The 72089-nt window shown below is 39.6% G+C and overlaps 1 protein-coding gene across 2 annotated transcripts; it reads left to right on the top strand.

Moving 5' to 3' along the window:
- Nucleotides 1-28821: 28821 nt before the first annotated feature.
- Nucleotides 28822-31178, top strand: LOC142541616 (uncharacterized). 2 transcript variants are annotated; one of them, XM_075648105.1, is made up of 8 exons: nt 28825-29280; nt 29382-29419; nt 29513-29621; nt 29718-29741; nt 29859-29927; nt 30431-30518; nt 30606-30666; nt 30785-31174. In XM_075648105.1, exons 1-8 carry the CDS (start codon nt 29116-29118, stop codon nt 30990-30992), a joined length of 762 nt encoding a protein of 253 aa, XP_075504220.1. In that variant the 5' UTR covers nt 28825-29115; the 3' UTR covers nt 30993-31174. The 2 variants fall into 2 exon arrangements, with proteins under 2 accessions (XP_075504219.1, XP_075504220.1); XM_075648104.1 differs by having other exon boundaries at nt 28822-29280; nt 29382-29621; nt 30785-31178.
- Nucleotides 31179-72089: the final 40911 nt, after the last annotated feature.

The raw sequence follows: 72089 nt of genomic DNA on the forward strand, positions 1-72089 counted from the left end.
GTTCGTCAAATGTTGGACGAACTTAAAACGAGTAGTCGGAACATGTAAGGGATGAAAATTGAAAAAATAAATAAATAAATAAAATTCGCGTGTACAGTAGCCGGCGGGTGCGCGCACCTGCCTCCTACCAGTGGATGGCGCGCACTAGCGCGCGGCCTGGCGCGCGGTACTGGCAGGTGCGCACCCGCGCGCATGTCTGCGCGCGGGTGCGCGCGCCTGCCGAGAGCTCTCGATACCGCGCGCGCGTGCCTGCGCAGGCATGCGCACAGACGCGTCCCTTCGACTTTTTCTGACATTTTTTCTTTTCTTTGGCATTGTTTGATGATTGTGATCAGCTACAATGGCCAAGGGACACCCCTATGGATGAAATATCATGTCTTTTAACATGAAAACATTAAATGATTGATTTTTGAAAATTAGAGATAACATTACATCATATGCATCTTCTTCTTCTTCTTCCTTCTTCAACAAGAGAGATTTTCTTCATTTCCTTGTGATAGAACTTGAATATTTGAGTGCTCGTTATTCAAGTGTTGTAGTTGTATCTTGGGAGAAGATTGCCACAACCTCTAGCACATTGTGAGGGGCGAAGTCTTCTTAAGGAGAAAGTGTTCAACACTTGCCTCTACAAGCCATATTCATTTGTTTTCTTCTTGCTACTCCTATCATATTTGAATACCACAAACAACAGAATCCAGGACTACCAAAACCATCAAAACCTTGAGCACCAAAACCTGCAGAGAGGCCACTGTGCAAGGAGTGCAATCGCTTATATTTTGGCAAGTGCATGTGGGGGAAATACAAATGCTTCATATGCAAGGAGGAAGGACATAAAGCTGATGATTGCCCGATGAAGAAATCACCAACATTGGGAAGAGCTTATGTTATGCATGCTGAAGAAGCTGAGGAGGGGCCAGACACGACCTTTATCACCGGTAACCTAGTTATTTAATGTTATTATATTGCTTTATTGCATGAAATGTTAAATTGGTTACTAGAATTGATTTGGGATAAGAATAACCTAGTGGAAATTAGGTTGCATTCTCTATCTTAGTTGGAATTAAGACATGATAATGGAAACCATAGAATTTGGACTTGAATTTTGAGCCTTAGTTATATAAGAGAGGTAATTATTTCCAAATAAAAGTTTTAAGGCCAAATATTGAGAAAAATCAAAGCTTTGGGCATTACTAGATATTTTCAAAAATTTGAGGGACTAAATTTCAATTAACCAAAATTTAGGGATTAAATTGTGATTTCTGAAACTTTTGGGGTTATATGCAGAATTTCAAGAGCTTAAGGACCGAAAAATGAAATTCCAGAAAATAAATGGACCAAAAAAATGCAAATTCCAAAATCTAAGGGGCCAAAATGGCAAATTTCAAAAAACTTGGGGACTAAAATGTAATTTCGAAGGATTTGAAGGTTATATTGCAATTATTTTAAAATATAAGGGAGGAAATTGTGAATTTTCCTAGAAATAATAGGGTCCAATCACTAATCTTCATAAAATATTGGAAAAATAATGATAGAAATTCCTTAAGCTTCAACATGATTGGATTTAAAACCGTTTTCGTCGCAGGAAGGATATTTCATTCTAGGTGTAGCTACCTATGCATTGCTAGATTCGAGAGCTACACACTCTTTCATATCCGAGACTTTCGTCAAGAGACTGAATATTACACCTGAAGATAAGAGATTGGGTTTCAAAGTTTCTATTTCTTCCGGTGATCAAATGATAACTACGAGTATTGTGAAAAATTTGGAGCTTCGGTTACAAAAAGAGGTGGTTCGGGTAGATTTCATCGTACTAAAAATGCCTGAATTCGACATTATACTTGGCATGGATTGGTTATTAGTGAATGGTGCTTCGATAGATTTTCGACAGAAGATAGTGTCTATTCGACCGCCTAGTCATTGGTCCTTGAGGCGGCGAGGAACAGTCAAATGCCGCACATTATCTCTTGTACGTGCGTGAGAAAACTTATGAGACGAGGATGCCAAGCTTTTCTAGGATGTGTTACTGCAGCACATGCACCTATCAGTCAGAAGCTAGAGGATCTTGACATCGTCAGAGATTTTCCTGGTGTCTTTCTTGAGCACATATCTGGCATACCACCTGATCGCGAGGTGAAATTTTCTATTGAATTGATGTCGGGCACTGTACCCATTTCTAAAGAACCTTATCGTCTAGCACCTGCCGAAATGAAAGACTTAAAAGATCAAATTCAAGATTTGCTAGAAAAGGGTTTTATTCGCCCTAGTTGTTCTCCGTGGGTTTTATCCTGTACCAAGAATTGATGACTTATTTGATCAATTACAAGGAGCATTGATATTCTCAAAAATAGATCTTTGTTCTGGATACCATCAGTTGAAATTTAAAGTTCCTGTTGTTCATAAGACAGCGTTTAGGACTATATATGAGCATTACGAGTTTATGGTCATGCCATTTGGGTTGACCAATGCGCCAGCGATCTTTATGGATCTCATTAATAGCGTATTTCAGCCATATCTGGATTAATTCGTCGTAGTCTTCATCGATCATATTTTGATCTATTCGAAGAGTAAAGAGGAGCATAGTCGGCATTTGAGGATAGCACTGCAAGTAATGCAAGATAGGAAATTATTCGCAAAATTCAGCAAGTGTGAGTTTTGGCTTGGCAGGGTGGCGTTCTTAAGCCACATCATTTCTAGAGATGTAGTTGAGGTTGGTCCGAGCAAAGTTGAGGCAGTGAAAGAGTGGCCAGTACCGAGATCCGTAGCTTCTTGGGACTAGCTGGCTATTACCGAAAGTATATTCAAGGATTCTCATCTATTGCGGTACCCATGATGCCTTGACGAATAAGAATGCAAAGTTTATATATGGATCCGAGTGCCAAGAGAGTTTTGACTAGTTGAAGCAAGCTTTGATTTCAGCATCAGTCTTATCAATGCCAACGGGACAAAGAGAGTATGTTCTTTACACCGACGCTTCGATACTTGGTTTGGGTGCAGTTCTGATGAAAATTGATCGAGTTATTGTAGAACCCGTATATCAGTAGACGTATAAGCCATGCATAATTCTAGATTTTTAAATTTAATTGACTTCATTGCATGATTATTTTAAATGCATTTGTTTGAAGTTAATTATTTTATTATTTCAGTTCAGTAGTTTGATTTTTAGCATTTCAGTATTTTCAGTGAGGCCGGACCGGAGTTGGAGTTTTGAGATAGAATTTAAGATTCGAGAAATATTTTCAGAAGTTAATTTAGCTAGCAACCAAGTTCATTTAAGTTAGAAAGGGAGGTTTGAGGATTTAATTTAATTATTTGAGGTGATTAAGAAATGAACTCATTTAAGTTATTAAATTAAGGGGTTAGCTCACTAAATTATTTAAAGGATTAGTAAGGCTTTCAAGGATTATTAGTTGACTAGATAATCAACATTTCCCTTTATTTTATCATGCATTTTTCGGCCACCCTTAGTGCTAGAAGATTCATTTTCCAACTCATCAACTTTGACCAATTTTTTGCATGTAATTAGTAGGATAATTCTAGGATTTTTTGGGAGCACAATTTAATTAATTAATGGACATATCCTAGACTAGAAAATAAGCAAAATTTCGGCCACTACCTCCTAGAAGCATCCACCAACTCATTTGATATCAATTCAAAATTTAAAATTCAAAGGGGAGTGGACTTGGTCTTGATTCTTTCCTTATATCTTGCACCCACTTCCCTCACCCTCCTAACCATCATTCCCCCTCCCTTAGTCACGAAATTCAGAGTGTTTTTGAGAGAGGAAAACCGTGGGAATTCAGTAGGAAGCAAGGGAAGAAAAATAGAGAGCAAGAAAGGTAAACAAGAGAAGCGCTCCACCTCCTCCGCGCCGCGTCGTCGTCGTTTCGTTCGTTTTCTTTCGAAACGAAACCAGGCATGTCTAGATTTCTTTCAAACCTCAATCAAGTCATATTATCATTTATTTTTCAGTACATGATCATGTTTATTCAAGTAAAAATCGAGATCCATGTCAAAACATTTTGAAACAACACATGCAGAATTTTCGTTTTTCCTTGGCAAGCTTCACGTTTTTCTTGGTTTGTGAGTTTCAGGTGATTGGTTCGACTCCAGGCTCCCAAGGCGACTCCTAGACACGTAATAGGATGCATTAGAACCATTTTGGTCCATTCAAACCAGCCCCATGCTTGCTGGAAATTCAGAATGACAGCAAGTTCCCATAGGCGCAGATTTGTGTTCGAAAATTTCAGTTTTTGTGTCAAGGGGTTGGATCTGATCTTGGCTGCCCTAAGGGCTCTTAGCCATGGTTGGATCACTCCCCTAGAATGTCTAAGACGTGACTAAGTTGCCCTTTTGGTGGCTTGGTCCATGGTTCATCGGTTTTTAATAAAAATGTCAAAACAGCCCCTATACCCCTTCGGCTACTTCGGTTGGACAGCTTTTGGTTTCGGTTTTTGGTTGCTTGGTATGGATCTTGGTTGGCCTATGGCCCATAGCCACGGTTCATATCATGCTCCTAGATGTCTAGATCGTGCCATGGTCAATCAAATGGCCATTGGAACGACACGAGACATCGATCATAGCATAAACACTACACACGCATGCACGTTGCTCTCGGTTGGACCCTTCGGTTGAGTTATGGTGTGATGCGGATTGTGGCTGGCCTAGGGCCCTTAGCCATGGTTCAAATCATTCCTTGGGATGTTGGTAAGAGTCTCTGGTCGGTGGTTCACGCCCCTAATGGCCGATAGTCTCGAAACCAACGCAAGTCTTGTAGTTGCGCAGCTGCTGGAAATTACAGCAAGTTGCTGTGTCGTTTAGAAGGCTCGTTTGAGTTCTTGCTTGGCTTTTAGCCCATGGCCTTGGACTGGACAGTGCCTCATTGAGTTAGGAAGGTCATGTTTTTTACCGTTCATCATTCGGATCATTTTTGAGGTCGTACGAGAATTTACGGTGCAATGTGCCAGATTGACTCTCGAAAGAGCGTTTCGTGTTTTGGCCTCCATTTCACCTAGATTTCGACCCTATCATTTTAGGAGCATTATTTTATGATTTTTCAGCGTATTTTAATCATGACTATACGTCGGTTCAGTGTCGGTTCAAGTTGGCTCGGAGTCATGATTAAATGCGAAGTCATTAGGCGTCATAGTCGCATCTTTTGAACGTAAATTGCATCGTTGGTCAAGTTTAAGCTGTTGCATATTTTTCATGGCACAGTTAGGTTGCAGCGAGCCTGGGAACGATCCAATCCAATCGAGTTGGTAAAATTACAGGAATTTTCATGATGCCAGTTAATTATTTTACGTGCATTAAATAGAAAATGATTATTTTTGAGATTTATGCGATATGGCTTGTGGTTCATTCACTATGTGGGAGTGTTATTTTATACGGTCGCCAGTGACCGATCAGTTCAGTATGGTACCACCCGGTCGCCAGTGACCGGCCAGCTCAGTTCAGTATGGTACCACCCGGTCGCCAGTGACCAGCCAGCTCAGTTCAGTTTCAGCCTCCCCGGTAGCCAGTTACCGATCAGTTCAGCTTAGTGCAGTGGCCACAGGCGTAAAACATAATCTCAACAGAAAATTTATCAGTTATTTCAGTACAGGCTCCAAGGAGCAAATATTTTACAGTGATTTCCAGTTCAGTTATGCACGTATTATAATTGCTCAGTACAGATTATTTTCAGTATGCCTCAGGACAGGATATGTTAACTCATGCATATTTTTAATTCAGATTTTTACTCGTTACCTGTGATATATGCATGCTGAGTCTTTAGGCTCACTAGACTTGATTGTTGTAGGTACTGATGAGGCCAGGGCCGAGGGCGGGGACCAGTGAGCCAGCTTGGGTCGGCAGTAGTGGCACCCGAGGACCTCAGTGCAGCAGTTGTTATTTTATTCCGCAAACAATTTTTATCAGTCGTTGGATAATTTTTAAATTGTTATTGTTGGCAAAACTTTATTTTCTTCCGCTGCTATTATTTTAAACATTGAACTTGATTCCCCAGTGATTTTATGAATGAGGCCATTTAAGTTCTTTTAAAAAGAAAAATTTTTAATTTTCCGCAAATTTTCAAGAAAGGAGTTTTAGGCCCTTCACAGTTATGGCCTATGCGTCGAGACAGTTGAAGGTTCACGAGAAAATTACCCCACTGATGATCTTGAGCTTGCAGCTGTTGTATTTGCAATGAAAATTTTGAAACATTACTTATATGGGGAGAAGTGCAAGATTTTCAACGACCATAAAAGTTTGAAATACTTCTTCACACAAAAAAGCTGAATATGAGGCAAAGAAGATGACTAGAGTTGGTACAAGACTACGACTATGACATTAGATACCATCCGGGAAAAGATAATGCAGTAACGGATGCATTAAGTAGGAAGACATCAGTTATCACTTTAGAGACCTCTGTAGTTCGAGATTCAGCGATTTGAGCTTACATTGTATGCTAGGGGCGAGGCCTCTAATCTTGCCATCATGACAGTATAGTCGACTTTGAGAGATAGAATCCGTGAGGGACAGTCTACTGATGAGAAAATGCAGAAGTGGAGAGCGAGAGATGAAGCCAAGGGCCGGAAGCTGTATTATTAGATGGATGGTATTGTTCATTATTGAGATCGACTATGGGTTCCTAGTGGCGATTCTTTGTGGGATGTCATTATGAAGGAAGCCCATGACACCCCATATTCCATTTATCCTTGAAGTACAAAGATGTACAAGGATCTTCAACTATTGTATTGGTGGTCAGGCATGAAACGAGACACCTGCGATTTGTATCCGAGTGTTTGACATGTTAGCAAGATAAAGCTGAGCATCAGAGGCCAGCGGAAAAACTTAAGCCACTTCCTATTCCAGAGTGGAAATGAGAAAATATTACCATAGATTTATTTGTGGGATTACCGAAGACTATCAAGGGGTTTAATGCTATATGGGTGATAGTGGATCATCTTACGAAATCAGCGCATTTTCTACCTATCAAGACGACCTTCACCATGACACAGTGTGCCGAGTTGTATATTCGAGAGATACTTCGTCTGCATGGGATTCCCGTATCTATTGTTTCTGATAGAGATATGAGATTTACATCATCTTTCTGGAAGAGTTCGCATGCAGCGATGAGGATTAAATTATTATTAAGTATAACATTCCATCCTCAAACCGATGGTCAGTCCGAAAGAGTGATTCAAATATTGGATGATCTACTTCGAGCTTATGTCATTGATTTTCAAGGAAGTCGGGAACCGAAGTTGCCACTAGTGGAGTTTACCTATAATAATTGCTATCAATCATCAATAGGGATGGCTTCGTATGAGGCGCTTTATGGGAGAAAGTGCAGATCACCCATACATTGGGACGAGGTTGGGAAAAGAGGATAGTTTGGTTCTAACTTGATCAAGCAAACAACAGAGCTATTAGTCAAAATTCGAGATAAAATGAAGATTGCACAAAGCCGATAGAAAAGCTATGTTGACAAACGACGAAGAGAGCTAGAGTTTGCAGTAGGCGACCACATTTTTGTGAAAATAACACCTATAAAGGGTGTTATGAGATTTGGCAAGAAGGGAAAACTTAGTCCAAGATTTATAGGGCCATTTGATATTTTGGAGAGGATTGGGACACTAGCCGCCTATAGAGTGGCATTGCCACCAATACTATCCGGAGTACACAATGTGTTCCACATCTCTATGCTGAGAAAGTACATGCCGAACCCTTCACATGTATTAAATCATGAACCTCTGCAATTGATTCCTGACATGACTTATGAGGAAAGACCCATACAAATCTTGGCAAGGCAAGAAAGAAGACTTCGAAACAAAGTCGTACAAATGAACAAGGTCAAATGGCTAAATTACTATGAGGAAGAAGTTGTTAGAGTAGGTACCCGTCGAGCCAAGTGTTGACCGAGGGTTCATGTTTAAACTCTATGTATGAACATTCTTTATTTTAATAAAATTTGAATTTATTGTTTTGGCACTTCTTTATCTGTATACCCATGCTAGTTGCATAAATAAAGTCCTTGAATATACAAATAGTAGAAAGAATATGGGATGCTCATATGATGAGTATCATGAAACTCATATTTGGAATACTGTATATTCTAAACAGTTCCTAGTCGATTCAGCCGCCGCTAAGAAGGATATAGGCCGCTCGAGTTCGAGACTAGTATCTGCGATGTGACTACCTTGTTTCATTGGTAGGGGACAGTGTGATGTCCGAGCATGCAGATAGGTGCTCCTTGTAGAGTGCACTGAACAACCCTCCATAAAGGACTTTCCAAGTGGTTCTCACTTATCGAGTAGAAACGTCCTAGTTTATGGTTGTACACCATTAGTCCTTATGACCCGGGACAACATTGACACTCTATGTGCTAGAATTACACTTTGACTTGTTTACAGACTCTTATGGGGTCATCAGATGGCAAGGTTGGGTGTTCTGTCGAAACATATAGGAGCCGATGCATTGTAGTCGAGGATTCACCGCTTACCTTCGGGTATGAATATCCTATGTGTTCTCATGTATGTGTAGTAAGAAATCTCTGATCAGAGTATGGGGGTAATTATGAAAGGGTTTTATAGATTACACCATCGATGCAACTACGGCATGACACATAGTATCGATTCATTGACAACTCTCGATATACCAATGGTTGTCGAATCGGTCGGGATATATGAGTTGAAGGGACCGTACTGTACGCTAACCATAATTGAATGGTTCTTGCAGGCACTATCATTTGATACCTAGGCAATCATGTAAGCGATGCTGCTAGGCGTTTAACATGATTGGTTGGGTAATATCAGACTTGAGTTCTGACATTCTTGTTATCAAGGAGTTGATAAGTAAGAATGGAGCAATTGGGGTATGCTCGTATAAGGACATGTTTAGTCCGAATCACATGGAGATGTGAACCCACGGCTAGTTGCATCAATGAACCATTGAGGGCCACACAAGTACTAGCTTTCTAGATCCCGTTGAGAAGTTAAAATAGTTCAATGTGTTGAACGGCTTATAAATGAGTTTATAAGCGTAAGGAAAAATAGAAGTATGACTTCTATGAGGGAAATATAACTTTTAATTTGAGGATGTGTTCCTTAATTAAAAAGTTGGCCAAATAAATAATGTATTTGAAAGTTGTGATTTTCATAAACATTATTATGAACTAAATTAAATTAATTCAAGTGTTGAATTAATTAAAAACTAGTGGGCCTAGTAGAGTCCACAAAAAAAACTTTTTGTTGGCCGGAATCCGGCGACGGAGCTTCGGCGACGGCGATGACGACTAGGGTTTCCAAAAGTGTTTTGGATTATCAAGTGTCATGGGCCTTGATGTTGTTGGGCCATTGAATGACTAACATATTTGTGAATTTTAAATGAGCCAAAATGTTTTTGGTGAAAATGAGTTTTTTTGGGCCCTTAAATTTAAAATTACAAAAGTTGCAAATATTTTCTCATAAAATAAATAATTGAAGTTGGACTTTAATTATCTATAGTAAATTGTGATTAAAAGAAATTCGGTTATAAATAAATTAATTGAAAAGTAGACAAAGGTGTTTGTATACTTTGTTAATTTAGTTTATAATCGTGACGGTTAGTGATTGGTTCAAGATATATAATATTGGATCAATTAATTATTGTGATAATTAATTGATGGTGTATGATAAGTGATATTATGCATGAAGGATGATCAAAAGCCCAAGCCCAATTTGCTAGGTGTATGCTAGGATATTTTGTGTTGAATGATTGTAATAATTATCAATTTATAAACTGGGCTTGGTTTATGGCCCGTTCCCACCCCCATGAGATGTATCCCTATTTGCCATGGATATTTATTTGTAAATATTAGGATAGTGGATGATCAAGATTGGAAGATGGTGGCCTTGGTGATTATGAAGATCGAAGACATGTAAATATTGGAAGCATATGTAATAGTTGCATTTGCATCCCTTGCATTTTCCTAGGATTGGACCTAGGCCCGTGTTTAGCTCACACGGGCCATTAATATTGGGGCAATTGATCATCCTTGTTTTGTTTACTGTTTATAATATATGCATGATATGTTATAAATAATGAGTATGTTCGTTATTATTATGATAATAACAAAGTTCCATGAATCTGGCAAACATACGATAAAACACGGCGATTTTTTTAAATAAAATTAATGATGAGACCTTTCAAAATTAAAAACCCTCGATTTGAATAAGATTCAAAATTAATATCAAGCCCGAAAAGGGGAATTATAAATTTGTTTATAATTTTCATGTCTTCCATCGACAATGGGTGCATGATGAACGCTACCCGTGCTCGGGGCTCGGCTCATATTATTAGGGGGGCCCTAGGTGCTGGAAAGCTGTGACATCCATTGACATGGTGATGTAAACTACGTGGAACTCCCATGATTTCGGCTCATATTATTGAGGGAACTCATGGCGACCGTCATTTAAGGTTCAACATCGATGTGTTAGGCTTGACACGTGAAGATGTACGACATCATATTATTGGGTCCTAATCAAACGTGAGACAAAATTTTACGTAAAGGGTTGCATGGTGATGCAATTGGAAACTACCTTTTAGGAATTGTGATTGACTGATATTATTCGGGATCATAATTCGCTAATTGGACCTTGCGTATCTACTGAGGAAAGGAGTTTCCCGTTTTCACTAGAGGGTAGTGAAAATGTCAAAACAGTGGGAGCGAAAATTTAAAAAGTAAAAGTCCATACTTTATATCTTACTAAATATTTTAAAATAGTAATTAACAATTATCTGTTTTACTTTTCAGTACAAAATTTGACAATGTCTTCGATTCGCAATCCGCTATCCGCAATACTCGAAAAACACGTTTTAACTGGACCTAATTACCTCACTTGGCTAAGAAACCTAAAAATCGTCTTGAACTCGGAAAAGATTGCATATACACTGACTGAGTCGCCCCCTGTTGAGGCTCCGACTAGCTGCACTCCTGAGGAATTGCAGACTTACAAGGATTGGTGTGACCATGACTTGAAAGCCAAGTGTTATATGCAGGCTTCTATGAATGATGAGCTGCAGAGGCGTTTTTAGGATGCAAAGAATGCTGCTGACATTCATTTGCACCTCAAGGAGCTCTTTGGTGAGCAGACTTGGCCTCTTAGGCATGCTACCGTCAAGGAGCTAATCACTTTGCGCATGCGAGATGGGGCCTCGGTCATGAGCATGGCCTAAAGATGATTGGGCTCATGGACAAGCTCGTTGGCATGGATTTAATGTTTCCTTCGGAGCTGACCACCGACGTGTTGTTGTTGTCATTGCCTAGCTCATTTGATCCTTTTGTGGTGAACTTCAACATGAACAAGATGGAGCCGACCCTTGAGGAGTTGGTGAATATGCTTGTGACTTTTGAGTCCACTATCAAGAAAGAGAAGCCAGTTCTTTATGTGGGCTCTTCATCTGGTACGAAGACCGGTCCACCTGGGGAGGGAAAGAAGCGTTCTTTCCAACGTCCCAAGAAGTATGTGCCCTTGAAGAGGCAGACTCCGGGTCCCGTTGTGGCAGCCACACCAATGAAGGCTGACAAGACTGTTGACATCTGTCATCACTGCAAGAAGCCTGGACATTGGAGGCGTAATTGCAGGGAATATCTTGCCCAGAAGAGTTCTGGAAATGGTATGTTCTATATTGAAGTAAACATTTCAATTAACTCTACTTCTTGGGTATTGGATACCGGCTGTGGCTCACATCTCTGTAATGATTTGTAGGTGATGGGAAGAAGTACGAGGCTCAGGGAAGGTGAGACCTTCTTGAGGATGGGCAATGGAGCAAGGGTTGCTGCCAAGGCCGTAGGAGATGTTTATTTGCATTTGAACAATGATTTTAAGTTTGTTTTGAGAGATGTTTTGTTTTCACCAGACTTGGTGAAAATTATTATTTCCATTTCTATGTTTGATAAAGATGGATTTTCTTGTTTATTTAGCAAAGGGATTTGCAATATTTACAAGAATGAATGTTTAATTGGTACTGGAGAACTTGAAAACGATCTCTACACCTTAAAATTTAAAGATATTCCACTAAACAATGTCCAAGCAATAACAACAACAAACAAGCGAAACAAGATACTCTAAATTCGCCAAAATTATGGCATGCTCGATTAGGACATATTTCCCTAAGAATGATGAACAAGCTATTGGGAGTAGGCATGTTTGATATGTCTGATATTAATGCTCTCACGACCTGTGAATCCTGTCTAAAAGGAAAGATGACCAAAGTTCCCTTTAAGGGCCATATGGAGCGAGCCAAAGGGTTATTCGATTTGATCCATACCGATGTGTGCGGTCCGCTTAGCATCACCACTAAGCATGGACATGCCTACTTCATCACCTTTACCGATGACTTTTCGAGGTATGGGTATATGTATTTGATGAAATACAAATCTGAAGCCTTTGAAAGGTTCAAAGAATTCAGAAGTGAAGTAGAGAAACAGTTGGGACGAAGCATCAAGACACTTCGATCGGATCGAGGTGGTGAGTACTTGAGTGCCGAGTTCCAAGAGTATCTTAGGGAGAATGGGATTCTCTCGCAGTGGACTCCGCTCGCTACACCACAGTTAAATGGTGTTTCGGAGCGTCGTAACTGGACTTTGATGGACATGGTTCGGTCTATGATGGGGTTCACGGAGTTGCCGCCATCCTTTTGGGGATATGCGCTTGAGACAACGGCAGTGTTGTTGAACAATGTCCATACAAAGGCAGTTGATAAGACACCATATGAGATATGGATGGGTAAGACACCCAAATATTCTTATCTTAGAATATGGGGGTGCCCTGCTTATGTGAAGCAGGTAGTGGGAGATAAATTGTATAGTCGATCCATTTTATGTTACTTTGTGGGATATCCAAAGAATTCGGTTGGATACTACTTCTATCATCCCTAAGAAACAAAAGTGTTTGTTTCTAGGAATGCAACCTTTTTGGAAAAGAAATTTCTATTGGATAGAAAAGGGGAGATGATAGAACTCGAAGAGGTTCGAGAGACACTCACAGTTATAGAACCCACACTCGAAGAGCCAAGAGAGGAGATACAAGCTCCTAAAAGATCCGAGAGAGTCTCGAGACCACCTATGAGGTATGGTCTGCTTCTTGAAGAGGGCCATGATGAGCCTAACCATGGATGTGATCCAAGGACCTTCAAGGAAGCATTATCTGATGCCGATTCATCCAAGTGGCTTGAAGCGATGGAATCTGAGATGAATTCCATGCATTCGAACCAAGTGTGGAATCTCGTGGATCCACCTGAGAGAATTGTTCCCATAGGGTGTAAATAGATTTACAAGAGGAAACTTGGAGCGGATGGGAAGGTATTGACCTTCAAAGCGCGATTGGTGGCAAAAGGATATACTCAAAGACAAGGAGTTGACTTTGAGGAAACCTTTTCTCCAGTTGCAATGTTCAAGTCCATATAGATTTTGCTAGCCATAGCTGCATGGTATGACTATGAGATATGGCAGATGGATGTTAAGACAGGCTTTCTTAATGGGGATATTAAGGAAGAAATTTACATGTCTCAACCCGAAGGGTTTACATCTGTCGGAAGTGAGCATATGGTATGCAAACTTAGGAGATCTATTTATGGTCTAAAGCAGGCATCTAGGAGTTGGAACCTTAGATTCGATAGTACAATCAAATAGTTTGGTTTTACTAAGAATCCTGAGGAACCCTGTGTGTATAAGAAGGTCAGTGGGAGTGCTGTGACATTCCTGGTGCTATATGTTGATGACATTCTACTCATTGGGAATGATGTAGGAATGTTGCAATCAACTAAGATATGGTTAGCAAGTAAGTTCTCGATGCAGGACTTGGGTGAAGCATCTTTTGTATTGGGAATACAGATCTATAGAGATAGATCAAGGAGATTGCTTGGTCTCACCCAGTCTACATACATTGATACCATCGTGAAGAGGTTCTCTATGGATGAGTCAAAGAGAGGACATCTACCAATGTGTCATGGCATGTCCCTATCCAAGTCTATGTCTCCCAAGACTGATGCAAAGATAGAGGCGATTACACGCATTCCGTATGCATCTGCAATTGGTAGCATCATGTGTGGGATGATATCTACACGTCCTGACGTGGCTTTCGCACTAAGTGTAGTGAGTAGTTATCAATCGAACCCCGGTCTTCCACATTGGAAAGCTGAGAAAGACATCCTCAAGTATTTGAGAAGGACCAATAAATTGTTCTTGGTCTATGGGGGTGGAGAACTGAAATTGGAAGGCTATACCAACTCTAGCTTTCAAAGCGATATCGATGATTCGAAGTCAACCTCCGGATTCATATTCATGCTCAATGGTGCTGCTGTCTCTTGGAAAAGTTCCAAGCAAGACAGTACAGCGGATTCCACCACTGAGGCAGAATATATTGCTGCATCAGCTGCAGCAAAGGAGGCTGTTTGGATAAGGAATCTCGTCCAAGAGTTGGGCGTCATTCCTAATGGAGTTGCTCATGTCCTAGTGTTTTGTGACAATACGGGAGCCATTGCTCAAGCAAAGGAGCCGAGGTCTCATCAGAACTCCAAACACATATTGAGAAAGTACCACATCCTCCGAGAGATCGTGGAAAGAGGACATGTCACGATTGACAAAGTCGGCTCCGCAGTTAATGTTGTTGATCCGCTAACAAAGCCTTTACCTGGACCATTGTTCGAGAAGCATCGCGACTCGATGGGTTTGAAGCATATGGGTAGTTGGCTCTAGTGCAAGTGGGATGCACATATGATGAGTATCATGAAACTCATATTTTGAATACTGTATATTCTAAACAGTTCCTAGTCGATTCAGCCGCCGCTAAGAAGGATATAGGCCTGCTCGAGTTCGAGACTAGTATCTGCGATGTGAGTACCTTGTTTCATTGGTAGGGGACATTGTGATGTCCGAGCATGCAGATAGGTGCTCCATGTAGAGTGCACTGAACAACCCTCCATAAAGGACTTTCCAAGTGGTTCTCACTTATCGAGTGAAAACGTCCTAGTTTATGGTTGTACACCATTAGTCCTTATGACCGGGACAACATTGAGACTCTATGTACTAGCACTTGCACTTTGACTTGTTTACCGACTCTCAAGGGGTCATGAGGTGGCAAGGTTGGGTGTTCTGTCGAAACATATAGGAGTCGATTCATTGTAGTCGGGGATTCACCGCTTACCTTCGGGTATGGATATCCTATGTGTTCTCATGTATCTGTAGTATGAAACCTCTGATTAGAGTATGGTGGTAATTATGAAAGGGGTTTCATAGATTACACCATCGATGCAACTACGACATGACACATAGTATCGATTATTGACAACTCTTGATATACCAATGGTTGTCGAATCGGTCGGGATATATGAGTTGAAAGGACCGTACTGTACGCTAACCATAATTGAATGGTTCTTGCAGGCACTATCATTTGATACCTAGGGAATCATGTAAGCGATGCTGCAAGGCGTTTAACATGATTGGTTGGGTACTATCAGACTTGAGTTCTGACATTCTTGTTATCAAGGAGTTGATGAGTAAGAATGGAGCAATTGAGGTATGCTCGTATAAGGACATGTTTAGTCCGAATCATATGGAGATGTGAACCCACGGCTAGTTGTATCAATGAACTATTGAGGGCCACACAAGTACTAGCTTTCTAGATCCCGTTGAGAAGTTAAAATAGTTCAATGTGTTGAACGGCTTATAAATGAGTTTATAAGCGTAAGAAAAAATAGAAGTATGACTTTTATGAGGGAAATATAACTTTTAATTTGAGGAAGTGTTCCTAAATTAAAAGTTGGCCAAATAAATAATGTATTTGAAAATTGTGATTTTCATAAACATTATTACGGACTAAATTAAATTAATTCAAGTGTTGAATTAATTAAACACTAGTGGGCCTAGTAGAGTCCAAAAAATTAAATTAATTCAAGTGTTGAATTAATTAAATAACATTGTGTCTTGTAGAGTCCAATTGAAAATAATTATTTAACTAGTAGACTTGAGTAAATTCAAGTAATGTTTAATTAGTCTCAAATATGTTTGAGATAATTAAATTAAGTCCATGGATTTTTAATTGTTAAAATCAAATAAGATTTGCATGCATGGGAGGTGAAGGGTTGGAGACTACTTTTTCAATCTCCAAAGCTTGGCATGCTAAAAGGTGTTTTAGCTTTTCCCACAACCAAGACAAGTCATCCCTCTCCAATTCTTGAAGCACTATGGCCGAAACTTGAGGATCATTTTTCTCCAAAATTTTCTCTCATTTTTCTTCTTCAATTGTTAAGGAAAGAAATCACTTCTCAAAGAAAAATCTTCTTATTTTTCTAGTGCAAAGTAAGAAGGGTTGTAGTTAGCAAGTGGTGGGCCTAATTTTGAAGGAAAGGAGGAAGCTTGTAGATCAACTCATCCCATCAAGAGATAAGGTGTTTACACCTTGGTTGGAGCCATCAATAATCCATTGTGATTGATAGGTAAATTTCATAACACCCTATGAATGTCATAGTTTGTGTTTTGTATATGTTACACACTAGTACATGAGGTGTTCAAGAAAATTTTCCCTTAAAATTTCAGTTTTCATGCCCTTAAACATTTTGAATTCCGTTGCGCATTTGAACACCTTAAAATCGATCACTTTCAGAAGCCACATGGGAAACCGAGAGGGACATGAGGAGTCGCTACCCGGAGTTATTCGGTAAGTTCTAATTTTGAGGATGAAATTTTATTTAAGGGAGAGAGGAATTGTAATGTCCAAAATTAAAATAATGTAATCCAACTGAATGCAAATTTAGGGAAAATAGAAAATAGCTAATTAAATAGTGTTAATTTCATAAATTGAATATAATGTGCATAGTTTCATGTATAAAATGTACTTTCTACACGAATGTATGTAAAATATATTTTTAAAAGATTATTCGAGATGCGATCGAGGAACGGAGACCGAAGGCTGAAAAAGGTAAATATTTTTATTAAATAATTGTTTTTAATTATTTAAAATAAAGTTGATGCTAAAATATATTTTTGAAAATAAGGTGTTTTGAGGCAATTTTATACGCTGAGTCGTAATTTTTAACGGTATTCGTTTTTCAACTAAAATACGAATTTTTCGAGAACCCGGCTAATATTTTCACGAAATTTTCTAAACAAAATATTTTAAATATTACATAATAGACCTTATACTAGGAGTTTTAATTAAAATAAAAGGCCTAAACACTACCCCATAACCCTTGCAATACATGCCCCACCCTTCTCAAATTTTCAAGGAATCTCCTATCCCCCAAAACACACGCATCATACGTAAATTCAAAGGGGAAGCCACGGTTTTTGAAGGAAGAATTCAGCCTAGGTTCTACGTCGTCGTTCTTCGCATCGTCGATTTATTTTCGAGCGTAATTTACGCAAAGGAACGTCTTAACTTTCTTTCAAATATCTTTCACACTATATTATATGATTGAAGCATGTTTGTAGGAAAAATATGTTAGAATTTTAATTATTTTTGTTTTTATGTTATGCTAAGTCAAGAACTCATGATTTTATGATGTAAAACCTATGTATACGATGCATGAAGGGTCTTCCATCCTAGGACAATAAAAAGGATGAAATTCTAAGGGATTAAGAATTTAGATGAGGCTGCACATGCTAGGATTGAAGTATGAATGAAATTATTGCATGTTGGTGTCCAAGGGTTCGGTTAAGGGGAAAGCCATCGCATGGCCCGGCCAGGGCTCGAACAGGGCTGAGGCTGGACATGGTTAGGTGTGAGGTAGGATTCCTAGACACGCTAGGACTCAAGCACGATGGCTAGGGAAGATTCCAAGAGAGCTAGGACTCTTTCCAAAGTCAACCGAGAATTGCAGCGTGTGCAGCGGGATCGCGGCTTGGCCAGTGGTCCATGCTAGGCCTGTTAATGTCCTAAGAGGGTCCAGAGAGTGAGGGCTTGGTGGTGGCTCGAGGGTAGGAGTCCTTGTGCGATAGGAGTCCTAGGCGCGTACATGAGGGATCTCGCGCAGTACTCTTTTTTTCGTGCAGGAGGTAGCGGCGAGCTAGGGGCTTGTTCAAGGGTTCATGGCTAGTCAGTAGGGTCCTTAGGCAGTCTGGGAAGAGTTTGGCTCAAAAATGGGTAAATTAGGCAATAAAAAGTCTAAGTTTAAAATTTTGGAATTTAATATTAAAGTTTGAATTAATACGGGATTAAAATGCTCTACAAATTAATAATTATGAAATTAAATCAGAAGCCATGAATATAAGCTAAATTTAAAAATAATAAATTTAATTTAAACTTAAATAATTATTTGGAATTTTTCTAGAGTCAATGAAAGTAAGAAAAAGTCAAAATCGAGAAATTTTACGTCTATGGGTAAAACAGTCATTTTACACCTGAAAAATAGTAAACGTTTTGTTAGTGCCATGAATGCTGTAAATAATGATAATATGCTTATGTTAAATGTTTATGGAATTTTATGATAAAACGATAATGCTAAAAGATATGTTGCATGCTTGGTTTAAAAGAAAAATGATTATTATATGCTTGAATTTTTATGAGTGATAAAAATACGAAAAGTTGAAGGAGGGGAAGTAATTGTGACTAATATGAGATATGATGATTATGATGATATGTAAGGCCAATGCTCAGTTGACGGGTGAGAGTGTCGCTGATGTCCCCGCCGCCTAGTACTGTGGTTACACGTAGATGGATCCATCGACCTTCAGCTGATACGAAATCACAATTAATGATCTGAATTCATTAAAATGAAAATGTATACTTAAATGATTGAAATGAAATATATATGATAAATGAAAAAATCTTTATGTTTATGCATGATCATGAAATGTAATGTTAAGTAAAAATATTTTTACTATTGCATGTGATTGTATATGTATTACTCGTTATCATGGTTATGGTTTGCTAAGTCAATAGACTCACTAGGTGTGATCGATGCAGGTGAAAATGATATTAATGTTGAGGGATTTGATGGTTGATCTTACAGGACTGAAGGTATACAGAACCCGAGAACCAGTGCTAGTTTTTCGTATTTATATTAAGTTTATGATTTAAGTTACGTTAAAGATTATTACGAATTTTATGATTCTTTTTGAGTGGTTTTTGAGAGGGTGTTAGGGTTAAGTGCATTTTTGAAACATTGCTAGTTTAGATGATTAACGAGTTACGATTTTATGTGCAGTTGATGACTTAACAGTACTTTAATTATTTTTATGACTTTTATGCAAATGAGTGGTTTTGAGAAGATTAAAAAGAGAGGGGAACCAACACTCTCCTCTCTCACATATAATAAATCTGAATCTATTTTTCTAACACACATTAATTGAACCATGTTCGTAAATAATAAATATGATAAATTTTAATTTTATGAAAGTTAACAATATATAAATGAATTTAAAAAACATAGTTAGACTTTAAGTTATATGACTCATTGTAAGGCCCGAGAATTTGATTACCGTAATCGGAAATGATTTGGGTATATTTACTGTAATCTGATATTAATCTTAGATGATTTCTTGATTAATTGAAGTGATTATAGACGGAACGTATTAGACCGGAAAAGGTGAGAAAAGACGCGAAATATATGTGTAAGGAGGTGTGCTCGCGCACATGCGCGACGTAATGCGCGAGCCATGCGCGGAGTGGACAGAAGACCCCGCGCATATTCGCGGCGTGAGGACGCGCATATGCGCGAGGTGTCCAGTAGCCTAGTGGAGTGCTCGGCGCATACGCGCGACATGAACGGCGCATATGCGCGAGCAGGGCAGAAAGGTTCGCGCACATGCGCGGCAGAAGGCGCGCATATGCACGAGTAAGGGGAGGCACGAGACAGTAGGTCTCGCGCATATGCGCGTATTATGTGCGCGCATATGCGCGAGTAGTCCAGTGGTTGGATAAGGCTTCTGGCGCATATGCGCGGACTTTGAGCGCGCATATGCGCGAGTCATGCAGAACGGAAAGATGCCACTTGCCCTGATGCATGCGCGAGATATATATATATATATATATATATATACATTCAAATGTGAATTATCAGAATTGAGAAAGGAAAGCCGAGGAAGCTTCAGGAGAAATTCAAGTTACGAGCAATCCGTCCGTCTGTCTTCGAATCCGAGTATAGTACTGTGTTCCTATCGACGTAGGCTACAACTGGACGTAAGTTTTGTTACATTTTTACATGTTCTGAAATTATGATGTTGTCGGAATTGAATACACGTCATATATGATGTTCTTGACATGTTAGACATCATAGAATCGAAGTCATATAAGAAACGGACTGATTATGGAATTGTTATGAATTTTCAAGGTATATGGATTTATACCAGACAGATTTGAATTGTGGATGGATTATAAATTGTATCGGATATTAGTTATGATTTTTGGAATTGATTAATTGAGATTTGATAACAAATTTGTATTGTTATTGAAATTATGAGTTGCACCGATATTGATTATGAGTTCTGGTATTATATCTGCGGTGTTGAAATTGACGGGATTATCGAGACTGTATTGTTATGCCGTCAAAACATCAGTAAATTGATATTGATCAGATTCGGTATTGATTGAGATGGTATTGTGATACCATATGTCGATTGGCATTGATCAGATTATGTTTTGATTTGAGTATTGATCAGAACAGGTGTTGAATTGAGTTATATACTGATATTGTGTCTGTTCGGTATTGTTATTACAAGATTGAGAATGGACAGGATTGAATGCAGGACTTCGTCTTCGTCGGACCGAGAAGATAAAGGTATAAATTAATGTTGAGTTGGGATTGCACAACTCGAGTGAGGTTTGGCTCGAGTGTCCCTAAATTACATACTTTACCTTATTGTATTGATTTGATTGATGTACTTGTTCTCTTGATTTATAGACAGCAGGTATTAGACGAGTAATCTTGTGACAGAAGTGCCCGATAGTGGTGGGATCGCCACGGGCACATTGCACGATGTCACAAGATAGTGTATTGGCGATTGTGCCAAAGTCTGTCACCGGATGTTTGGCTATCGATGTGGATAGAATTATAACTTCTTCTATTACTGATGATCGATATTATATCGATGTGGATAGAATCGGAGCTTCTTCTTTTACTGGTGATCGGTACTGTATCGATGTGGATAGAATCATAACTTCTTCTATTACTGGTGATCGATATTATATTGATGTGGATAGAATCGGAGTTCTTTCTATTACTGGTGATCGATACTATACCGATGTGGATAGAATACGAGCTTCTTCTATTACTGGTGATCGATACCATATCGATGTGGATAGAATTGGTATTTCTTCTATTACTGGTGATCGATACCCTATCGACGTGGAAAGAACTGGAGTCTTTTCTATTACTGTTGGTCGATATGGGAATGCTGACTTGTGGAAACCGGGATCCCTAGACTAGGATTGAGTCTAGTCTTAAATGTGACGTCGTGAGTCTAATTGATAGTGTATATTGAGTTATGTTTATTATGTTCCTGAATATGGTACATGATGAGTTATGTTCCTCATGATGGTACATGTTTAGAATAGGATTTATTCTTGATATTGATTTATATTCTGATTTGAATACATGTTAGACATATCTGTTATATGCTTTTATATTGTTTTTATGATGGCATGTCTACATGATTTATACTGAGAATGTAATTCTCACCGGAGTTATCCGGCTGTTGTCTTGTTTGTATGTGTGCATGGCAACAGGTGGGATAGGATCAGGGTCAAGAAGAGAACGAGGCTGGACTAGATAGCGTGGAGATCCGGGCTTCGAAGCAACTTAGGATTCAGCACTGATATATAGTTGAACCTAGTTGAATTCTTGTAGATAATACAAGATTTATATGTTTATGTTTAATATGTAATTTGAATTGAATTACATTACGTTTCCGCTGTGTATTTTAAAAAAAAAAATTTAGACCCTGTTTATTATAATTGTTTGAATTATTCCTAACGACGATTGAGGAATGAATTAGCGTCCGGGTCCCCACAACAGGTGGTATCAGAGCATTAGGTTCCAGAACAGTAGGTTCTAGAACTGTAGGTTCTTGAGATTGAGATAGAAGAGAGTGAGCGGGGTAGATTGAGTTTTCTTTCCTGCTTTTGATTGCTAGCATGTGATGACTTATAATGTGGAATTACATTGTGTATGCTAGCATGATATTATTTTTACTGTTTTTAAATACATGTTACCTGAATACCTGAGTTGATTTGGTAATATGTCTGATTTGAAAATAAATCAGAACCAGTTCTTGATTAGGGGTAAGCTGATCAGGATTGGGATTGAGACGGAATTGTCTCCTGTTATTACTAACATCTGTGATTATCAGATATTCCTCCTAGAAGAGTTCCAGAACGAGGTAGTACTTCGACTGATCTGATAGATGTGTCAGAAACTCAGATGGAAATAAAGTTGAAGGAGTTTCAGTTATTTCAGCCGTCGATTCTGAGTGGTATCGAAACGTCTGAAGATTGTGAGAACTGGTTTGATGACATAGAAATACTGTTTGATTTACTTGATTGTACAGATGAACAGAGAGTTAAAATGGTGCCTAACCAGTTACGAGAAGCCGCCAGGAGTTGGTGGATTACAAGTAAAAGAATGTTAGAACAGAGAGGTACAGTGATTTCGTGGGAAACATTCAGAACTGAATTTTATCGAAGATTTTTCTCAGTTTCGTACCGAGAGGACAAGAGAGCAGAGTTTGAGAATTTGAGACAAGGCCAACTAAATATTGAAGAATATGTTGCTAAATTCTCTACCTTACTGCGTTTTGTTCCTCAGATAGCTGGGAATGATGAAGCTGTAGCGGATCAGTTCATCAGAGGATTGAACTTGGAGATAGTTGCATTGATGAATATGCAGCAACCTTACCATTTTGCTGATGCCTTGAGTAGAGCGAAGAGAGCGGAGGCGAGTCTGATTAGACAATTAGGAAGGGTGTGTGCGATGCAACCCCAGACACAGCAATCCCCTCTCCGACTTGATCGCGGCAGCACGAGTGGAAAGCAAGATTTGCTGAAAGCCCGAAAGAAGCAGTTCAAGAAGTTAGGGAGCGGTTCATCTAGCTCCAGTGGTTCTAGCCCGAGTTATACTGGAGTTTATTGTAGGACTTGCGGAGGGAGACATCCCATGGAACAGTGCCAGGGAGTGACTGGTAGGTGCAATATCTGTAAACAGCAGGGACACTTTGCTAGAGTCTGTCCACAGAGAGGTTCCCGAAGATTTCAGGGAGCAGAATCATCTGGTGGTAGTGATCGAGGAACAGACCCAGGACACACGTGATGATATAGTGGCAGGTAATAATCTTTTATGATTATGTTGCATATGTATTGATATATACTAATGCATTCCCTACGATTATCTTTGACTGAGTTGTATTGATATATGTTGTACCTGCTGGGTCTGTATTACTGTAGTATGGATCCTTGTACCTTTTGGGGAAAGGAATTGATATCAGTGAATTCTGTGATATATTGGGTACTGCAGTAAAAAGAGAATGAGGTTGAATTAGATTGTATTGTACTTGTTTTATCTGATTCTGATTATATTATTGATATTAATATGCTAACAAGTACAGAACTATTATAGATTCTTGCCAGGAGATGGTAAGATTCCGACCTGAAATGGCCAATGAATGAATGATATACGGTAAGGATTCTCGATTTTGAATTCCTTGATATCCGTATTATATATGATTCGATGATTATCGAAAAGAAGGGAGTAATTCCTTATGTATTCAGTGATTACTGAAGATGAGACTATCTGGAAATGATTTGTCAATAGCAGGAGAGTTGCTATAGTCGTTCCAGATGAAATTCCGGATTTATTCTGATATCAGGGAGAGCGACTTCAGCCTTGATTTGATATCAGGTATGGATTTCATTTTAGACTTCTGTACAGAATAATATTGATTGAATTGAAATGTCAGTTAGAAGATTTACTGCCTGAGAGTTAGAGTTACATCTGATTATGTGTTCCTCTGGGAAATACTTCAGTTCTGTGTATGGGTTGATAAATCTTGTGTTCCGAAGTGTTCTGATGACCTTATGCTCATTTTATCTCTGATATTTTGATATATTCGCAGCGTATGATTGATTGAATCGAACAGTTCAAATTTGTATTGAATATTCTGAGAACTGAGATTGTTGTATACAAAATTGTTCGACTATGAATCCAGATTGCATTCAGAATTTGTGATATCTGAAGATAGTATACTGATTGATTGTAGCACAGTTGAGACAGTGATCAGATTGTTTAGAACTTGATTTCGATAGTCAGAACAGTGTGTTAATCAGAATACCAGGTAGGTAATGCTTTATTTTATATAATTAGCTGATCTGTTTGTGCCAGATATTTCGAATTTGAAATGACAGGTATTGTCAGAGGCACACAGTAGTAGATTCAGTATTATTCTTGTAACAGGAAATGTGTGATAATACGAACGGACAGTTTTGATATAAACAAATGAAATCAGTTATGTCAGAGTTGTATTGAAATGTCTAAATCGCTAACAGATGAAGACAGGAAGATAGAAACCAGGAAATTGGTTATACAGATTATCGATTCTTGAATAGAAATGGGGGTACATTTCTATGAATTTCGTGATGAAACTATCAAAAATCTTGCTATGACGGTGATATGATGTGATTACTATTGAACGATTGTTCAAATCTGCGGATGTTATATTGTACAGGATGATGTACAGATATGACAAGACGACTGAGAGGTAAGTCAGAAAAGGGGTCAGATGGTATTGAATGCCAGAGTTAATTATATTATACCGTGATTTTTGGTTGATTTTAAACTTTTGGCAGAATGTATAGCATAATGTTTTATCTATGGATTATAGATTGACGGATAGTTGGAGTGAACTATATAGATACTGGAGGATATCCAGGAACTGTAGTGCTGGATTTTAGCACTAGTGACCTGAGATTTTGTCACTTTATGAATTATTGTACAATAATAGCTATTAGATGAGTATCAAGATAGCTCTAGTCGAGGTATTGTACAGTGAGTACTGCGGATTTTTCCTGAATGGGAATGATATTACGGTGATATCTGAGATTGCAGTGGATAACAGCTGATGATATTGATTGGGTTTGAGCTGTTGATTGGTATATACAGATGTTGTATAGCCAATATTTGCAATTAATTTTATCAGAATGGTTTGATAGAATGAATTTTCTGAAGTAACCTTGAGTATACATTCCTTCCTTATCTGAATTGATTGTCTGTGATTTCGAGGACGAAATCATATCTTAGAGGGGGAGAAATGTAAGGCCCGAGAATTTAATTACCGTAATCGAAAATGATTTGGGTATATTTACTGTAAACTGATATTAATCTTAGATGATTTCTGGATTAATTGAAGTGATTATAGACGGAACGTATTAGACCGGAAAAGGTGAGAAAAGACGCGAAATATATGTGTAAGGAGGTGTGCTCGCGCACATGCGCGACGTAATGCGCGAGCCATGCGCGGAGTGGACAGAAGACCCCGCGCATATGCGCGGCGTGAGGACGCGCATATGCGCGAGGTGTCCAGTAGCCTAGTGGAGTGCTCGGCGCATATGCGCGACATGAACGGCGCATATGCGCGAGCAGGGCAGAAAGGTTCGCGCACATGCGCGGCAGAAGGCGCGCATATGCGCGAGTAAGGGGAGGCACGAGACAGTAGGTCTCGCGCAAATGCGCGACTTATGTGCGCGCATATGCGCGAGTAGTCCAGTGGTTGGATAAGGCTTCTGGCGCTTATGCGCGGACTTTGAGCGCGCATATGCGCGAGTCATGCAAAACGGAAAGATGCCACTTGCCCTGATGCATGCGCGAGATATATATATATATATATATATATATATATATATATATATATGTATATACAATCAAGTGTGAATTATCAGAATTGAAAAAGGAAAGCCGAGGGAAGCTTTGGGAGAAATTCAAGTTACGAGCAATCCGTCCGTCTGTCTTTGAATCCGAGTATAGTACTGTGTTCCTATCGACGTAGGCTACAACTGGACGTAAGTTTTGTTACGTTTTGACATGTTCTGAAATTATGATGTTGTTGGAATTGAATACACGTCATATATGATGTTCTTGACATGTTAGACATCATAGAATAGAAGTCAGATTAAGAAACAGACTGATTATGGAATTGTTATGAATTTTCAGGGTATATGGATTTATACCAGACAGATTTGAATTGTGGATGGATTATAAATTGTATCGGATATGAGTTATGATTTTTGGAATTGATTAATTGAGATTTGATATCAAATTTGTATTGTTATTGAAAGTATGAGTTGCACCGATATTGATTATGAGTTCTGGTATTATATCTGCGGTGTTGAAATTGACGAGATTATCGAGACTGTATTGTTATGCCGTCAAAACATCAGTAAATTGATATTGATCAGATTCGGTATTGATTGAGATGGTATTGTGATACCATATGTCGATTGGCATTGATCAGATTATGTTTTGATTTGAGTATTGATCAGAACATGTGTTGAATTGAGTTATATACTGATATTGTGTCTGTTCGGTATTGTTATTACCAGATTGAGAATGGACAGGATTGAATGCAGGACTTCGTCTTCGTCGGACTGAGAAGATAAAGGTATAAATTAATGTTGAGTTGAGATTGCACAACTCGAGTGAGGTTTGGCTCGAGTGTCCCTAAATCACATACTTTACCTTATTGTATTGATTTGATTGATGTACTTGTTCTCTTGATTTATAGACAGCAGGTATTAGACGAGTAATCTTGTGACAGAAGTGCCCGATAATGGTGGGATCGCCACGGGCACATTTCACGATGTCACAAGATAGTGTATTGGCGATTGTGCCAAAGTCTGTCACCGGATGTTTGGCTATCGATGTGGATAGAATTATAACTTCTTCTATTACTGATGATCGATATTATATCGATGTGGATAGAATCGGAGCTTCTTCTATTACTGGTGATCGATACCGTATCGATGTGGATAGAATCATAACTTCTTCTATTACTGGTGATCGATATTATATCGATGTGGATAGAATCGGAGTTCTTTCTATTACTGGTGATCGATACTATACTGATGTGGATAGAATTGGTATTTCTTCTATTACTGGTGATCGATACCCTATCGACGTGGATAGAACTGGAGTCTTTTTTATTACTGTTGGTCGATATGGGAATGTTGACTTCTGGAAACCGGGATCCCTAGACTAGGATTGAGTCTAGTCTTAAATGTGACGTCGTGAGTCTAATTGATAGTGTATATTGAGTTATGTTGATTATGTTCCTGAATATGGTACATGATGAGTTATGTTCCTGATGATGATACATGTTTAGAATATGATTTATTCTTGATATGGATTTATATTCTGATTTGAATACATGTTAGACATATCTGTTATATGCTTTTATATTATTTTTATGATTGCATGTATACATGATTTATATTGAGAATGTAATTCTCACCGGAGTTATCCGGCTGTTGTCTTGTTTGTATGTGTGCATGGCAACAGGTGGGATAGGATCATGGTCAAGAAGAGAACGAAGCTGGAATAGATAGCGTGGAGATCCGGGCTTCGAAGCAACTTAGGATTCAGCACTGATATATAGTTGAACATAGTTGAATTCTTGTAGATAATACAAGATTTATATGTTTATGTTTAATATGTAATTTGAATTGAATTACATTACGTTTCCGCTGTGTATTTTAAAAAAAAAATTTAGACCCTGTTTATTATAATTGTTTGAATTATTCCTAACGACGATTAAGGAATGAATTAGCGTCCGGGTCCCCACACTCATATAGTCATATTTGCACTAAAAGTGTTTAAAAAAATGTTTTTGTAATCACTAGTAATCCATATTCCTCAACTTTACTGCTCAAACTCAAAATAGACATAAAGAAGTAAATATTTGAATTTAAAGAAAGTGAATTAATTTGTAAGAGATAATGTGTTAATATTTAAATTTATTTATATGAGTATTTTTCTAAAAATCGATATTGTCAGCAAATCATGCCAAATTATGTTAATATAATGGATTGTTTCTTAATATAATAGTATAAATCTAAGAAAATAATTATATATATTGTCAGATTGACATGAAAATAGAGATAGATTAGAATAAATCAATACAAAAATATGTACTCTTCCATAAGGTAACTCATATTCCTAAAATGGTAGTTGTGAATCGATATTTAGGTAACAATAATACAATGTTTTTCCCCTAATTGATAAAAACAATAGTAATAAATATTTTTTATTGACTGCGAAAATATTCAACTATTTTTGTCCAATTTTGGTTTTGCTATGTTAAGTTTACAAATTTTAGTTTTGATAAATTAACTTTAATATTTGACTATTTTGGTCTTATATGTTGTTGAATTTAAGTTTTAGTCAAATATCTTTTTTTTCCCTAATTTTAGTCATTTTCTGATGTGACTCTCTCGGCTAATTTTTGTCATTTTTTTCTAATTTTGGTCATTTTTTTCTAATTTTGGTCATTTTTTTGACGTAGTTCGTGATGCCGATGTAGCGTTGCATAACGTCGATGTGTCGTTCATATGCACAATGTCACACCATCATTTTCGTAAAAAAAAAAAAATTAAATTACCAAAAATTGAATAATACCAAACTAAAATCACAAAAGCTGTGATTACTTTATAAAAATTTATATTTTCAGAAATTTGAAAAACCTCTATATGTTCAAATGCCTTAGAAACACTGCTAGCGGAAGTCGTTGGCTTTTTAATTTGAAAATTTCTTTACCTCTTTTGCTTTTTTGCTTTCACTTTATTTAATAATAATTCTCTCCATCTTTGTCGTTTCCCGTAGGTTCCCACCCTTTTTGTGGGTATGAAGAAGTGTATGCATGAAGCATGATGAGCTAGTTCTCCTCCAAAACTTCATTATTTACAATCATATAATATACACACACTTTTACCCATTTGTTCTAAGATTTTCATTTATGTTATTCTTATCTTCTTGTTGAGTAGATGAATACAAATAAATCGACCACACACACACACAATTGTTTTCTCGATGTAATATTGTGATTAAGGCCGCTTTTCTTGAAAGTCCCCTGGGGTTCTTGTAGAATTTAGAAGATTAGACCATTATATGTGAAGCATGAAAGGGGAGAAGATGGACAGAAGATCCTCTTTTGGAAATATGGTGAGAAATAAATTTTCAAACATTACTAATTCTCTGCCACAGCCTAAACCTCCTGTGATTTCCGAGAAATCGCCACTGGATTCTGCTTCTGCAAAGGAGTATATTGACCACCTGGTTAAGGTATGAGCCTCTTAATCCTTTTTCCCTTAGCGTTTGTGTTTTGTTTCTCACGTGTCATACATTTGACGATTTTCTTGCGTGTTTCGTGAATTATGGTTCAGGAAAAAATGGTATTGGCGAAGATTGTTCAGGAAAAAATGTACTTTCACTTCTTCTTTATATTGTCTCCCCGTGGCCGTGTTTGTGTTACACAAACTTTTTTTATTTTTGTGAATTTGATTTTGGTAAACAGTAAAGTTCTTGAATTAAGTGGAATCGAGATTCAGAAACTAAGGACAAGTCTTCTGATGATGCGGTTGCATAACTGGAATCTTGCTCAATCGAACAGTCAAATGCTAACGGTGCGTGGCGTTTAAGATTCCGAACTATTTTACGATAATTTTGTCGATATTAACTGTCTTGGTGAGCTCACAAGCTGTGAACTTTACTTGTTTCAGGCGCTTAGTTTGGGCAGAGAAAAGGTAAGATTTTGAGTTTGATGTACTTTTGAGATGTCAGAAAGTTCGACATTTCTTTTCGACGGATTTTCGATTTTTTGGTGGATTTGGTTTACAATCAACTTCTGTTGCTATTTACAGCTAAAAGCACAACAGCATGATCTTGTGTGTAAGGAAGCTCTTCTTAAGGCAAAGGACTTGGAACTCAAGGTGTGCATGGACAGTACAGGGATCATGTTATAAATTAAATTGTTATCTCAAGTTCTTTTTGATCATTGTATGATTATAAATTGCGATAAAGCTTGGAATACTTTGTTTTCCTTTTAGCAGCTATTATAGAACTTCGGATTGTTCGCAGTTTTCACCTACCATGAGTTCATCTCTGAGCTAAATATGTCAAATTTTTCATTTTACTTCCGAGTTTGCGTCAAATCGGCTGCTGGAGGTCATATTCTGAATGATTTTCTCGTGTCACTCTCAGCATTGTTACTCTCGTTGAGAGCGAATAAGTACAACTGCCATCGAGTCATATTATTGACATTGTGATGAGTACAAGAGTGTCGATTCTGTTGGATGACGGGTCAAATTTTACAAGTGTATATTTTTGGATTCTCTTGTGATATCTAATGCTATCAGCTTATTTTCTCTAGAATAAAGTCTTGATCTTCATTGATGTTGTCATTAAGTTGTCAATATTCAACTGTTGTATGAAGGAATCTGAGATGGTTAGACGAGAGAACGAATTTAGAAAGGATAGAAAATCATACAATGCCAACAGGAGCAAGTCTTCAAAGACTCAATGTAAGTTCTTCGCTCAATTGTGCTGTTGATCAATTGTACGAACTCCAGCACGATTAAGTAACCGTGTTTCGGCATGAAAAAATGCAGCTTTCGGCAGCTCGCCGTTATCTCAGCCACATGCTGACAAGCAGGCAGTAGGAAGCAATAGGTTTGAACGTCTTGAAATATCTCACCTTTTAAATCGTTAATGCTAATACAATAGTATTGGACATGACTATTTGAATAATATATTTTTATTTTGCTGAACCTATGAGATTTTTTTGAAGGCGGTGTTCGAGGAGACGATCTGCTAGTTCAGGAATCCAACATCAAGAACCGGCTGATATTTTATATGATATAGACTACAACACCACGTTTCCCTTCCCTATGCTATCAAATAGTTCTAATCACGAAAGGTACCAGGTTCATCTGTCGGGGAAACCATTCAATTCGCGAAGCAGCCTAAAGTTCAATCTTACAAGGAAAGACAGTTAAGATCAAGATGAGTAGATCATAATGCATGACCAGTAGTTAAATGTGTACCACCCACAATTTCAAGAATGGATTATAAAGTTGGACGTTCAAAGTTCATTGGCGTGAGGGAATTAAATCAATATATCATTATATATATATATATATATATATATATAACATATGATGACAAGGAAATTTCTTTATTGGTAATCCCAGTTGATTCCGCTTCCCGAATATTTGAAATTCATTAATTTATGATTATTATGATCGTAAGAGAAAAGATCAGCCGATGCAATTAATATTTATCCTAAAAACTTGGCCATATTAACTTCCTTCTGATCTTGAGAACTTCAACAGTTAAAAGAACTGAATTTTCCAGGTGCAGGGATTACACCTCGCACTCTCACTCCTCCACTATTAACCTCGTGCAGCATCCCTCACACTCTGACAATGGTTTCCGCCCATCGATTCAAAACCTATTCTTGACATCTAGGGATTTGTTGCTTTCCAAACCTTTACTACCCCATGGTGACCCTTTCCAGTTCAAGTCTTGGTGAGGGTTCCTGAAGACAATAATTAATGGGTGGGCCATTTGGAAAAACATTTTGGACGCCAATGGAAATGTCGGGGAGATAAAAAAAATGAGCATTATCGAACAAAGTGTGTTATTTGATTGCTTTCTTAGTTATCATGTCGTTTATCGTTTTACCCATATTAGGGCCAGAATCCTCATATTTTGTTGATGACCCTGCTAAGACTGGTACTCCTTCTGCAACTGAGCATATCATGTTATTTTGGGTCCTGATATTGTTAGAGTAGATGTCCTGCAAGCCAACGGTTGGCTAGGGAATTTATTGACTCAAGTGAAATAAACAATCTTTATTTTAATATAATTTAACTTTTTATGGTCTTGTTATACTTTATCTGTATACCCATGCAAACAGCATAGATAAAGTCCTTGATTATGCTATAATACAAATGAATCGTTATTCGATGTTGAAACTCATTTGTAAACACTGCATATTCTAAATTCGTTCCTAGTCGATTCAGCCACCTAAAACAGGGATAAAGGCCTGCTTGAGCTCGAGACTAGCATCTGTGATTTTGTGTACTGCGTTTCTTGGTAAGGGCATAGAGATGTCCAAACATACAGATGGGTAGTCATATGATGATTATACCGAACAACCCTCCCTCGGACTTTCCAAGTGGTTATCATTCATCGAGAGGATAAGTCCGTGGTTATGATTGTACACCATTAGTCCTTACGACCCGGGACAACACTGAGCCTCTATATGCTAGGGCTTGTACTTTGACTCGTTTACCGGCTCCAGAAGAGTCATCAGGTGGCGAGGTTGGGTACAGTTGCGACACATATAGGAGCCAGTGCATTGTAGTCGGGGATTCACCGCTCACCTACGGGTCTGGATATCCTATGTGATCTGATGTAATAATAGTGCATTGAATCTCTGGCCAGAGTATGAGATGTACGTTGGAGAAGGAGTTCTCCAATAGTACACGCGATGCCACTATTATATAGTTATCACATAGTTATCGAATTATTGTGCAACCCTCGATGAACCAATGGTTGCAGATTCGATCGGGATATATGAGATGAAGAGACCGTACTGTACGTTAATCATAATCGACTGGTTCTTGCAGACACTATCAGTGATACCTAGGGGATCATGGGGCGATGCTACTAGACGCTCTTACCATGATCCGATGGGTGCAATCAGAAATGAGTTCTGACATTCTTGATCAATGTGTTGATGAAAAGAATGGGGCTAACTGGGGTAAGCCCGAATAAAAGATTATGTCCTGAATCACAAAGAGTTGTGAACCCACGGCTAGCTGTATCCCTGAACCATTGAGGGTCACACAAGCACTGGATTATTTGTTCCCGTCGAGAGAATAAATTCAAGAAGTTGAATTTATATTATATAGTAAATTCAAGTAGTTGAATTTATGATAATTAAATTTTGAGAGAATAAATTCAAGGAGTTGAATTTATAAAATTTGATAATTTAATTTATTAAACTCAAATGTTGGGTTTATTAAATATTAAATTTTGGAGGTGATAAAAAATCAAGGAGTTGAATTTATAATTTAAATAATAAATTCAAATGTTGAATTTATAATGTATTTAATTTATTAAGCTCAAAAGTTGAGTTGATTAATTAATAAATTAAATATGGTGGATAATATGTTTAATGGGCTTGTAGGGGTACAAGTCCAACATATTAAATAATTAAAGTTTTAATGGGTTTTGATTAAATTAATTAAACTAGTTAGATTAGCCCAATTAATTAAAGCAAACTCACTAATGTTAATTATGCCATTAGGGTATGGATTTACTATAAATAATGTATCCAAGTCAAAAACCTAGCCCCACCACCAAAAAAAGGTTTCGAGACACCCACCTCCAAAAGGAAAAATAATTCAGCCACTTCCTCTTGAAGGAAAATTTTTGAGCCGTCTCTCTTAATTTTCTCTCCTACGCAAAATCTCTTTCATATTCTCTAGTGCAATTTGAAAGAGAAACATATTATTCAGTCGTGGACCTGATTAGACGTAACAAAAGGAGTCTTTTGAGGAAAATTCGTAGGGATTCATCAAGAGTTAATCCGTTTATATCGGATTAGTTGGAGCCAAGTGATTTAATTCACAAAGGTATAATTTCTAAACATTTTATGAATGTTTATTGATAAAATCATACGAGCGCCCAAACAAATAATATTTTGATTGTCAAAATAAATAAAATTTTAAAACTTCAGCTGCGTTTGGGCGTGTAGAAAAAAAAAATTCGCGATCTGCCCGGAACTTTTCCTAGCAGACCGCGCGCAGAACGCGCGGCGTGCGCGCGTGGAGCGGTGCAGCGTGCGGAACGTCCGTACGCTGTGCGCCGCCTTGCGCGGCGCACAACGCGGCGCAGCGTGCGGAGCGTCCGCACGCTGCGCGCGGCGCCGCTTGCACCTGTGCTCACCCTGCGCGCACAGGTGGCTGCCACTGCCTGAAACGTTCGGGCAGCGGGCGGGCAGCGGGGGTGAGTGCTCGGGATCGTCTCGGGAAGCGTTTTGATTGGTGGGCTTGAATTGTTTGGGCCCATGGTGCAATTTTCTGATTTTTTCAAAATTTTGGGTAAAATTGATATTTTTGAAAATTGGTTCAATTTTTATTTTGGAAAATTAATTTTTGAAAAATTTATAATTTTCTTGTAAAATAAATAATTAGAATATGATTTTAATTATTTATGGTAAAAATGAGTTTTTACAAGGAATCAATTATTATTGATTTAATTGGAAATTAAATAAATGAGTTTATTTAATTTATTAAATTCTTTAATAATTGTGGTGGTTAGTGATAAAATTATTAGATATATGATTTATCAATTAAATAAATTGTTTAATTAAATTGATGTTAATATTTGATATTAAATGCATGAAAGATGATCGAGAGCCTTGACCAATGTGTTAGGTGTATGTTAGGATATTTTACTGTTTCATTCGTTTTTAATATTTGATATTATTAAAGTGGGCCTGGTTTATGGCCCGTTCCCACCCCATGAGATGTATCCCTTATGTGCCATGGCTATTTAAATGTAATTACTATAAATAGTGGGAGATAAAGACTGGAAGATGGTGGACCCGATGATCAACTTGAAGCCATGTAAAATATTGGAAGCTTTTGTAATCGTTGCATTTGCATCCCTGTATTCACCTAGGTTTTGGACCTGGATCCATGTATTGCTCACATGGATCTAATAGTGTTGACGATCGATCATCCTTATTTATTGTTGAATGTCATATTATGATATATGTGATATATAGTAGTATGCATGTATTTATATTATTATATAATATAGTTGCATGAATCCGGCAAACATACAAACTCGTGGCACGCGAGAATTAAAATGATGAGACAATTTTAAAATTAAAATCCCTCATTTTGAATAAGATTCAAAATTTATATTAAACCGAAAAAGTAAAAATTAAAGGAGTTTAATTTTTCCTTGCCTTCCATCAACCGTGGTTGCATGTTGATCGCTACCCGCGGACAGTGTTTGGCTCATATTATTGGGGGAACTCATGGCGACCGTCTACTACAATTCAATATTGATGGGTTGGTTTGACACGCGAAAATAAACGACGTCATATTATTGGGTCCTTATTAAACGTGAGGCAAAACACGCGGAGGTTGCATATGGATGCAATTGGACTCTACCTTTTAGAAATTATAATTGGTTGATATTATTCGGGATTATAATTGGCTAATTGGACTCTACGTGCCCACTAAGGATTCATCAGAGGGTGGTGGAAATGTTAAAATAGTGCGAGGGAGATTTATGAAATAAAATCCATATTTTATATCTTAAAATTATTTTAAAATAATCAACAACAATTATTCTGTTTCCACATCAGTATATTTTTCGATTTCGTCACATAATCCTATTTTGTTATTAACAAGCTAATCGAATCTAATTTTCAAGACTGGTTGGGAAAATTGTTCTGAATTCAGAGAAAATGGCATACACACTAATGTCAGTCCTGTTGAACTGACAAAGCATACAAGATAGTAGGATCATAGTATGCAAGCTAAAGTGTGATGTGCTCGTTTTTACGTCAAATGAACTGTAGGGACAAGTTTGAGGAAATTTTGAATGCTGCTAACATTCGAATGCACGTGCAAGAGTTGCATGGTGCATGAAACTATGCACACCACTTTCAAGGAGCTAATGACTACACGCATGCAAGACAGGGCTTTGGCCCATGAACATGGTGTACGTATGACTATGCTTATTAAGAATGTGATGGGCCTGGAATATGTGATTCCTAATGAGTTACTAGATAACATCAATTTGTTGTCTTTCTCATCCTCATTTGACGGGATTATGGTGAACTTCATTTTGAATAAGATAGATGATAGCCTTGAAGAGCTAGTAAATACGCTTATAACTTATGAGATCACCATAAAACAGGAAATTATTGTTTTTCTAGTGGGTCTCTCGTCAGATGAAAATGGCCCACAAGGTAAGGGAAAGAAATGTTCCGCCCCTCACAAGAAAAACAATCCCAATAAGAAGCAAACTCTGAAAGAAACTTAAAAGGCCTACAAAGCCCGATAAGTTAGAACATATTTATTTCACTGCAAGAAGTCCGGACATAATAAATTATATGTGCCAGAAATGTTCTGGAAATGATAAGTGTATGTCCAAGTAAACATGATTTCAACAACAAACAAAAGAAAGTTAGATGATCCAATTCCCACACAAATATGGCACGCTAGACTATATCACATTTCCGAAGAAGGATGCACAAACTAGTGGGAGAAGGCATGTTTGACTTGTCAGACATAAATTCTCTACCTGCTTGTGAGTCCTGTCTAAAAGGAAAAACGACTAAGACTCCATTCGATGGAAACGTGGAACGTGCGCATGGTCTACTGGATTTGATCCACACAGACGTTTGTGGCCCGCTAAGTGTTAGCACAAAATATGGGCAATCCTACTTCATTACCTTTACTGATGACCATTCGAGGTATGGGTACGTTTATTTGATGAAACACAAATCTGAAGAACTTGAAAAGTTCAAAAAATTCAGATCTGAAGTAGAAAATCAGCTTGAAAGAAGTATTAAGGCACTTCGATCTGATCGAGGTGGAAAATACTTAAGTGCTGAACTTTTAGGTTATCTAAAAGAGAATGAGATTCTCCCACAGTGGACTTCACCAGCAACACCACAATTGAATGTTGTCTCTGAACGTCGAAATCGAACCTTGATGGACATGGTTCAATCTATGATGGGATTCACTGAATTGCCTATAACGTTTTGGGGCTTTGCGCTTGAAACTGCGGCAATGTTGTTGAATAATGTCAATACAAAAGCAGTGGATAAAACACCATATGAGATATGGATGGGAAAAACTCCCAAATATTCTTACATGAGAATATGAGGATGTCCTGCTTACGTGAAGCAGACAGTGGGAGACAAATTAGATAATAGATCCACTTTGTGCTACTTTGTAGGATATCCATAGAATTCTGTTGGATATTATTTATATCATCCCAATGAAGCAAAAGTGTTTGTTTCAAGAAATGCCACCTTTTTGGAAAGGAAATTTCTATTAGATAGAAAAGGCAAGATGATAGAACTTGAAGAAATTCAAGATACTCCCTCAACTATAGAAGTTGAACCCATTTCCCAAGAACCAGTAGTTGAAGTACAAGCTCCTAGAAGGTCTGATAGGGTTATTAGACCTCCTGCAAGATATACGCTTCTTCATGAACAAAGCCACGATGAGCATTGTGTTGGATGTGATCCAATGAATTTCAAAGAAGCAATATCTGATACTGATTCAACCAAATGGCTTGAAGCCATGCAGTCAGAAATGGACTCTATGTATTCAAACCAAGTCTAGACATTGGTGGATCAACCTGAGGGAATCGTTCTAATAGGATGCAAATGGATCTACAAAAGAAAGCTTGGGGCGGATGGGAAGGTGGTGACCTTCAAAGCAAGGCTGGTTGCAAAAGATTATACTCAAAGACAAGGAGTTGACTATGAGGAAACTTTTTCACCAGTTGTTATGTTTAAGTCCATTAGAATACTACTAGCCACAGCATCATGGTATGACTATGAGATATGGCAAATGGATGTAAAGACTGCATTCCTCAATGGAGACATCAAAGAAGAAATTTATATGTCTCAGGGATACACATCAGTGGGAAGTGAGCATAATGTATGCAAACTTCAGAAATCAATATATGGTTTCAAGCAGGCATCAAGGAGTTGGAACCTCAGATTTGATAGCACTATCAAAGAGTTTGGTTTTGCTAAGAATACTGAGGAACCGTGTGTGTACAAGAAAGTTAGTGGGAGTGCAGTGACATTCCTAATACTTTATGTTGATGATATCCTGCTCATTGAGAATGATGTAGGATTACTGCAATCAACTAAAGTATGGTTAGCTAGTAAATTCTCCATGAAAGACATGGGTGAAGCATCATATGTATTGGGAATACAAATCTATAGAGATAGATCAAAGAGGATGCTGGGACTCACCCAAGCCACCTATACCGATACCATTATAAAACGATTCTCTATGGAAGAGTCCAAGAGAGGATACTTACCAATGTGTCATGATATTACTCTATCTAAAGCTATGTGTCCCAAAACTGATGAAGAGATAGAGATGATGACACGTATTCCATATGCGTCAGCTATTGGTAGTATCATGTATGGTATGATATCGACACTTCCTGACATTGCTTACGCTCTGAGTGTTACAAGCAGATATCAGGCGAACCCTGATCCAATGCATTGGAAGGCCGTGAAAGATATTCTTAAATACTTGAGAAGGACTAAGAACTTGTTCATGGTCTATGGGGGTGGAGAATTGAAATTGGAAGGCTACACTGATTCTAGCTTCTAATGTGACGTAGATGATTCGAAATCGACCTCTGGCTTTGTATTCATGCTTAATGGTGCGGCTGTCTCTTGGAAAGGTTCCAAGAAAGACACCGTTGCAGATTCCACTACTGAAGCTGAATACATTGTTGCATCTGATGCAGCAAAAGAGGTAGTTTAGATGAGGAATCTTGTCCAAGAGTTGGGCGTTATTCCTAATGGAGTTGATCCAGTCCCGTTGTACTGGGACAACACTGGTGCCGTTGCGCAAGCAAAGGAACCAAGGTCTCATCAGCGATCCAAACATGTACTGAGGAAGTTCCACATCATACGAGAGATTGTGGGAAGAGGAGACATATCGGTCGAAAGAGTCCCCTCTGCAGATAATGTTGTTGATCCACTTACAAAGCCCTTGCCAGGACCATTGTTTGAAAAGCATCGCAAAACAATGGGATTAAAGTTAAGGGTAGTTGGCTCTAGGGCAAGTGGGAGATTGTTAGAGTATATGCCCTGCAAGCCAACGGTTGGCTAGGGAATTTATTGACTCAAGTGAAATAAACAATCTTTATTTTAATATAATTTAACTTTTTATGGTCTTGTTATACTTTATCTGTATACCCATGCAAACAGCATAGATAAAGTCCTTGATTATGCTTTAATACAAATGAATCGTAATTCGATGTTGAAACTCATTTGTAAACACTGCATATTCTAAATTCGTTCCTAGTCGATTCAGCCGCCTAAAACAGGGATAAAGGCCGCTTGAGCTCGAGACTAGCATCTGTGATGTTGTGTACTGCATTTCTTGGTAAGGGCATAGAGATGTCCAAACATACATATGGGTAGTCATATGATGATTATACCGAACAACCCTCCCTCGGACTTTCCGAGTGGTTATCATTCATCGAGAGGATAAGTCCGTGGTTATGATTGTACACCATTAGTCCTTACGACCCGGGACAACACTGAGCCTCTATATGCTAGGGCTGTACTTTGACTCGTTTACCGGCTCCAGAAGAGTCATCAGGTGGCGAGGTTGGGTACAGTTGCGACACATATAGGAGCCAGTGCATTGTAGTCGGGGATTCACCGCTCACCTACGGGTGTGGATATCCTATGTGATCTGATGTAATAATAGTGCATTGAATCTCTGGCCAGAGTATGAGATGTACGTTGGAGAAGGAGTTCTCCAATAGTACACGCGATGCCACTATTATATAGTTATCACATAGTTATCGAATTATTGTGCAACCCTCGATGAACCAATGGTTGCAGATTCGATCGGGATATATGAGATGAAGAGACCGTACTGTACGTTAATCATAATCGACTGGTTCTTGCAGGCACTATCAGTGATACCTAGGGGATCATGGGGCGATGCTACTAGACGCTCTTACCATGATCCGATGGGTGCAATCAGAAATGAGTTCTGACATTCTTGATCAAGGTGTTGATGAAAAGAATGGGGCTAACTGGGGTAAGCCCGAATAAAGGATTATGTCCTGAATCACAAAGAGTTGTGAACCCACGGCTAGCTGTATCCCTGAACCATTGAAGGTCACACAAGCACTGGATTATTTGTTCCCGTTGAGAGAATAAATTCAAGAAGTTGAATTTATATTATATAGTAAATTCAAGGAGTTGAATTTATGATAATTAAATTTTGAGAGAATAAATTCAAGGAGTTGAATTTATTAAATTTGAGAATTTAATTTATTAAACTCAAATGTTGGGTTTATTAAATATTAAATTTTGGAGGTGATAAAAATTCAAGGAGTTGAATTTATAATTTAAATAATAAATTCAAATGTTGAATTTATAATGTATTTAATTTATTAAGCTCAAAAGTTGAGTTGATTAATTAATAAATTAAATATGGTGGATAATATGTTTAATGGGCTTGTAGGGGTACAAGTCCAACATATTAAATAATTAAAGTTTTAATGGGCTTTGATTAAATTAATTAAACTAGTTAGATTAGCCCAATTAATTAAATCAAACCCATTAATGTTAATTATGCAATTAGGGTATGGATTTACTATAAATAATGTATCCAAGTCAAAAACCTAGCCCCACCACCAAAAAAAGGTTTCGAGACACCCACCTCCAAAAGAAAAAAAAATTCAGCCACTTCCTCTTGAAGGAAAATTTTGAGCCGTCTCTCTTAATTTTCTCTCCTACGCAAAATCTCTTTCATATTCTCTAGTGCAATTTGAAAGAAGAACATATTATTCAGTCGTGGACCTGATTAGACGTAACAAAAGGAGTCTTTTGAAGAAAGTTCGTAGGGATTCATCAAGAGCTAATCCGTTTATATCGGATTAGTTGGAGCCAAGTGATTTAATTCACAAAGGTATAATTTCTAAACATCCTATGAATGTTTATTGATAAAATCATACGAGCGTCCAAACAAATCATATTTTGATTGTCAAAATAAATAAAATTTTAAAACTTCCGCTGCGTTTGGGCGTGTAAAAAATCGAGATCCAACAGATATTACATTATATATTTGTCTTTCATTCGGAAAGCCATCTTCAAAATATTTGCCACGGGCATGCTCATTTAGCACTAGTAGGGTGTATAACTTGGGGATCATGTTTTCAGGTTTCGTGTATTGTAGTTTGAATCAATATGTTCGGCATGACCCAAATGCCGAACTTGGGAGAGTCTCTTGGTTTATATAGTTGTGAGCATTTAGTTGCTTCTCTGTTCATATCGACTTTCTTTCTGGCAGCCCATCCATGTTGCTTACAACCTCTTTAATGGAGAGCAATTTGATTTGGTCTGCCCCTGCATTAATGGACTATTTACAAAAGTTGATAGACAAACAATTCAACCTCCCTCCCTATAACTCGTTACTTGACACAAATCTTGTAGGTCGGCTAGTATCCTAGTTTGCATGGCCGATCTCTTGATGAGATTACGGGCTTACTCCTTACCCAAGTATCCGTTATTGGTTTTTTATTGTAGATTTCTCCTCCACCAGTCCACCATGTAACAACAATTCAAGATGATCCTTTGAGTTTTACAATCCAACTTTGTATGCATATCAATTTTGGTTTCCTTGACAATTCCTCGCACTAATTTGTCTTTTTCAGTTGATTTGACGCACATTGTATAAGATATTGCTTGTACTAAATCCACTGTTCAGCTATTCCTCAAAGATTTGTCAATCCAACTGTAAAGATAGATACAAAAGTAGAAGATTCATTTGCTAGCCGGTCGAGAGCTTAGTATATGGCTCTAGTTCCATCGGTTGTTTATCACTTTGGTATTATCTCATGCCTTCCGTTTTATGCGTTTCTACACTAAACTCATATGTATCTCATCATTATTTATTGCTTCCAGTTTTATTTCGTGCTTTTGGATGTTCTCGTAAGCGGGATTTGATCTTGGAGGAGGATACTCCCCCTACCGCTAAACTTGCCAAAACCCATCATAGGAAGTTTGAAGGCTGGAGAGTCCTCCAAAAATGTTAAAACTAAAGTAGAAGTCATTGCTATAACCCATCCACTAACTCCCTTAAGGCGCATGTTGCACTCAAGAATGTTTTGCAAAGAAATATGCACAAAGATAGCCTACCCATCATTCCATCAGGTTGATTTCTCGTTCTAGCAACACCTTAGACAACCTTATTGTTCTCAAGGATGATGAATCTCCTCTTGTTCTCAAAGATCCGAATGATGGAGATTCTAGAACAAATGTTCCACTGATGATGAGTCCATTGATTCTGGATGTGATTCGGGTGAAATGGGTGAGCCGGGTCAGGTGCTCCACCGGATCTGCTATCAGAATGATGAGGGAAATAAGAGCAGAATGTTTGGAACAGAAGCTTTCCTCCTTTAAGCAGCCGAGAAGATCTGCGAACAAGAAAGTAACCACATGAATGGACGTCGGAGGGGTATCCGATGTGACCACTCCGATGCTTAAGTCAGTGGAGGACCCAAGCTATAAATCAATGTAACCAGATGATGGTTGTGAGATTGGTGTGGAAGGTGAGTAGTAAATACACAATAAATGAGTGTATTCAATATCTGAATAGAGAATAAATGCATAGAGAGAACCTGGTATTTATAGTACAGGATGTAATGATAACCTCGTTTTTTGTGTTGCTCATTAATTATAGTAGGGCGGCTGATTATACCATAATATTCTGACATATCAAATCTCATACTAGTCACATCCAACCCGATTTTGTCAACCACTTGTATTGGTTTCAGAGATTGGTCGGCTGCACACACTCTACTTTGCCGGCGTAATTAACTGTGGCACTCATATTGAAGCGGTCCGGGTAGAATGTCTCTCGGGAATTCACATGAGAGCCCGGGCATCCAATAGCCCGGGTAGATTAAGTCCCGGGTGTTTCAATGGCCCGGTCTTTTGACTTGCCTTTTCACAGATTCTCCATGTCAAGTCGTACTCTCAACATCACGGGATAGCTTGAGATCCATATATAGATTCAGATTGTCGCCTTATTGCCCCGAGAATAGCCCATCCTCCTGACCCGGGCACTATCCATGGCCCGGCTCCAAATCCCGGGGATTCCCGAGCATTATCCATGACCCGGGACATCTCGGGGTATCATCACTCCCTCCTTAAATAGTCGGGCTAGAGTCATACTCACTGTCCCGATCAGTCTTGTGTGCCTGGTCAGGAGAAATATTTTGTCGTTTAGTCTCCCCGTGATGATAGGAATGAAGTCACTCTATCGATGCTGACGTAAGCCCTAGCATTAAAGTCTTGTCAGAGACTCTTCCTTTTCCGAGAAGATAAATCATTATGGTGCCTCGAATCCCGTGCTTGTCTTTTAAAATATCACGTGCGATTTCCAAGGTTAATCTTATCCGTCCGATTCATTTTAGATCAACGGTGCAGATCAACCTCCTCCTCTTATATATATAGTAGCTTATTGATTTTTCAAAAACCATTTGCAAATTCAAAATCGTAGCCAAGCTCTTGCAAATTTTTTTCTCGAGCTCTCCGACGCATAAATCATAACTCCGACGATTTCTACGTTTACCAGCCACAAGTCACCACCTTCACTTCTCTTTCCAGTAAGTATCTTCTTCTTTACTAACTCTATTTCCCCTTAGTTATGTCAAACTCCACCTCCTCCACGTCTGGTATGAATGTGAGGGGACGGTGGGAGGATAATTTCCTGACCCCTTCTGAACACTCTGTTCATTTTCCCGTAGGCATCCCCATTCCTTCTTCCCGACTCGTTTCTAAACAAAAAACCAAAGCCTCTTCCTCCCGACCTACTGGTGCCCAGGACAAGGAGAAAAACATAGTAGCATGGCCTTTGTGGTTCTCTATGGTGACCTCCAACCTTCGATCTGGGGCTTTTAATGAGATTAGGGCCATAGGATCGATCCCTTCCTCATACAAAATTAAAATTCCCGGGCCAAGCGATCACCCGGACATCCCATCTCCTGGCTTCCAGACCTTCTTCCTAGAACAACTGAAGAGTGTTCTTCGCTTCCCAATACACCATTTCTTCGAGGGAATTGCCCGGTTTTTTGGGCTCCCGATTAACCACCTCCACCCCGATGACATTAGGATCATGGCAGCCACTTTTATTTTATTTCGTATGAAAAATATCCCGATTAACTCCTCCATTTTTCATTTCTTTAACTTTTGTCGGTTTAATGATGCGGTCTTCTCTTTCATTGCTCGGATGCATTATCGATTTTTGACTGAAATCCCTTCATCGCTGAAGGGGTGGAAAACAAAATTTTTTTTTGCAACTCCCGACTACGTTGACCTGTGTGTCAGGCTATTTATATTCAATACCCGAGCAACCTGAACTCCCTCAGGATTTTAAACTTCTTCCCCCTTTTACTTATGCTCGGGACGCCTTAGAAGGACAGTCCTTTCTATCATAAGTGCTGATCGGGGGGGACAACCTGGTTCATTACGGGATAGGGCCCCACCCTCAAGATCCTGTGGACCAGGTCATAGATGCATTTGTTCAAGCTGAGTCACAGACCAGTAAATTACTTTTCGCTCTGTCTTTTTTATCTGCATTTTATTTTTCTAACTCCCAACTTTGGTGCAATAGAAGAAGACATGATTAAGGCGGGCCTCCTGGAAGCGACTGACGGAAAAAGGCCGAACACAAACAAGCCCGGGTAGAGAAGAGAGCCCGGGAAGCTCAAGAAGAAGAAGAGCGCCGAGCCCGGGCAGAGGTTGAGGCCCGGGCAACACAAGAAGAGGAAGAACGGCGGGCTCGAGTGGAGTTGGAGGCCCGGAAAGGGACCCTTTCTCAGGCCAATGAAGAGGACCCGGCTCCTCTCAATCATCTTAAGAGAAAAGCGGTGATGGAGCCGGTTACTGAGGTTTTCACCGTGGAGGAGGAACCTGAGATGACAACCCGATCCCATCCCCCTCCCGGCTCGTCTACTAATCTTTTCCAGCCGGGTGGAGTACCCTTAGATTTGCCAAACCTTTTTGGCGATAAGGTAAGCACAGACCTGACCAAGATGGTGCGGGGCTTACTCCGTCTTGAGGAGGTGGATCATCTCAAAGTCTTCCACCCCAATCAAAAACTGTATGAGGGGGTTTCCCGATCCTTTTCTGTAAGTTCAATTCTGTCTTGCTGTTGTTTCTTCTTGATTTTATCATTATTGCCAATCTAACCCTTCCTTTGATTTGCAGGTCTTGTAGATGTTCATATCTGCCTACGAGCAAGTGGCCATTGCAGCCAAGAATGCCAACATCCTGGCAACCACTGCTCGGGAGATGCATCATAAGCTCCAAGAAGAGGTAGGCCGGATGACAGAAATCCATGAGCATGTCTTGGCTCGGGAGAGGGCCGGCTGGAAACAACAGGTGGATCTGGTCCGAGCGGAACTATCTGAGGCTCGGAAAACCCTTGATGACCACTCTGTAGCTGCCAAATTAGAAGTGCAGGTGGCTAAGGAGGAGGCGAATTCTTCACGGGCCCGGGCTTAGGAGGCAATTGCTGCTCTGGAGTATGCGAAAACTTCCTATGAGGAGAAGATGGCTCAATTTCTGAAGTCCCGAGAGTTTAAGAAGATGGTGGCTTATAAGGCCTTCCCCTACTTTGACCTGGGCTTCAAGAAATGTCTTGAGCAGTTCCAGGAGGCAGGCTTGGTTCCATCTGACCGGGAGGACTTCCCAGACTTGGTTAAAGCTGCGGCGTCTCTTCCGGAGGATTAGGAAGAGGAGAAGCAAGATCCGGTAGAATAGATTTTTTTTTCCCGGGTTCCTTGTAAATTTTCCTCTTTTTTAATGAAATATATCTCCTTTACTAATCTTGCAATTGAATGATCAATCAATAAGTGTTAGGAATGACTTGAACTTTTGTACAATATCCTTATGGATTTTAACCAACCTTCACCAAGCACATTAATAATCGGGGTATAAGCCCTTGGGTTCAATAAACAATCTTAGTCAATAATCAGGGTGCGGGTTCCCAGGCCAGGGTACGGGTCCCATGACTTAGGAATAACCGGGGTGCGGGTCCCTGGACTTAGGAGATAACCGCGGTGCGGGTCCCCGGGCCAAGGTACGGGTCCTTGGGCTTAGTGGATGACCGGGGTGCGGGTCCCTGGTCCAGGGTACGGGTAAAACACAGGACTTCCCAGGTGCTTATGTCTGACATAGAGGCGGCTAATTTGGCTAAGGTATCAGCCTCTCCATTTTCTTCCCTAGGAATTTGTTCAATGCTCCAGTCGGTCAGAGATGCTGTCTAGGCCGTGATTAGACCCATATATTTGAGCATTTTTCATTCTTGGCCTCATACTTCTCTTTTATCTGCTAGGCGACCAGTTGAGAATCAGAGTAAATAATGACCCGGGAAGCACCGACTTCCCGGGCAGCTTGAAATCCTGTCAGAACGACATCATACTCAGCTTCATTATTGGTGACTCGGGAGTCGATTTTCAGGGCCAATTTAATCTTCTCCCCAGACGAGGCAACTAAAACCACTCCGACTCCACACCCTGACAGATTCGACACACCATCAACAAAAACTCTCCATACTTCCTCTTCTCTTGGTTGAATCATTTCTATCAAGATGTTTGTTAAGGCCTGGGCTTTTATAGCAACTCGAGGTTTGTATTCAATATCATACTCCCCTAACTCTATTGTCCACTTGACCATTCTGCTCGATACTTCAGCATGTGTCATGATCCTCCCAAGCGGGGAGTTAGTGAGAACCACAATAGGATGTGAGAGAAAATATGGTCTCAGATTCCGGGCAGTTACTACAAGGCCAGGGATATTTTTTCCACTTTGCTGTAATTCAACTCGGATCCTCTGAGGGCATGACTGACATAATACACTGGTTTCTGGTCGGTTCCCCTCCTCTCGGACAAGTACAGAGCTGACAACATATTCCGTGGTGGATAAGTAGACCCATAGCTTTTCCCCGGGCTTAGGCTTGACAAGGACAGGTAGTTCGGATAAATTCTTCTTCAGATCTTGAAAAGCCTGCTAACATTTTTCGGCCCATCCAAATTTTTACGCCTTCCTCAGGACTTGAAAGAATGGGTAGCTTCTATGGACAGACCGATAAATGAATCGAGACAAGGCATCGATTTTTCCAGTCACTTTCTGCACTTCTCGGACATATTGAGGGGAAGGCATGTCAATTATTGTTTTGATCTTTTCTTGATTTACTTCAATTCCTTGATCGGTTACCAAGAATCCCATGAATTTTCCAATTTTGCCCACGAATATACATTTGGCCGGGTTGAGCTTTATTCCATACTGCTTCAGGGTGGCAAAGGTTTCGACCAGATCATCAACGAAGCAGGAGATTCCCGGGTTTTGATCAGGATATCATCCACATAGACTTCAATGTTCCTGCCTATCTGCTTCTGAAAAACATGATTCATCAGGCGTTGGTATGTGGCCCCGGTATTCTTCAATTCAAAAGGCATAACCACGTAGCAAAAAGTGCCTCTTGAAGTGATAAAACTGACTTTATCTTGATCTTCTCGGGCTAAGGGGATTTGATGGTACCTTTGATAAACATCCATAAAGCTTAATAATTCGAACCCGAATGTTAAGTCCAGCAGTTGATCAATCCGAGGAAGTGGATAACAATATTTGGGACAGGCTTTATTTAGGTCCCTAAAGTCTACGCACATTCTCCACTTCCCAGTGGATTTTTGAACAAGGACCACATTCGAGAGCCAAGTAGGGAATTGTACCTCACGAATGTGGCCGGCCCGTAACAGCTCTCCCACCTGCTCGTCAATGACTCTATCTTTCTCCGGGCCAAAATGCCTTTTCTTCTGCTTCACGGGCCGGGATCCCGGGAGGATATTTAGTTTATGCTCAGCCACCTGTGGTGAGATCCCGGCTAGTTCCTTTTGAGACCAGGCGAAAACATTAATGTTAGCTTTTAAACGGTTTAAGTGTTTTACCCGGGTGGAAACTTCAAGGTCTCGGGCCACCCGGATATGTTTCCCTGGCTCAACTTCCATCATCTCTTTTTCTTCATCCGCCATAAAATGCACTTCCCCTTTCTCCATTACTTCCCCTCCCCTTTCAACTTTCACCTTCTTTCCCTCCCTCTTGGTTTTATTTAGATCAGCCCGAACTGCTTCCACATAGCATTTCCGAGAAGAAGGCTGATCTCCCCAGACTTCTCCTACCCGGGCTCCCACCGAAAACTTGATCTTTTGGTGGTAGGTGGATGTCACGACCCTCAGCTCGTTTATAGCCGGCCTCCCCAGAATGATGTTATATGATGATGGGGAGTCCACCACAGTGAAAGAGGTCATCACTGTCTTTCTAAGATCTAGGTAGCCCAAAGTTAGTGGCAAGACAATCTCCCTTTCTGGATAAACCACATGGCCAGCAAAGCCATAGAGTGCAGTCTCCACGTCTTCTAAATGATATCCTTGCAAGTACATTAGTACGAGAGCCTCTTTAAATATTACATTCACAGAACTGCCTGAGTCAATAAAGACCCTCATGACATCATAGTTGGCCACCCGGGCTTGAATGACTAGGGCATCATTATGGGGAAGATTTACTCCCTTCAAATCCTCCGGCCCAAAGCTGATTACCGCTTCATTCCTCCTCATCCCCTCCAATTCCATGCAATCTCTCCTACTCCTGGATTTCCTCGCCCGATAAGAGTTACCAACAGTGGATCCTCCAGAAATCATTTTTATTACTTCCCCGAATCGGATAAGGGTCTTTCTTCTCTGATTGTTTACTTCTCTTCTCCTTGGATCTCCCCTCCTCTCTCCCACTTCCACTCGGGATTTCAGCCGTCCTCCTTGGAGCATTAGGTCCGGGACGCCGAGATAACCAAGGTGGTTGCCTCGTCTCACTATATGTATGGGGTGCTAGCGCAGGATGCCGATGGGACTATTTCTTCAAAGTTCGACACTCATTAGTGTCATGGGAACACTCTTTGTCAAGGGTGCAAAACCCTTTCTTTTTGGTCTTGGCAGTCGCGCCATTGAACTTGGACAAGAGGCCATATCCGAACTACATTCTTGAATTTCTCGATCCTAGGCAATTCTCAAAGGGACATGAGAGAACTGCCCTTAACCACCTTCTTGTGAACTCTCTCTTCGGGCCTGGCAACCCGGTCTCCCTTGGCTCTTTTCAAGGCCTCCCTTTTTTGGTTCTGTGTCTCTTCCATGTTGATGTATTTCTCTACCCGGGACAAGAGATCTGCAAAATCCTCGGGCAATTTTTTGGTCAGAGATCGAAAGAAATCTCCTTCCCACAACCCCTGAATAAAAGCACTAGTTTTTGTCTCGGGGGCGCAGGCAGGGACATCCAAAGCTACTCGATTAAATCTCTTGATATATGTTCTCAAAGTTTCATCTTGGCCCTGCTTCACCTCAAACAGGCTGAAAGCAGTCTTCTTGTATTTCTTGCTTCTACCTGAACTGGTGCAATAATATTTTTTGAAAATCTTCAAAAGAATGAATACTCTGAGGTTCTAACCCTTCGAACCATCTTTGGGCCGAGTCAACCAGGGTGGTCAGAAATAGTTTGCATTTGATTTGATCTCCATAGCAATGTAACATAGCCATATTTTCAAATCGAGCGAGATGCTCTTCGGGGCCAGAACTCTCATCATAGTCTTTGATTCTGGCTGACTTGAAGCGCCCGGGAAGTGGTTCGCGGACAATGATATCGGAGAATGGGCAACCCCTGATAACTTGAGCACTGCTTTTAGAATCAACTTGCCCCTCCAACATTCTCACCTTCTTTCTTAATTCTTCTAACTCTTCTGCCACAGTTGGAGACTTAGAACCTGCACTTGACTCCCTCTCCTCCTCCCTTCTCTCTTCCCCCTGCGGCTGTTCACGCTCCTGCTCAGGATGGGTGGAATTATGAGTAGAGGTTTTCTTTGCCATGGCTGCCTTAATAGCATCAGCTATAATCTTGGTCAATTCCTCAGGTGTTAAATTGATGGTAGGCTGGGACCATTGGGTGGCTGACCACCCATACTAGAAAGACGAGTGTTATTCTCTTCTTGGATCCGTGAAGTGTCCTGGTTCGCCCTCCTAGTAGGAGACATATCAACGCCTTATAACTCAGATATTTCCTACAGACGGTGCTAATGATGCGATCCGAGTGAAATGGGGTATCCGATGTGACCACTCCGATACTTAAGTTAGTGGAGGACCCAAGCTATAAACCAATGTAACCAGATGATGGTTGTGAGATTGGTGTGGAAGGTGAGTAGTAAATGCACAATAAATGAGTGTATTCAATATTTGAATAGAGAATAAATGAATAGAGAGAACCTGGTATTTATAGTAGAGGATGTAATGATGACCTCGTTTTTTGTGTTGCTCATTAATTATAGTAGGGCTGCTGATTATACCATATTATTCTGACATATCAAATCTTATACTAGTCAGATCTAACCTGATTTTGTCAACCATTTGTATTGGTTTCAGAGATTGGTCGGCTGCACACACTCTACTTTGCCGGCGTAATTAACTGTGGCACTCATATTGAAGCGGTCCGGGTAGAATGTCTCTCGGGAATTCACATGAGAGACCGGACATCCAATAGCCCAGGTAGATTAAGTCCCGGGTGTTTCAATGGCCCGGTCTTTTGACTTGCCTTTTCACAGATTCTCCATGTCAAGTCGTACTCTCAACGTCCCGGATAGATTGAGATCCAGATATAGATTCAGATTGTCGCCTTATTGCCCCAGGAATAGCCCATCCTCCTGACCCAGGCACTATCCATGGCTCGGGGCTTCCCGGGCACTATCCATGGCTCGGGGCATCCCGGGGTATCATCACTTCCTCCTTAAATAGTCGGGCTAGAGTCATACTCACTATCCCGATCAGTCTTGTGTGCCCGGTCAAGAGAAATATTTTGTCGTTTAGTCTCCCCGTGATGGTAGGAATGAAGTCACTCTATCGGTGCTGACGTAAGCCCTAGAATTAAAGTCTTGTCAGAGACTCTTCGTTTTCCGAGAAGATAAATCATTAGGGTGCCTCGAATCCCGCATTTGTCTTTTCAAATATCACGTGCGATTTCCAAGGTTAATCTTATCCGTCCAATTCATTCTAGATCAACGGCGCAGATCAACCTCCTCCTCTTATATATATATAGTAGCTTATTGATTTTTAAAAAACCATTTGCAAATTCAAACTCGTAGCCAAGCTCTTGCAAATTTTTCTCTCGAGCTCTCCGACGCATAAATCATTACTCCGACGATTTCTACGTTTACCAGCCACCAGTCACCACCTTCACTTCTCTTTCCAGTAAGTATCTTCTTCTTTACTAACTCTATTTCCCCTTAGTTATGTCAAACTCCACCTCCTCCACGTCTGGTAAGAATGTGAGGGGACGGTGGGAGGATAATTTCCTGACCCTTTCTGAACACTCTGTTCATTTTCCCGTAGGCATCCCCATTCCTTCTTCCCGACTCGTTTCTAAACAAAAAACCAAAGCCTCTTCCTCCCGACCTACTGGTGCCCAGGGCAAGGAGAAAAACATAGTAGCATGGCCTTTTTGGTTCTCTATGGTGACCTCCAACCTTCGATCTGGGGCTTTTGATGAGATTAGGGCCATAGGATCGATCCCTTCCTCATACAAAATTAAAATTCCCGGGCCAAGCGATCACCCGGACATCCCATCTCCGGGCTTCCAGACCTTCTTCCTAGAACAACTGAAGAGTGTTCTTCGCTTCCCAATACACCATTTCTTCGAGGGAATTGCCCGGTTTTTTGGGCTCCCGATTAACCACCTCCACCCCGATGACATTAGGATCATGCCAGCCACTTTTATTTTATTTCGTATGAAAAATATCCCGATTAACTCCTCCATTTTTCATTTCTTTAACTTTTGTCGGTTTAATGATGCGGTCTTCTCTTTCATTGCCCGGATGCATTATCGATTTTTGACTGAAATCCCTTCATCGCTGAAGGGGTGGAAAACAAAATTTTTTTTTGCAACTCCCGACTACCTTGACCTGTGTGTCAGGCTATTTATCTTCAATACCCGAGCAACCTGAACTCCCTCAGGATTTTAAACTTCTTCCCTCTTTTACTTATGCTCGGGACGCCTTAGAAGGACAGTCCTTTCTATCATAAGTGCTGATCGGGGGGGACAACCTGGTTCATTACGGGATAGTGCCCCGCCCTCAAGACCCTGTGGACCAGGTCATAGATGCATTTGGTCAAGCTGAGTCACAGAGCGGTAAATTACTTTCTCCTATGTCTTTTTTATCTGCATTTTATTTTTCTAACTCCCAACTTTGGTGCAGTAGAAAAAGACATGATTAAGGCGGGCCTCCTGGAAGCGGCTGACCGAAAAAGGCCGAATAGAAACAAGCTCGGGTAGAAAAGAGGGCCTGGGAAGCTCAAGAAGAAGAAGAGCGCCGAGCCCAGGCAGAGGCGGAGGCCTGGGCAACACAAGAAGAGGAAGAACGGTGGGCTCGAGTGGAGTTGGAGGCCCAGAAAGGGACCCTTTCTCAGGCCAATGAAGAGGACCCGGCTCCTCTCAATCATCTTAAGAGAAAAGCGGTGATGGAGCCGGTCACCGAGGTTGTCACGATGGAGGAGGAACCTGAGATGACAACCCGATCCCATCCCCCTCCCGGCTTGTCTACTAGTCCTCTCCAGCCGGGTGGAGTGCTATTAGATTTGCCTAACCTTTTTGGCGATGAGGTAAGCACAGACCTGAACAAGATGGTGCGGGGCTTACTCCGTCCTGAGGAGGTGGATCATCTCAAAGGCCTCCACCCCAATCAAAAACTGCATGAGGGGGTTTCCCGATCCTTTTCTGTAAGTTCAATTCTGTCTTGCTGTTGTTTCTTTGATTTTATCATTATTGCCAATCTAACCCTTCCTTTGATTTGCAGGGCTCGCAGATGTTGATATCTGCCTACGAGCAAGTGGCCAGTGCAGCCAAGAATGCCAACATCCAGGCTACCACTGCTCGGGAGATGCATCATAAGCTCCAAGAAGAGGTAGGCCGGATGACAGAAATCCATGAGCATGTCTTGGCTCGGGAGAGGGCCGGCTGGAAACAACAGGTGGATCTGGTCCAAGCGGAACTATCCGAGGCTCGAAAAACCCTGGATGACCACTCTGCAGCTGCCAAATTAGAAGTGCAGGTGGCTAAGGAGGAGGCGAAATCTTCACGGGCCCGGGCTTTGGAGGCAATTGCTGCTCTGGAGTGTGCGAAAACTTCCCATGAGGAGAAGATGGCTCAATTTCTGGAGTCCCGGGAGTTTAAGAAGATGGTGGCTGATAAGGCCTTCCCCTACTTTGACCTGGGCTTCAACAAATGTCTTGAGCAGTTCCAGGAGGCAGGCTTGGTTACATCTGACCGGGAGGACTTCCCAGACTTGGTTAAAGCTGCAGCGTCTCTTCCGGAGGATTAGGAAGAGGAGAAGAAAGATCCGGTAGAATAGATTTTTTTTTCCCGGACTCCTTGCAAATTTTCCTCTTTTTTAATGAAATATATCTCCTTTACTAATCTTGCATTTGAATGATCAATCAACAAGTGTTAGGAAGGACTTGAACTTTCTTCCAATATCCTTATGGATTTTAACCAACCTTCACCAAGCACATTAATAATCGGGGTATAAGCCCTTGGGTTCAATAAACAATCTTAGTAACTAATCAGGGTGCGGGTCCTCGGGCCAGGTTACGGGTCCCTGGACTTAGGAGATAACCGGGGTGCGGGTCCCCCAGGCCATGGTACGGATCCCAGGACTTAGGAGATAACCGGGGTGCGGGTCCCCGGGCCAAGGTATGGGTCCTTAGACTTAGTGGATGACCGGGTTGCGGGTCCTTGGGCCAGGGTACGGGTCCCTGGACTTAGTAGATGACCGGGGTGCAGGTCCCCAGGCCAGGGTACGGGTCCCTGGACTTTGTATACATTTCCTTGAATATTTTCTTTATTAGATGCATAAGTAACAGATACAGAGACTTTTAAACATAATATTTCTTCAAAAGAAATGCATTCCATGGTCTCTTAAGTGTGTGCCCATGAGGATCTTCCAGGTAGTAAGCTGCACCCGAGCCGACTTGCTGAATTACTTTGAAAGGTCCTTCCCATCGTGCTTTTAATTTACCCAAATCCCCTACTGGCTTTACCTTTTTCATAACTAGATCTCCGACCTGGAAATCCCGTGCTCGAACGTGTTCATTGTAAGACTTCATTACCCGGCTTCGGTAGGCTTCCATTCGAATGGCTGCCCGAATCTCTTTTTTCTTCAACCAAATCCAGCTCAATGGCCCGGGTTTGATCATTGTTACTCGGATAAGATAATATCCGAGTAGAAGATTGTACGATTTCCACAGGTAAGACTGCTTCTGAACCGTATACTAAGCTGTAAGGGGTTTCCCGTGTAGTTGTTCGAGGTGTGGTTCGATATACCCATTATATACTTTGTAATTCTTCTACCCAATCTTTACATTTCCCATGAAGTCGGGCTTTTAACGCTTTTACAATGATTCTATTGTTACCTCAGTCTGGCCATTGGCTTGTGGGTAGGCTACTGAGGTGAAAGACTGAACTATCTTCATTTCTTGACACCAAGACATGATTTTCTTCCCCTGGAATTGCCTCCCATTATCTGAAATCAACCTTCTTGGGATGCCAAATCTGCAAACAATATTTTTCTAGAGAAATTTCATCACCTCTTCTTCAGTAATTTTGTAACGCTCTGACCCGTTTTAGTAAAATAACAGCGGAATTTAAATAAACATTTCTTTAAAGGGAGGAAGGATTTAAAAATTTTCTTGACAACCACATAAATTCACTTTTTACAAACAAAAGAATATACATGATCAATCAAATGATGAAACCAAAATACAAAATATCATTTGTATGATCATGTCCAAAGAGCTATCAAAATATTTTCTTCCTTCCATCTATGATATGCATATGACCACGGCTCCAATCAATGTCCTGGTCCATCGCTCTTATCTACATCACATGAAATAACTGAAATGAGTATAAAACCCAACAAGTGAAACTCTTACATAACAATGGATACATAGCATACTCTGTAAAACATGGCTTTGAAAACATTAAATACCATCAACTCTGAAACATGAATATTCTGAAACATGAATATTATAGCAATAATAACAATAACGATGGTATTTCTCTTTACTCTGGTTGGATTGATATCTATATAGTATATCTATCTCTGTACCTATATCCCATCGATATAAATCGACAACTCTGAGGGATATAAGCCTATGGTCGTTGATCAACTAATTGCATGCAATCTCTGACTATGTATCTATCTATCCATAAAACATTTGAACTCTCTCTTGGGCATTTTATCAAACACTTTGCATTCTCTTTCTCTTGTATTCCCTTTTTCACAATTGAGGCATAAAATGCATCCAATATATATAACAAGTGTATCAATACATAATCATGAATCAAATGAAGGGAATAGCACATTAAAACCATTGAAATACCATACATATATTATCATGTGAGCACAAGAATGAAATTCCACTTACTACCAACAAGAACACCTTCAATCTAAACCCTTGGTTGAATTCCTACAACAATAAACCATATATAATACCATCAATATCTCAATAATCAAAAACCCATATCAATTAATCCATAAACCAACACCATCAACAAACCCATATCATCTCCAACACCAAAAACTAAGAATAAACTAGACCAAAAGCTTACCTTAGCTTCCTTGAACCCCAAACTATCTTGATCTCACTTCAATAATCCAACAAAATGCTTGAATAAAAGGTAGGAAATGAAAGGAAAAGGAACCCTAGCTTCCTTGCTCTGAAGAAACCGAGATAATGGGTAAGAAATGAGAGAAAAGTGAAGTCTCCACCTATTTTATACCTTAAAACACCAAAAACACGACTTTACTGTTCACAGACCGCGGGTGCGCTAGCCCATGCACCGCGGGTGCGCTACGCCTTGTGCAACTCATCCAAAAATTTGAAACAGTAGACCGCGGGTGCGGTCATCTTTTAGAGCACGGGTGCGCTCTCCACTTTGCGCACAGCTTCTCCAAAGATTGCCTTTGAAACGCCTCTTCCTCTCATAATATGGAAAAATGGTAAACTAAAAAGTTGTAGCTCTATGTCTTTTCTTGATCCTCTCAAAATTTCAGATCATTTAGAGGTCTGAGTAAAAAGTTATGCTAAATCTCCCAACATGTGTCACTGAAGGAACGTCGAAACACACGACACACTTCGGGGCACTTTTGGCTTACCTTCCACAATGATTTGAACAAAACTCAAAATAAGAAAGTTATACCTCTATGTCTTATCTAACCATCCAATTGGCCTCATACCAATTGGCTCAACATACGAATTATCATGAATTTAATCGTAATGACGCTACAATCAAAATACACAACATCTATCATCAACAATACTATAAATCATAAATCGCCATCCTTAACATCAAAACTATACTTAAACTTACCCAAATAGCCAATAATCATACGAAATCTTAAACCATACAGTTCACCAGGCTTGGCTATTACAATCTCCCCTCCTTAGAGGAATTTCGTTCTCGAAATTGACGTCACTGCGCAAACAACTCAGGGTACTTCTCTTTCATTTCGTCCTCTGGTTCCCACGTGGCCTCTTCAATCAAATGATTCCTCCAAAGGACTTTAACAATGCCTGATCGCTTTGTTTCTCAATAATTTAACTTTGCGATCCAGAATCTGGACCGGAATCTCTTGGTAAGTCAAATTCGGCGTCAAATCCAATGGCTCGTGGCGAAGAACATGGGAAGGATTCGCAATATATTTCCTGAGCATAGATACATGAAAAACATTGTGAACTCTGTCAAGATCTGGCGGTAGGGCTAACCTGTATGCTCGATCACCAACTCTATCCAAGATCTCAAATGGGCCAATAAATCTCAGACTCAACTTTCCCTTCTTGCCAAGCCGCATCACACCCTTAAGAGGTGCTATCTTCAAGAACACATGGTCACCAACCTCAAAATGCAACGGCCTACGACGCACATCAACATAACTCTTCTGTATCGACTGCGCTGTCTTCATCCTCTCCCGAATAACAGCAACAACATCAGCTGTCTGTTGGACCAACTCTGGACCCAACATCTTCCTCTCACCAATCTCATCCCAATACAACGGAGATCTACATTTTCGGCCATAAAGCGCTTCATATGGTGCCATGCCGATCGTCACTTGGTAACTGTTATTGTACGTGAACTCAACTAAAGACAATTTGGAATCCCAACTACCTGGATAGTCTATAGTACAAGCTCTGAGCATATCCTCTAAAATCTGAATAACTCTCTCTGATTGACCGTCACTCTGGGGGTGATATGCTGTACTGAATGCTAACCGTGTACCCATCGCTCTGTGCAAACTCTTCCAAAACTCTGAAGTAAATCTAGGGTCACGATCAGACACAATAGACACAGGAACACCATGAAGTCTAACAATCTCTGCTATATACTCTTCGGCATACTGGTTCATGGAATACGTCGTCTTAACTAGGAGAAAATGCGCTGACTTGGTTAACCGATCAACAATAACCCTAATAGAGTTAAAACCTTTCAACGTTCTGGGAAGACCAGTCACGAAGTCCATCGTAATGTGCTCTCATTTTCATTGAGGAATCGGCAATGACTGCAATGTCCCAGCAGGTCTCTGATGTTCAATTTTCACCTGCTGACAAGTTAGGCACTGAGAAATAAACATGGAAATATCCTTCTTCATACCTGGCCACCAATAGAGTCTACGAAGATCCTGATACATCTTGGTACTACCTGGATGTATCGAATATGGCGCGGTATGAGCCTCTGTCAAAACATCTCGCCGAATATCATCCCCAATAGGAATGCATATACGACCTCTGAATGTCAACAAACCATCTCTATTCATCCCAAACTCTGAATTACCTCTCTCCTCTGCTTTAGCTCTCATCTCTGTCAATTGTACATCTTTGGCTTGCTCTCTACGGATACTGTCTGTCAATGTAGCCCGAATGACCAACGCTGAAAAGCGAGCAATGGTTCCCGGTACTACTAAAGCTATCTCTTCTCTTTGCAAGTCTAACAACAACTGTTTCTGAATCAAAGAACTCAAAGAAAAACTTGACTTACAGCTCAAAGCATCTGCTACAACATTCGCTCTCCCTGGGTGGTAACTAATCGTCACATCATAATCTTTGACAAGCTCTAACCACCTCCTCTGTCGCATATTGAGTTCTTTCTGAGAAAACAAATACTTCAAACTCTTGTGGTCCGTGAAAATTTCACACTTTTCGCCATATAAATAATGTCTCCAGATTTTCAAGGCGAAAACCACTGCTGCTAGCTCCAAATCATGCGTAGGATAATTCTTCTCGTAGTCCTTCAACAGGCGAGAAGCATAAGCTATAACTTTCCCACGCTGCATCAGCACTGCACCAAGACCCTTCTTCGACGCATCGGTATAAACAACAAAGTCCTCTGAACCACTGGGCAAAGAAAGTACAGGAGCTGACGTCAACTTATCTTTCAACTCTTGGAATGAACTTTGGCAATCATTGGACCACTCAAACTTCACAGTCTTCCTCGTCAGATTGGTTAACGGCAGGGCAATCTTGGAAAAATCTGAAATGAAACGACGATAATAACCCGCCAAACCAAGAAAACTGCGTACCTCTGATACAGTGGTAGGAATAGACCACTTCTGAATCGCCTCAATCTTTACTGGGTCAACAGCTATACCATCCTTCGAGACAACATGGCCTAAGAAAGAAATCTGCTCCAACCAGAACTCACATTTCTTCAACTTAGCATACAACCTCTTCTCTCTCAACAACTGAAGAACAACTCTGAGGTGCTCTGCATGAAGCTCTATGTTCTTGGAATAGATCAAAATGTCATCGATGAAAACAATGACAAAGTTATCCAAATACGGCTTGAACACCCGGTTCATCAGATCCATAAAGACTGAAGGAGCATTAGTCAGACCAAACGAGATAACCAGAAATTCATAATGACCGTACCTGGTCCGGAACGCCGTCTTAGGGATATCAGACTCCCTAACTTTCAACTGATAATAGCCAGATCGAAGATCAATCTTCGAAAACACTGTAGCCCCTTGCAATTGGTCAAAAGATCGTCTATCCGCGGCAACGGATACTTATTCTTAATCGTCACTTTGTTGATTTCTCTATAATCAATGCATAACCGCAAAGACCCATCTTTCTTTTTAACAAAAAGAACCGGAGCTCCCCAAGGCGAAGAACTCGACCGAATGAAACCTTTATCCAAAAGATCCTGCAACTGCGCCTTCAACTCTTTCATCTCTGTAGGGGACATTCTATACGGAGCCTTAGAAATAAGAACCGTACATGGAACTAGATCAATCACAAATTCTACATCTCTGTCCGGCGGTAAACCCGGCACATCATCCTCAAAAACATCAGCGAACTCTCTCATAACATCAACATCATCAATATTCAACTTCACAATTCCATCCATATCAACAATCGAAGCCAAAAACCCATCACAACCTCTAAACAACAACTTCTTAGATTCAAGACACGATATAAAAGGAAAAACCAGCGAAGTACCTGTACTGGCAAGCATACCTTCCTTATTTGCATCATCTGCAAATTTCACTGTCTTGGCAACGCAATCAATCACTGCACGGTAAGTTGATAGCCAATCCATGCCAAGTACAATATCAAACGCAACCATCGAAATAACAATCAAATCGGCATAAACCACTCGCTCATCAATTTGAACAGAACATGAATTCACAATAGACGTCGGGCACAACACATCTCCCGAAGGCAATACAACATTAAACTGGAGGGGAATAACAGAAGGAACTATACCCAAAGATCTCAAAAATAATTCAGACATAAAAGAATGAGTAGCACCTGTATCAATCAATGTCGTAGCTACTCTGCATGAAATTAAAATAGTACTAGAGATCACGGAAGAATCAGGATTTATACCTTCCTTCGTCATAGTGAAGATGCGACCCTGCATCTTCTCTTTACCCGATCCTCTCGGACAATCTTTGGCAATATGGCCTGCAGTGCCACATTGGTAGCAAGTATAAGAACCAAACCTGCACTCTCCCCTGTGATGCCTACTGCACTTGGGACACAAGGGCCTCTCTGGATCAAATGGAACTGCTGGTGGTTTAGGACTCGACTCAAACTTGCCTTTTCCTTTGAAACGATCCTTTCCTCTTTGATTCGAACCCTGGCCTCTTTGAGCAATGGCCTGCTGTCTCGCCTATCTCTCTCTTGCAATATCTTTCTCATCTTGCTCGGCCAACAAAGCCTTAGCCACAATCTCTTTGAATGTCACCGCCTTCGACATATTGATGTCCCTTCTGATCTCTGCTCTAAGGCCTCTAATGAAATGAACACCCTTGTCTTTGTCATTGGAGGCAATATACGAGGCAAAGAGACAGCCCTCTTCGAACTTCAGAATATACTCATCGACATTCATACCTCCTTGACGAAGCTCCAAAAACTCTGTCACCTTCCGAGCTCGAAGTGCATCAGGGAAGTACTTGTCGTAGAAAAGATCAGTGAACTCCTGCCACTTCAATGCCGGTACATCCACACTTACCTTGGTAGCATTCCACCAAATGCGTGCAGCTTTGACTAACATGAACACTGCACAACTGATTTTGTCCTTGTCTTCAAAGTTAAGATGATAAAAAATAGCCTCAAGTGCCTTGATCCACTCTACTGCCACCAATGGATTAGTGCTTCCTGCAAACTCAGGCGGATCCATTCTCTTGAAAGCAGTAAATATCCCATCGGTTCCAACTGCTTGAGCCGCTTGGCCTCTCCCTTGTCCTCTACCTTGGCCTGTACCTTGCAGACGGAGCAACTACTGGATCTGCTCACTGTGGACCTTGGCCTGCTCTTTCAATAACTTACCGAACTCATCGACAACTCTAGATGAAGAACTATCCTCACCCTCTGAAGCCTTTCTCTTAGGAGGCATAACTCCTACAATGTGCTCACATAATACATATCAATCGATAACAATAAATAGATGCAAGAAAAGACATACCCGGACCGTTGAAAGTAGACGAAGTCATATGCATTGGTTTAAAGAACGGTGCTCTGATACCACTAAATGTAACGCTCTGACCCGTTTTAGTAAAATAACAGCGGAATTTAAATAAACATTTCTTTAAAGGGGGGAAGGATTTAAAATTTTTCTTGACAACCACATAAATTCACTTTTTACAAACAAAAGTATATACATGATCAATCAAATGATGAAACCAAAATACAAAATATCATTTGTATGATCATGTCCAAAGAGCTATCAAAATATCTTCTTCCTTCCATCTATGATATGCATATGACCCCGGCTCCAATCAACGTCCTGGTCCATCGCTCTTATCTGCATCACATGAAATAACTGAAATGAGTATAAAACTCAGCAAGTGGAACTCTTACATAACAATGGATACATAGCATACTCTGTAAAACATGGCTTTGAAAACATTAAATATCATCAACTCTGAAACATGAATCTTCTGAAACATGAATATTATAGCAATAATAACAATAACGATGGTATTTCTCTTTACTCTGGTTGGATTGATATCTATATAGTATCTCTATCTCTGTACCTATATCCCATCGATATAAATCGACAACTCTGAGGGATATAAGCCTATGGTCGTTGATCAACTAATTGCATGCAATCTCTGACTATGTATCTATCTATCCATAAAACATTTGAACTCTCTCTTGGGAGCACAAGAATGAAATTCCACTTACTACCAACAAGAACACCTTCAATCTAAACCCTTGGTTGAATTCCTACAACAACAAACCATATATAATACCATCAATATCTCAATAATCAAAAACTCATATCAATTAATCCATAAACCAACACCATCAACAAACCCATATCATCTCCAACACCAAAAACTAAGAATAAACTAGACCAAAAGCTTACCTTAGCTTCCTTGAACCCAAAACTATCTTGATCTCACTTCAATAATCCAACAAAATGCTTGAATCAAAGGAAGGAAATGAAAGGAAAAGGAACCCTAGCTTCCTTGCTCTGAAGAAATCGAGAGAATGGGAAAGAAATGAGAGAAAAGTGAAGTCTCCACCTATTTTATACCTTAAAACACCAAAAACACGACTTTACTGTTCATAGACCGCGGGTGCGCTAGCCCATGCACCGCGGGTGCGCTATGCCTTCGACAACTCATCCAAAAATTTGAAACAGTAGACCGCGGGTGCGGTCATCTTTTAGAGCGCGGGTGCGCTCTCCACTCTGCGCACAGCTTCTCCAAAGATCGCCTCCGAAATGCCTCTTCCCGTCATAATTTGGAAAAATGGTAAACTACAAAGTTTTAGCTCTATGTATTTTCTTGAACCTCTCAAAATTTTAGATCATTTGGAGGTTTGAGTAAAAAGTTATGTTAATCTTCCAACATGTGTCACTGGAGGAACACCGAAACACACGACACACATCGGGGCACTTTTGGCTTACCTTCCACAATGATTTGAACAAAACTCAAAATAAGAAAGTTACACCTCTATGTCTTATTTAACCACTCCAATTGGCATCATACCAATTGGCTCAACATACGAATTATCATGAATTTAATCGTAATGACGCTACAATCAAACTACACAACATCTATCATCAACAATACTATAAATCATAAATTGCCATCCTTAACATCAAAACTATACTTAAACTTACCCAAATAGCCAATAATCATACGAAATCTTAAACCATACCGTTCACCAGGCTTGGCTATTACAAATTTTGGCCAAAGGCTCGGCCTCCACTCAATTAGAGAAATAATCTACAGCCACAAGAAGGAATTTTTTCTGTGCCCAGGCTATTGGAAATGTGCCAACCCCCATTGATCAAAGGGACAAGATGCTGAGATGGGTTGCATGTCAGCAGCTGGGCGATGATGAAAATTAGAATGGTGTTGGCAACCCTTACATTTCTGAACAAGTTGAGCAGCATCTTGATTCATTCGAGGCCACCAAAATCCGGCTAATATAGTTTTCGAGACAGGGCAGTCCCACCGAATTGTTCACCACAGCACCTTTCATGTATTTCTCGAAGGACATATTCTAATTCATTTTCTGATAAGCATTTGAGCAAAGAGCCCTGATATGATCGTCTGTGCAAAACATCATTTAAAAGGACAAACCTGAGTGCTTGCTTTTTGATTTTCAGAGCCTGAGCTCGATCTCCTGGAAGATTAGCATGGACTATATATTCGATTAGAGGAGTCATCCATGAATTTTCCCGAGTAACCGTCATTTCTTCATCAACAGAGAGCACTAATCGGGTAAAACACAGGACTTCCCGGGTACTAATGTCTGACATAGAGGCGGCTAATTTGGCTAAGGTATCAGCCTCTCCATTTTCTTCCCTAGGAATTTGTTCAATCCTCCAGTCGGTCAGAGATGCTGTCTGGGCCGTGATTAGCCCCATATATTTGTGCATTTTTCATTCTTGGCCTCATACTTCTCTTTTATCTGCTGGGCGACCAGTTGAGAATCAGAGTAAATAATGACCCGGGAAGCGCCGACTTCCCGGGCAGCTTGCAATCCTGTGAGAATGGCCTCATACTCAGCTTCATTATTGGTGACCCGGGAGTCGATTCTCAGGGCCAATTTAATCTTCTCCCCAGATGGGGCAACCAAAACCACTCCGACTCCACATCCTGATAGATTCGACGCACTCAACAAAAGCTCTCCATACTTCCTCTTCCCTAGGTTGAATCATTTTTATCAAGATGTCTGTTAAGGCCTGGGTTTTATAGCAACTCGAGGTTTGTAATCAATATCATACTCCCCGAGCTCTATTGTCCACTTGACCATTCTGCTCGATACTTCAGCATGTGTCATGATCCTCCCAGGCGGGGAGTTAGTGAGAACCACAATAGGATGTGAGAGAAATAGGGTCTCAGATTCCGGGCAGTTACTACCACGGCCAGGGATATTTTTTCTACTTGGCTGTAATTCAACTCGGCTCCTCTGAGGGCATGACTGACATAATACACTGGTTTCTAGTTGGTCCCCTCCTCTCAGACAAGTACAGAGCTGACAGAATATTCCGTGGTGGATAAGTAGACCCACAGCTTTTCCCCGGGCTTAGGCTTGACAAGGACAGTTAGTTCGGATAAATGCTTCTTCAGATCTTGAAAAGCCTGCTCACATTTTTCGTCCCATCCAAATTTTTGTGCCTTCCTCAGGACTTTAAAAAATGGGTAGCTTCTATGGACAGACCGAGAAATGAATCGAGATAAGGCATCGATTTTTCCGGTCACTTTTTGCACTTCCTGGAAAGATTGAGGGGAAGGCATGTCAATTATTGTTTTGATCTTTTCTATATTTACTTCAATTCCTTGATCGGTTACCAAGAAACCAAATAATTTTCCAATTTTGACCACGAATACACATTTGGTCGGGTTGAGCTTTATTCCATACTGCTTTAAGGTGGCAACGGTTTCGGCCAGATCATCAACGAATCAAGAGACTTCCCGGGTTTTGATCTGGATATCATCCACATAGACTTCAATGGTCATGCCTATCTGCTTCTGAAAAACATGATTCATCAGGCTTTGGTATGTGGCCCCGGCATTCTTCAATTCAAAGGGCATAACCACGTAGCAGAAAGTGCATCTTGAAGTGATAAAACTGACTTTATCTTGATCTTCTCGGGCTAAGGGGATTTGATGGTACCCCTGATAAACATCCATAAAGCTTAATAATTCGAACCCGGAAGTTGAGTCCACCAGGTGATCAATCCGAGGAAGTGGATAACAATCTTTGGGACAGGCTTTATTTAGGTCCCTAAAGTTTACGCACATTCTCCACTTCCCAGTGGCTTTTGGAACAAGGACCACATTCGAGAGCCAAGTAGGGAATTGTACCTCACGAATGTGGCCGGCCCGTAACAGCTCTCCCACCTGCTCGTCAATGACTCTATCATTCTCCGGGCCAAAATGCCTTTTCTTCTGCTTCACGGGCCGGGATCCCGGGAGGATATTTAGTTTATGCTCAGCCACCTGTGGTGAGATCCCGACTAGTTCCTATTGAGACCAGGCGAAAACATTAATGTTAGCTTTTAAACAGTTTAAGAGTTTTACCCGGGTGGAAACTTCAAGGTCTCGGGCCACCCGGATATGTTTCCCTGGCTCAACTTCCACCATCTCTTGTTCTTCATCCGCCATAAAATGCACTTCCCCCTTCTCCATTACTTCCCCTCCCCTTTCAACTTTCACCTTCTTTCCCTCCCTCCCTGTTTTACTTTGATCAGCCCGAACTGCTTCCACATAGCATTTCCGAGAAGAAGGCTGATCTCCCCGGACTTCTCCTACCCGGGCTCCTATCGAAAACTTGACCTTTTGGTGGTAGGTGGATGCCACGACCCTCAGCTTGTTTATAGTCGGCCTCCCCAGAATGATGTTATACGATGATGGGGAGTCCACCACAGTGAAAGAGGTCATCACTGTCTTTCTAAGATCTTGGGAGCCCAAAGTTAGTGGCAAGACAATCTCCCTTTTCGGATAAACCACATGGCCAGCAAAGCCATAGAGTGCAGTCTCCACATCTTCTAAATGATATCCCTGCAAGTACATCTATACGAGAGCCTCTTTAAATATTAGATTCACAGAACTGTCTGAGTCAATAAAGACCCTCATGACATCATAGTTGGCCACCCGGGCTTGAATGACTAGGGCATCATTATGGGAAGATTTACTCCCTTCAAATCCTCCGACCCAAAGCTAATTACCGCCTCATTCCTCCTCATCCCCTCCACTTCCATGTAGTCTCTCCTACTCCTGGATTTCCTCGCCCGGTTAGAGTCACCTTCAGTGGATCCTCCAGAAATCATTTTTATTACTCCCTGAATCGGATAAGGGTCTTTCTTCTCCTGATTGTTTACTTCTCTTCTTCTTGGATCTCCCCTCCTCTCTCCCACTTCCACTCAAGATGTCAGCCGTCCTCCTAGGAGCATTAGGTCCGGGACGCCGAGATAACCAAGGTGGTTGCCTCGGCTCACTATATGTACGGGGTGCTGGCGCAGGACGCCGATGGGACTCTTTCTTCAAAGTTCGACACTCATTAGTGTCATGGGAACACTTTTTGTCAAGGGTGCAAAACCCTTTCTTCTCTGGTCTTGGCAGTCGCGCCATTGAACTTGGACAAGGGGCCATATCCGAGCTACATTATTGAATTTCTCGATCCTAGGCAATTCTCAAAGGGACATGAGAGAATTGCCCTGAACCACCTTCTTGTGAACTCGCTCTTCGAGTCTGGCAACCCGGTCTCCCTTGGCTCTTTTCAAGGCCTCTCTTTTTTGTTCTGTGCCTCTTCCATGTTGCTGTATTTCTCTGCCCGGGACAAGAGATCTTCAAAATCCCCTGGCAATTTTTTGGTCAGAGATCGAAAGAAATCTCCCTTCCACAACCCCTGCATAAAAGCACTAGTTTTTGTCTCGGGGGCGCAGGCAGGGACATCCAAAGCTACTCGATTAAATCTCTTGATGTATGTTCTCAAAGTTTCATCTTGGCCCTGCTTCACCTCAAACAGGCTGAAAGCAGTCTTCTTGTATTTCTTGCTGCTACTGAACTGGTGCAATAATATTTTTTGAAAATCTTCAAAAGAATGAATACTCTGAGGTTCTAGCCCGTCGAACCATATTTGGGCCGAGTCAACCAGGGTGGTCAAAAATAGTTTGCATTTGATTTGATCTCCATAGCAATGTAACATAGCCATATTTTCAAATCGAGCGAGATGCTCTTCGGGGTCAGAACTCTCATCATAGTCTTTGATTCTGGCTGACATGAAGTTCCCGGGAAGTGGTTCCCGGACAATGATATCGGAGAATGGGCAATCCCTGACAACTTGAGCACTGCTTTTAGAATCAACTTGCCCCTCCAATATTCTCACCTTCTTTTTTAATTCTTCAAACTCTTCTGCCACAGTTGGAGACTTAGAACCTGCACTTGACTCCCTCTCCTCCTCCCTTCTCTCTTCCACCTGCGGCTGTTCACGCTCCTGCTCAGGATGGGTGGAATTATGAGTAGAGGTTTTCTTTGCCATGGATGCCTTAACAGCATCAGCTATAATCTTGGTCAATTCCTCAGGTGTTAAATTGATGGTAGGCTGGAAACCATTGGGTGGCTGACCACCCATACCAGAAAGACGAGTGTTATTCTCTTCTTGGATCCGTGAAGTGTCCTGGTTCGCCCTCCTAGTAGGAGCCATATAAATGCCTTATAACTCAGAAATTTCCTACAAACAATGCTAATGATGCGATCCGGGTGAAATGGGTGAGCCGGATCGGGTGCTTCACCGGATCTGCTATTAATATGATGAGGGAAATAAGAGCAAAATGTTTGGAACATAAGCTTTCCTCCTTTAAGTAGCCGAGAAGATCTGCGAACATGCAAGTAACCACATGAATGGGAGCCGGGGGGGGTATCCGACATGACCACTCCGATTTTAAGTCAGTGGAGGACCCAAGCTATAAACCAATGTAACCAGATGATGGTTGTGAGATTGGTGTTGAAGGTGAGTAGTAAATGCACAATAAATGAGTGTATTCAATATCTGAATAGAGAATAAATGAATAGAGAGAACCTGGTATTTATAGTAGAGGAAGTAATGATGACCTCGTTTTTTGTGTTGCTCATTAATTATAGTAGGGCGGCTGATTATACCATATTATTCCGACATGTCAAATCTCACACTAGTCACATCCAGCCTGATTTTGTCAACCACTTGTATTGGTGTCAGAGATAGGTCGGCTGCACACACTCTACTTTGCCGACGTAATTAAATGCGGCACTCATATCGAAGCGGCCCGGGTACAATGTCTCTCGGGAATTCACATGAGAGCATGGGCATCCAATAGCCCGGGTAGATTAAGTCCCTGGGTGTTTCAATGGCCCGGTCTTTTGACTTTCTTTTTCACAGATTCTCCCTGTCAAGTCGTACTCTCAACGTCCTGAGCAGCTTGAGATCCGGATATCGATTCAGATTGTCGCCTTATTGCCCCGAGAATAGCCCATCCTCCTGACCCGGGCACTATCCATGGCCCGGCTCCAAGGCCCGAGGCATCTCGGGCATTATCCATGACTCGGGACATCCCGGGGTATCAATTCTAATTCTGAATCTATTCAGTTTGAAGAAGAAAATCCAAAGATTAAAAGTTCTAGTGAGCTTTTCTTAAATTATTGCTTCTCCAGTTTCGAATCTTGAAATATTCTTCCCATCAGTATAAGCTATATCTTATGCCAAGAAAGAAGTTCGGAACTTCATTGACTTAGGCTTGCATCAACTTGGGGAATCTCAAAGGATAACAATGCTATGATGGCCAGTTACAATGTTGAAGAGGCCGAAGTGAAGAGTTTGGAAGAAGAGATCCAAATGTGCAAAGCTAGAATGGCTATGTTGCTAGATGATGCTGAAGTCTTAGAGGTTATTATGGTGGTCAACATGAAGGATTTTCATGCAATTGGCTAGCAACTTTCGGGCCTTAAAGTTAACTATAAAATCTGGATTAAAAACCTTCAATAGGCCAAGAACACAGTCATATTTTCTGGCAAAGCGAGAGCAGATTCTGATTCTTTCAAGTGAAATTTTGATTGAATAGGATTACGGTTAATTGATTGTAGACAGTGCTTGTGTTTTTGCACATGGGATCTATTTTGTTGAAGCCTTTGCTAGTGTATTTGCACCCCTTTGAGTTTTACTCTTATTTTTGCTACTACTTAAATTATAATTCACTCAAGTGTAGGTTGTCTGCAAGTAATATATTTCTTAAGTACGATATTGTTCCACAAAAAAATTATTTTAATTATAAATTACCAAATGCAAGAGTGAAATTTATAAGTTATAAATTTTGTCAAGGCTCAAAGATTTATTCTTGGTTTATGTAATATTGTTTAACTAAAAGTAAAACAAAAAAATCCACCATAAATAATGGTTTCAAGAAAAAGAAAATTAAATATTTAAACACATACATGATATAATATAGTTCACACTATAAAAATATCAGATTAATCTATATTTTATATATGGTACCTAGGATTATAAATATGACTGTATAAATATAAAATTTCATAAAGTAAATGTTACATTCTTTTATCTTATTAAAGAAGGCAGTAGCTCTACAAGTTGGGTTCCATAAATCCTGTAAAGCCAAAGGGTAAGGTAGGGATAAATCCTTGACCGTATCTACTAAATTCTTGAATGGATAAAATAATACGATCTTTTACCAAAAATAAATCTTCAAGTAGTAATACTAAAAATAAAGAATTAATTATTTCCGAAAATTTTGAGAAAAATATTCAAAACTGGAAATTACCAGTATCTTCTTATACGAAGATATATAGATCCAAAAGATTTAATTTGAAATCTGACTATATTATAAAAACTATTGAAGAAGCTATTCCTCTAAAAGGAGGTTATTTATTATCTCAAAATCTTATAAATATTAATATGAAATCTTATAGATTTATGCATCTGGGTATGATTCAAGTAGGTTTAAAACCACTCACCAGATTAGGTTTAAATACTTCGGCCTTAATTTTAGTACGAGATCAAAGGCATAGCAAATTCGAAGATTCCTTATTAGGAATTGTAGAGTCCTCATTATGTGAAGGACCAATACATTTTAGTTGCTTCCCTAATTTTCCTATCTCTCTTTCTGATCCAAATATCATGAAAGCCCTCAAATTAAATATAAAAACTGAAGGCTTCGATATGATAGATGGTTCAGAAAATGTTGTTCTATTATATAGAATTTGTTACAAAGTTATGAATTCTACAATCTCTAATTTTAGAATTAATACTAATCAAATTAGTTCTAAAAGAGGTGAAACTACACCCTTTATAACTGATATTAATAAAAGTAATATAATGATTCCTAAAACAATAAATTGGAATAAGGTTACTTTACAAGAAATCTGGAAGATGGAGAATATTGCTCCTACCATTAAGGAAGAATCTAGAAAACTAGAAAGTATAGTTCAATATGTAGATGGTGATGTTGAAATTAAATTCTCATCCCAACGACATTTACGAATTAAACTTCCAGAAGAAAGTAGAGATTCTACTTCTTCTATATCTGATTTTGAAAAAATTAGTGTATCTGGTCTTCAAAAGACTAATGATAATATATCTCAACCAGAATATAAGGTTGATCTTCCTGAATCTAGTACTTCTAGATTTCAGAGAAGTTATTCTGTTAATAATAGAAAATCAAATTCTCCTACTTTTTCTGATATGGGTTATAATGTTATGGTTATTAATAATAACGACTCTATTCAAAAAAGTTTAGAAAAGATTAAAAATCTAAATAAGAAAAAATGGTTTTTAAGTTGTTTAAATTCAAAACAACAAAATCTATATTTTTCAAGATATACCGAATGGGTAGAAGAAACTAAATTAAATTTGGATTTCTTCAAATGGATGAAAAAATTATATTTTCCAGCTAGAAATAAAATATTTCCAAATTTTAAAGAGTCTTTTATAAATACTCTTGAATCAACATATAAATTATATGTTCATGAAACAGGAGAAGAATCTTTTGATATTCATCCTCCATTTACTACTCTACAAATTAAAAAGGGCAATAAAGAGATATTTGCTGCTCCTATAAAATCCGAATTAGGAAATGGTAATTTTGACCATATAATTCAGCAAAATAAATAATTTTACCAATCTAACTTTACATTCTTTAAGAAATCAAACTACAAGAATAGAAGAGATTTTATCTAAATCTAAACAAGAAATTTCTTGTGGAGAAAGTTCAAAAACTTTAATGATTAAACCTCCTCCTAATCTTAAACAAGAAAAATTTCTTTTAAGTTCTAAAAAAGACGAAAATTTTATGGAAGGTCTAATAGACAGATTACAAAAAATAAATATAAAAGAAAAGGGTTCTATTTCGGTTATTACCAAAGATGAACAACTTGAAAATTCTTCAAGTTCTTCTAAAGAAGAAATGCAGATTAATAAAATGCATAGAGTATCAATTGTAAAACCTTTTTATAAAAAGGCAACACCTATTGATCTTCAAATTGAAGAAAAGAAAGATTATGTTCAGTTTAATGGTGAAGCCATTACTGAATGGAATATAGATGGTAAATCTGAATATCAGATTAAAACTGTTATTAAACAAATGTTAATATACTCTTCTGCCGCAAAAATAAAAGGTAATAATGATAGGCAAATTGCTCAAGTCATTATTACTGGTTTTACTGGCCAACTTCAAGGTTGGTGGGATTTTTATCTCTCAAAAGATGCAAAAAATAAAATTATTAACTCTTCTATAATTGATCTTAATGGTAGAGAAGAGTCTGATGCAGTTAATACACTGATTTATACCATTCTATCTAATTTTATTGGAGCTAATGAACTTCAATTAGATAGATCTCAAGAACAATTAATGAATTTGAGATGTCCAACATTATCTGAATTTAGATGGTATAAAGATGTATTTATGACAAAAGTTTTAACTAGAAATGATTGCAATGCAAATTTCTGGAAAGAAAATTTTATTTATGGACTTCCAGTTCTTTTTGCAGAAAGAGTTAAAAATAGATTAAAATCTAAATCTCCAACAAACTCCATAGATTGGAGTATCCTGACTTATGGAGATTTATCTGCAGAAATAACTGCCGAAAGAATAAACCTTTGTAATGATATCAAGTTAAAAAGACAAAGAAAAATCTAAAAGATAAAGAAAAATCTAAAAAATATTCTAAGAAAAGATTTAAAAAACCCACAAAAAATGATTCTACTAAAGTTCCAATATGCTGGAAATGTGGAAAAATTGGGCATAAAGCTAATAAGTGTTATTTATAGAAAAAGATTAATAATCTTAATATAAACAATGATTTAAAAGAATCATTGATAAATATTCTTCTTAATAAAGAAGAAAATTTAAAACAAAAAGATTTTTATATCAATATTATTGATAATGAATTCTCTGAAGATTCTAATAGTAGTTCAGATAATGATTCTGAAATATCAGAACATAAAATCTGTGAACCAGATTGTGATTGTGATAATTGTCTTATAGATTTTATGGGCTTAGAAATAAATTTTATATCAAATGAAGAAAATTTCATTTTAGATCTCATAGATCAAATAAAAGATCCTATAGAAAAAAGAAAAACTATAGAACATTATTTAAATATGGCAAATCATAAGCCCACTAAACTTGTACAAAATACGGTACAAGAACATGAATTATATTCTTATAA

This window comes from Primulina tabacum, chromosome 4, assembly GCF_025594145.1.
Source record: "Primulina tabacum isolate GXHZ01 chromosome 4, ASM2559414v2, whole genome shotgun sequence".
In the NCBI taxonomy this organism is placed as follows: domain Eukaryota; kingdom Viridiplantae; phylum Streptophyta; class Magnoliopsida; order Lamiales; family Gesneriaceae; genus Primulina; species Primulina tabacum.

Bases quoted from the DNA above. Each gene is read 5' to 3' on its own strand.
- LOC142541616 (XM_075648104.1), top strand. From the start codon at position 29,116: ATGAAAGGGGAGAAGATGGACAGAAGATCCTCTTTTGGAAATATGGTG. The intron at 29,622-29,717 runs GTGCGTGGCGTT...TACTTGTTTCAG, and splicing joins CGAACAGTCAAATGCTAACG to GCGCTTAGTTTGGGCAGAGA. The intron at 30,519-30,605 runs GTAAGTTCTTCG...GAAAAAATGCAG, and splicing joins CAAGTCTTCAAAGACTCAAT to CTTTCGGCAGCTCGCCGTTA.